General features: G+C 46.0%; 1 protein-coding gene across 1 annotated transcript; it reads left to right on the plus strand.

Annotated features, from left to right (window-relative positions):
• Positions 1–12895: 12895 nt before the first annotated feature.
• On the plus strand, positions 12896–58489 carry LOC138369706 (tenascin-X-like). The gene is made up of 14 exons (XM_069333140.1): positions 12896–12976; positions 13225–13413; positions 17975–18121; positions 48175–48364; positions 48590–48784; positions 51783–51956; positions 52161–52544; positions 53020–53256; positions 53965–54159; positions 54406–54579; positions 55938–56363; positions 56463–56699; positions 56820–57014; positions 58368–58489. Exons 1-14 carry the CDS (start codon positions 12896–12898, stop codon positions 58487–58489), a joined length of 2946 nt encoding a protein of 981 aa, XP_069189241.1.
• Positions 58490–72089: the final 13600 nt, after the last annotated feature.

The raw sequence follows: 72089 nt of genomic DNA on the forward strand, positions 1-72089 counted from the left end.
CTAGGCTTTCAAGGTAACAGTGCGGTCACCAGGCTCTCAAGGTAACGGAAAGGTCAGGAAGCTCTCAGGGTAACAGGAAGGTCAGGATTTCCTCTGGGTAACAGAATGGTCAGGACGCTCTCAGGGTAACAGAGAGGTCACCAGGCACTGAAGGTAACAGAAAAGTCACAAGGCTGTCAGGGTAACAGAAAGGTCACCAGGCTCTAAGGGTAACAGAAAGGTCACGAGACTCTCAGGATAAAAGGAAGGTCACAAGGCTCTCATAGTAACAGTAAGGTCACCAGGCTTTCAAAATAACAGTAAGGTCACCAGGATCTCAGAGTAACAGGAAGGTCACTAGGCTCTAAGAGTAACAGAAAGGTCACGAGGCTCTCAAGGTAACAGGAAGGTCAGGAGGTTCTCAAGGTAACAAGAAGGTCACCATGCTCTGAGGGTACCAGGAAGGCCAGGAGGCTCTCAGGGTAACAGGAAGGTCAGGAGGCTCTCAGGGTAGCAGTAAGGTCACCAGGCTCTCAGGGTCACAGTAAGGTCACCAGGCTCTCAGGGTAACAGGAAGGTCACCAGGCTCTCAGGGTAACAATAAGGTCACCTTGTGGGAACCGACCTGTGAGATTTATATTTATTTAATTTATATGAATTTATATTTACGTTAATTTATATACTTCGATAGCAATTTGTATAATAATGAGTGGACTGTATTTCTGCAATAATCTCATAATCTCACAAATCGATCCTCTACACACTAGGGGGGTTTATATTAATTTAATTTATATATATGCAGCCAATCAAACTACAGTATTAGACTACATACATTGAAGAGGTTCCTTATCTTATTTGTACAGCAGGCCTTAGTCCACCAAGTATAACCAGGATGTAGACACCACATTTTCCCTCTTTGAGGTAGCTTCCATCACCCTGGTAACTGATGCACAAAGCCTTGCTTCCTCGTCTTGACCTGTCAAAAGGGCGCTAACTGTGAAGCCAGGTTCCTAATATATGACAAGCTATATCAGAGAAAACACTGTACATGGAACAATGAAGACCTGGCTTAATTACCTTCAGTATCTCGTGCTCTAACCGGGTCACCTTATATCCAGACATTAATGGCCATAAATGAAAGATAAATGGGTTTCGGAAGAACACTTAACTTGAATTTGTTGACAGCGTGTTGAAGATGGTACACCTTTTGTTTCCATAACACTACGTCCAAGTAAAATTAACAGGCGCCATATTTGCTCCCGTGAGCCTCTGGTCTAAGATATAAACAATAGCTGCCCCTCCTTCCTCACTCCTGACGCCTGGCTTACATTGTCCAGATGACAGAAAGTGATAGAAGGGTCACATTTACTCTACTTTAATATTGATAATTAAGTTAATTTATATGAGATGTTTTTATGATGGTAAAGTCCAAAGACTAATGTATTTAAGAATAATTCCCAGCAGAATAGCTGGTGAATTTATAATAGTATGTGGTGATGATATCCTGTTTTCTATAGATGGTAATTCCACTACAAGTTACGTTTTCTATGGGTTAACTTGTTTATACAACACAGCTATTATGTCTGTATGATTATTAAATGGTGTCGGATTTTCCGACACACCTGGCTCTCAGGGTAACAGTAAGATCACCAGGCTCTCAGGGTAACAGAAAGGTCACCAACCTCTCAGGGTAACAGGAAGGTCATCAGGCTACAGGGTTACAGGAGGGTCAGGAGGCTCTCAATGTATCAGGAAGGTTACCAGGCTCTAAGGATAACAGGAAGGTCAGGAGGCTGTCAGGGTAACAGGGAGGTCAGAAGGCTTTTAGGGTAACAGGAATGTCAGGAGGCTCTCAGGGTAGCAGAAAGGTCACCAGGCTCTTAGAGTCACAGTAAGGTCACCAGGCTCTCAGGGTAACAAGAAGGTCACCAGGCTCTTAGGGTAACAGGAAGGTCACCAGGCTCCCAGGGTAACAGGAAGGTCAGGAAGCTCTCAGGGTAACAGGGAGGTCACCAGGCTCTCAGGGTAACAGTAAGGTCACCAGGCTCTATGGGTAACAGGAAGGTAATGAGGCTCTTTGGGTAAAAAGAAGGTCAGGTGGCTCTCAAGGAAACATGAAGGTCACCAGGCTCTCAGGGTATAAGGAAGGTCAGAAGGATCTCAGGGTAACAGAAAGGTCACAAGGCTCTCAAGTTAACAGAAAGGTAACGAAACTCTCAGGTTAACAAAAAAATCACCAGGCTCTCAGGGTAAAAGGAAGGTCAGGAGGCTCTCAAGGTAACAGGAAGGTCACCGCGCATTCAGGGTACCAGGAAAGTCAGGAGGCTCTCAGCGTAACAGGGAGGTCAGGAGGCTCTCAGGATAGCAGTAAGGTTACCAGGCTCTCAGGGAAACAGTAAGGTCACCAGGCTCTCAGGGTAACAGGAAGGTCACCAGGCTCCCATGGTTACAGGATGGTCAGGAGGCTCTCAAGGTAACAGGAAGGTCAGCAAGCTCTCAGGGTAACAGGAAGGTCACCAGGATTTCAGGGTAACAGGAACGTTAACAGGTTCTCAAGGTAACGGAAAGGTCACCAGGCTCTCAAGGTAACAGGAAGGCGAGGAGGCTCTCAGTGTAACAGAAAGGTCAGGATGCTCTCAGGGTAACAGAAAATAGAGGAGGCTCTCAGGGTAACAGAAAGGTCACCAGGCACCGAAGGTAACGGGAAGTACACGAGGCTCTCAGGGTAACAGAAAGGTCACGAGGATCTCAAGGTAACTGGAAGCTCAGGAGGCTCTCAGGGTAACAGAAAGGTCAGGAGGCTCTCAGGGTAACAGAAAGGTCACAAGGCAATCAGGGTAAAAGAAAGGTCACGAGACTCTCAAGGTAAAAGGAAAGTCACCAGGCTTTCAGAGTAACAGTGCTCTATCTAAGCTTTCAAGGTAACAGTAAGGTCACCAGTCTCTCAGAGTAAAATGAAGGTCACCAGGCTCTCAGGGTAACACGAAGGTCAGGAGGATCTCAAGGTAACAGGAAGGTCACTAGGCTCTCAGGGTAACAATAAGGTCACCTGGCTCTCAGGGTAACAGTAAGGTCACAAGGCTCTCAGGGTAACAGAAAGGTCACCAGGCTCTCAGGGTAACAGAAAGGTCACCAGGATTTCAGGGTAACAGGAACGTCAACAGGTTCTCAAAGTAACGGAAAGGTCAGTATGCTCTCAGGGTAACCGGAAGGTGAGGAGGTTCTCAGTGTAACAGAAAGTTCAGGATGCTCTTAGAGTAACAGAACGGTCAGGAGGCTCTCAGGGTAACAGAAAGGTCACCAGGCACTGAAGGTAATAGAAAGGACACGAGACTCTCAGGGTAATAGAAAGGTCACGAGGATCTCAGGGTAACAGGAAGGTCAGGAGGCTCTCAAGGTAACAGAAAGGTCACCAGACCCTCAGGGTAACAGAAAGGTCACCAGGCTCTCACGGTAACAGAAAGGTCATGAGACTCTAAGGGTAAAAGGAAGTTCACCAGGCTCTCAGAGTAACACGAAGGTCAGGAGGCTCTCAAGGTAACAAGAAGGTCAGGAGGTTCTCTAGGTAACAAGAAGGTCACCACGCTCTCAGGGTAGCAGGAAGGTCAGGAGGCTCTCAGGGTAACAGGAAGGTCAGGAGGCTCTCAGGGTAGCAGTAAGGTCACCAGGCTCTCAGGGTCACAGTAAGGTCACCAGGCTCTCAGGGTAACAGGGAGGTCACCATGCTCTCAGGGTAACAGTAAGGTCACCAGGCTCTCAGGGTAACAGAAAGGTCACCAGGCTCTCAGAGTAACAGGAAGGTCACCAGGGCACAGGGTTACAGGATGGTCAGGAGGCTCTCAAGGTAACAAGAAGGTCAGGAGGTTCTCTAGGTAACAAGAAGGTCACCACGCTCTCAGGGTAGCAGGAAGGTCAGGAGGCTCTCAGGGTAACAGGAAGGTCAGGAGGCTCTCAGGGTAGCAGTAAGGTCACCAGGCTCTCAGGGTCACAGTAAGGTCACCAGGCTCTCAGGGTAACAGTAAGGTCACCTGGCTCTCAGGGTCACAGTAAGGTCACCAGGCTCTCAGGGTCACAGTAAGGTCACCAGGCTCTCAGGGTAACAGGAAGGTCATCAGGCTACAGGGTTACAGGATGGTCAGGAGGCTCTCAATGTATCAGGAAGGTCACCAGGCTCTAAGGATAACATGAAGGTCAGGAGGCTCTCAGGGTAACAGGGAGGTCAGAAGGCTTTTAGGGTAACAGGAAGGTCAGGAGGCTCTCAGGGTAGCAGAAGGGTCACCAGGCTCTTAGGGTTTTAGTAAAGTCACCAGGCTCTCAGGGTAAGAGGAAGGTCACCAGGCTCTCGTAGTAACAATGAGGTCACCTGGCTCTCAGGGTAACAGTAAGGTCACCAGGCTCTCAGGGTAACAGAAAGGTCACCAGGCTCTCAGAGTAACAGGAAGGTCACCAGGGCACAGGGTTACAGGATGGTCAGGAGGCTCTCAAGGTAACAGGAAGGTCACCAAGCTTTCAGGGTAACAGGAAGGTCACCAGGCTTTCAGGGTAACAGGAAGTTCAACAGGCTCTCAAGGTAACGGAATTGTCAGGAGGCTCTCAGGGTAACAAGAAGGTCAAGAGGCTCTCAGTGTAACAGAATGGTCCGGATGCTCTCAGGGTAACAGAAAGGTCAAGAGGCTCTCAGGGTAACAGAAAGGTCACCAGGTGTTACGGCCCTCTCGGGTCGCAACCGGGTTCTTACTCTGATGTTGTTAGAGGAAGGGTATCCAGCCCCAAGCCAGTAGTGGCTTTCAAGGGATGAGATCCGTAATGCAAGTAAATTAAAGGGGAAGGGAAATAAAGTCAAAAACTTAATAATATAATTTCCATCACCAATAAATATATATAAGAAGATTACACAGGGGGGGGGGGTATAAACACTATTATATACACTGTTGTCTTCTTCTGAAGACTCTGGATCTTCACGGTGCTCACGATGCCAAGCTCTTGGTACTCTTGTGGCCTCACGACGAATTCTTTGAGAATCTTGAGTCTACCCCGGCCACAGGCCAGCCAAAGCCCAGTTCCACTGGGGGCACCGTCGTGGAGGCCTTCAACCACAAGTCCAGCCGATAGCTGGCAGGTTCCAAATCAGCGACGCTGGTTAGGCCAGTCCACGATCGATACTAAGGTCGCGAACCTTAGTCAGGAGCCTCGTGTGATACCACAGATCACTCTCCTTGCCACAACTCCCCAGTGGTTAAGCGTCTCCTCCAGTCAGTCCCGGATATGACAATCCCTCAACTGCCACTTCACAGGCAGGTCAACACCACAGTGTTCATCCGGGGGCGACTCACAGCTGCTGCAGCAAACACTTGGAGACGATACGACTGCCTTGGGTAGACTGACTCAACTTCCATTACAGCATTCCCTGGTCGACTCTGTAAGCAGACACGTCATCAATAATAGAGACACACTAGGGCATGTCACTTACCGGCTTAGACACAAACGCCCGACGTATCTACTCCATAGATGGCGTTGCTGTCTAAGCTCCACCTCACCAGAGGTCAGCAGCGGCTGTGTTATGAGCTGATCGGGACTGGAAACTAGCCCTTGTGGCCAGTACACCTCGTCCTCACCAGGTGTCGTCGTCCATTTGGAGGGGGTTTCAGGAGCTGACCCACAGATGGCATGGTCGTCACTGCTCCAGGCTCGGACGCCGGATTCGGGTCCATAACACCTCCCTACCAAAAAGAATTTGGTTTGGGGTTCTATAAAAGAAAAGACAAACCAAATTAGTACGTGGATACAACTCCACACACATTCACGTACACTATTAACTGGAATGGTGAGGCTGTCTTGTTCACAGGACTGTCCTAAGGAGAAACCCTGGCACAAAGGGAACCTGAAGACGGAAGGCAATGACTTGCCTGACGTACTTTTCCACACCTGCACCGAGATGTTAAGCCGAAGCATAATCTCACCTCTCTCGAGTAAGGGTTGGTGTAGACACGATCTGGGGTGAATCGACACTTCCCCGTGTCGTGACACCGATGATGGCTGGTTACAAACGGCATTTCTGGTACCGTTCCAGCAGTCCTTCAGGGAGACGGGAACCTGGAATACAGTGGTCTGATCATATAGAGTGACAGTGACAGTGGGCAAGTCAGTACTTACTACACACTCGCCTACTAGGCCCACACCTAGTTCCAACAGAGCTGCTTGTACACCGTAGATGATGTCTGCTCTGCCACCGTCCGGTCGACCAACGTTCCGCATAACGCTGAATCTAGGCTCAGCAATCACGCGGGGGGTGTCAACCTGTCGGAAACAGTCACTCTTATTATCATATCTCGTACCTCCTGTATCTACCAACACTTTCCAGGTCCCTCCTTTGACTGCAACTCTCACTGTGCACGTCTCCAATCCCTGGGACCTCTTCTCGATGTTCAAGGGAGCCATCATCTGTCGGGTCCTCCACTGGTCCTTACTGAGAACACATATGAGAATAAAACAAAATACCGCCAAGAAACATTTGGTTAACTTAGGGACAAGTTTCCTGAGCTTGAAATGTCCATAGCCAGCTATAACCATTAGCCTGGTTTGGACCAAAGAGGGCACTAGAACCTTCGCACATACCTCACATACCTCCGACGTCTGGGGAATCTCTGGCCGGTTCAATGAACGCTGTACCCTATCATACCACAAGTACACATCCGCCTTCGCTCCAGACTCTTTGGTATCTGTGGGTACTTGCACGCGAGACTTCTCTTCATGCTCAGTTGCCTCTGCCATCGTAACCTCATGTTCCTTGTCGGGAGAAGAGTCAGGAGACACTGCTAGAAAACTGTAGACTCTGTCGTCAATCTGTAGGCGAGAGGAAGGATTAAACATTTCTAATTCTGGGTCTGTCTGTACCTGGATATTACCCCTGCCTGCTGTTACCTCAGACCTTGCTGTTCCGGCTGACTCGTCCGCGACCTTGGGAAGATTGTTGCTCCAATCTGTCACCAAGTCGTTGGCTAGTACCACGTCAATCCCAGCTATAGGCAAGGCATCGACTACTGCCAACGCACATGTGCCGCTGAAGTAAGGCGAGTCGAGATGTACCGGCACTAAGGGGGCGATGTACTGTGTCCTAGGAAACCCAACCAGGATAACCTTTTGTCTTCCTTCCACACTCGCTCCCTCGGGTAACGAGTTTTTCACGATCAGGGACTGGGCTGCTCCACTATCTCTGAGCACTACAACAGATCTACCAGTATGACCACTCGATACATACCCGCTTGAAGTGTGAGGGGAAAACAATCTGGGTTCTTCCTGCAAAATCGTAGCCTGGCTTCCTGCTGGTGGTGTTACACAGCTCATCAACATCACCTCCCTACGTGCGCCGTTACCTCTTCTGCCTCGGCACATAGCAGCTACATGCCCTTTCTGCCCACATGTCCAGCACACCACATTCCTCCTCGGACTCCGGTGTTTCGGACTGCTAGGACTAGTCCTTCGAGGGCTACTTGGGGGCGTCTTCTTAGCGCTTCGTGGGACGGGGGTCTCCTCTTCGTCATGAGGTTTGTCAAACCGGCGTTGGTAATTCCTCGGGACGTACTTAGCAGAAGGCCTATGCGTCAGGATGTATTCCTCAGCCATTGTGGCTGCCGCACTCAAGGTCTCTACCTGCTGTTCCTCTAAGTACGTCTTCAGGTCTCCAGACAGACAGTCCTTGAAGTCCTCTAACAGTATGAGCTGCTCGAGGTCTTCTTTGGTCTCCACCTTCCGAGAGGCACACCACTCCTGGAAAAGTCGCTCCTTGATAGTGGCGAATTCGGTGAAAGTGTGCTCTGAGGTCTTTTCCAGGTTCCTGAACTTCTGCCTGTAAGCCTCCGGTACCAATTGGTATGCCATGAGCACGACCTTCTTCACCTTGTCATAATCGCCGGAGTCGTCAAGGGATAACGTGGAGTAGGCGATTTGGGCCTTCCCAGTCAAGACTGACTGTATCATGATGGCCCAATTCTCCCTTGGCCACTCCAAAGAGGCAGCGACTTTCTCGAAGGCTGCGAAGAACTTCGAAACTTCCTTCTCGTTGAACTTCGGGACCATTTTGATGTTCCTTACCGGATCGAAACTACTGGTTTCCGTCGTTGGCCTCCGACCACCTAACCGCAATACTTCTAGTTCATGTTGTCTCTCTCTTTCCTCTCTGTCTCGTCGTTCTTGCCTGTCTCGTTCTTCTCTTTCTCTTTCTCGTTCTTCTCTTTCTCTTTCTCGTTCTTCTCTTTCTCGTTTCTCTTCTCTTTCTCGTTTCTCTTCTCTTTCTCGTTCTTCTCTTCTTTCTTCTCTTTCTCGCTCTTCTCTCTCTCGTTTCTCTTCTCTTTGTAATTCTAAACGCCTCATCGCCAATTCTTTTTCTTTTAATTCTCGTTCTATTTCTAACTTCTTCCATTCTATTTCACGATTTATCTCTAAGGCATGCATTTTGACTGTAAGTAAACTTATATTTAGCTCACCTGCATCACTGCCAATGTCACTGCCTTTATCTTCCTTTTCAGTGGAAGCTACTTCTTCACTTTCTTTTGTACCTAGTGCCTCATCTTCCAGTTTTTCTTCGGCCTTCAAATGCCGGTGAACCTTGGACAAGATCTCCACACGGGAATCACTGGCACGTATCTTGATCTCCAGGTAGGCACTCACCAGTACGAGTTCCTGTTTGCCCAGATATTTCAATCTGGCAAGACAGTCCTCCCTGTTCAGAAAAGCCTGAACATCGTCCAGATCGTCGATGGTCGATTTTTCTGCCATTGTCACAGATGGAACACTTAGCACTTAACACACCGCTTCACTTTAGCACTTAACGCACCGAGCACTGTTCTACGTCAATATTGCACTTTATCGCACCAAACACTGCACTTGTCAATATTGCACGTAATTACTCCGGGCACCGCACTACACAATATTGCACTTAATCACAGCGAGCACTTCGCTCTACAATATTGCACTGAATCACACCGAGCACCGCACTATGCAATATTGCACTTAATCACAGCGAGCACCGCACTGCACAATATTGCACTTAGTCACTCCGAGCACCGCACAGGACGTATAACGTCCTAATAGTCACACACGGGGGGAATTATTTACAGGGATTAGGCCACTTCACCACCCATGTCAAACATACTTGACAAGGGGTCGGATCCCGCTGGGGATGCCAATTATGTTACAGCCCTCTAGGGTCGCAACCGGGTTCTTACTCTGATGTTGTTAGAGGAAGGGTATCCAGCCCCAAGCCAGTAGTGGCTTTCAAGGGATGAGATCCGTAACGCAAGTTAATTAAAGGGGAAGGGAAATAAAGTAAAAAACTTAATAATATAATTACCGTCACCAATAAATATATATAAGAAGATTACACGGGGGGGGGGGGGGGGGGTATAAACACTATTATATACACTGTTGTCTTCTTCTGAAGACTCTGGATCTTCACGGTGCTCCCGATACCAAGCTCTTGGTGCTCTTGTGGCCTCACGACGAATCCTTCGAGAATCTTGAGTCTACCCCGGCCACAGGCCAGCCAAAGCCCAGTTCCACTGGGGGCACTGTCGTGGAGGCCTTCAACCACAAGTCCAGCCGATAGCTGGCAGGTTCCAAATCAGCGACGCTGGTTAGGCCAGTCCACGATCGATACTAAGGTCGCGAACCTTAGTCAGGAGCCTCGGGTGAATCCACAGATCACTCTCCTTGCCACAACTTCCCAGTGGTTAAGCGTCTCCTCCAGTCAGTCCCGGATATGACAATTCCTCAACTGCCACTTCACAGGCAGGTCAACACCACAGTGTTCATCCGGGGGCGACTCACAGCTGCTGCAGCAAACACTTGGAGACGAGATGACTGCCTTGGGTAGACTGACTCAACTTCCATTACAGTAGTCCCAGGTCGACTCTGTAAGCAGACACGTCATCAATAATAGAGACACACTAGGGCATGTCACTTACTGGCTTAGACACAAACGCCTGACGTATCTACTCCATAGATGGCGTTGCTGTCTAAGCTCCACCTCACCAGAGGTCAGCAGCGGCTGTGTTATGAGCTGATCGGGACTGGAAACTAGCCCTTGTGGCCAGTGCACCTCGTCCTCACAAGGTGTCGTCGTCCATTTGGAGGGGGTTTCGGGAGCTGACCCACAGATGGCGTGGTCGTCACTGCTCCAGGCTCGGACGCCGGATTCGGGTCCGTAACACCAGGCACTGTAGGTAACAGGAAGGTCCCGAGGCTCTCAGTGTAACAGAAAAGTCACGAGGATCTCACAATAACAGGAAGATCAGGAGGCTCTCAAAGTAACAGAAAGGTCACCAGACTCTCAAGGTAACATCAAGGTCACCAGGTTCCCAGGGTAACAGAAAGGTCAGGAGACTCTCAGGGTAAAAGGAAGGTCACAAGGCTCTCAAACTAACAATAAGCTCACCAGGCTTTAAAGGCAAGAGTAAGGTCACCCGGCTCTCAGGGTAACAGTAAGGTCACAAGTCTCTGTTGGTAACAGTAAGGTCACGTGGCTCTCAAGGGAAGATAAAGATCAGGAGGCTCTTACGGTAATAGGAAGGTCACAAGGCTCTCTGAGTAACAGGAAGGTCACCAGGCTCTCAAGGTAACAGGAAGGTCACCAGGCTCTCAAGGTAACAGGAAGGTCACCAGGGTCTCAGGGTGACAAAGTTCACAGGATACTAAGGGTTACAGAAAGGTCACCAGGCTCTCATGAAAAGAAAATTGTCAAGAGGCTCTTATGGTAACAGGAAAGTCACCAGGCTCACAGAGTAACAAGAAGGTCACGAGGGTTTCAATGTAACAGGAAGGTCACCAAGCACTTAGGGTGAAAGGAAGGTCACCAGGCTCTCAGCGTAACACGCAGGTCAGGAGGCTCACAAGGTAACAGGAAGGACACCACGCTCTCAGGGTACCAGGAAAGTCACCTGGCTTTCAGGGTAACAGGAAGGTCAACAGGCTCTCAAGGTAACGAAGAGGTCAGGAGGCTCTCAGGGTAACAGGAAGGTGAGGAGGCTCTCAGTGTAACAGAAAGGTCAGGATGCTCTTAGAGTAACAGAAAGGTCAGGAGGCTCTCAGGGTAACAGAAAGGTCACCAGGCACTGAAAGTAACATGAAGGACACGAGGCTCTCAGGGTAACAGAAAGGTCACGAGGATCTCAGGGTAACAGAAAGGTCACCAGGCTCTCAGGGTAACAGAAAGGTCACGAGACTCTCAGGGTAAAAGGAAGGTCACCAGGCTCTCCGAGTAACATTGCGCTATCTAGGCTTTCAAGGTAACAGTAAGGTCACCAGTCTCTCAGGGTAAAAGGAAGGTCACCAGGCTCTAGGGAAAACACGAAGGTCAGGAGGCTCTCAAGGTAACAGTAAGGCCACCAGGCTCTCAGAGTAACATGAAGGTCACCAGGCTCTCAGGGTAACAGAAAGGTCACCAGGCTCTCAGAGTAACAGGAACGTCAACAGGTTCTCAAGGTAACGGAAAGATCAGGATGCTCTGAGGGTAACAGGAAGGTGAGAAGGCTCTCAGTGTAATAGAAAGGTCAGGATGCTCTCAGGGTAACAGAAAGGTCAGGATGCTCTCAGAGTAACAGAAAGGTCACCAGGCATCGAAGGTAACAGGAAGGACACGAGGCTCTCAGGGTAACAGAAAGGTTACGAGGATCTCAGGGTAACTGGAAGGTCAGGAGGCTCTCAGGGTAACAGAAAGGTCACAAGACTCTCAGGGTAACAGAAAGGTCACCAGTCAATCAGGGTAACAGAAAGGTCACGAAACTCTCAGGGTAAAAGGAAGGTCACCAGGCTCTCGGAGTAACAGTGCTCTATCTAGGTTTTCAAGGTAACAGTAAGGTCACCACTCTCTCAGAGTAAAAGGAAGGTCACCAGGCTCTCAGGGTAAAACGAAGGTCAGGAGGATCTCAAGGTAACTGGATGGTCACCAGGCTCTCAGGGTAACAAAAAGGTCACCTGGCTCTCAAGGGAACAGTAAGGTCACCAAGCTCTCAGGGTAACAAGAAGGTCACCAGGATTTCAGGGTAAGAGGAACGTCAACAGGTTCTCAAGGTAACGGAAAAGTCAGGATACTCTCAGGGTAACCGGAAGGTGAGGAGGCTCTCAGTGTAACAGAAAGGTCAGGATGCTCTTAGAGTAACAGAAAGGTCCGGAGGCTCTCAGGGTAACAGAAAGGTCACGAAGCACTGAAGGTAACAGGAAGGACACGAGGCTCTCAGGGTAACAGAAAGGTCACGAGGATCTCAGGGTAACAGGAAGGTCAGGAGACTTTCAGGGTAACAGAAAGGTCACCAGACTCTCAGGGTAACAGAAAGGTCACCAGGCTCTCAGGGTAACAGAAAGGTCACGAGACTCTCAGGGTAAAAGGAAGTTCACCAGGCTCTCAGAGTAACATTGCGCTATCTAGGCTTTCAAGGTAACAGTAAGGTCACCAGTCTCTCAGGCTAGAAGGAAGGTCACCAGGCTCTCAGGGTAACACGAAGGTCAGGAGGCTCTCAACGTAACATTAAGGTCACCAGGTTCTCAGAGTAACAGGAAGGTCACCAGGCTCTCAGGGTAACAGAAAGGTCACCAGGCTCTCTGGGTAACAGAAAGGTCACGAGACTCTCAGGTTAACACTTTCGCGTTCCGTGGAAACGGGCGGAAAATCACCAGGCTCTCAGGGTAACAGGAAGGTCCAGAGGCTCTCCAGGTAACAGGAAGGTCACCAGGCTTTCAGGGTAACAGGAAGTTTACCAGGCTTTCAGGGAAACAGGTAGGTCAACGCGCTCTCATGGTAACAGATTGGTCAGGAGGATCTCAGGGTAACAGGAAGGTGAGGAAGCTCTCGGGGTAACAGTGAGGTCACCAGGCTCTCAAGGTAACAGAAAGGTCAGGATGCTCTCAGGGTAACAGAATATTCATGACGCTCTCAGGGAAACAGAAAGGTCACCAGGCACTGAAGGTAACAGGAAAGTCACAAGGCTCTCAGAGTAACAGGAAGGTCAGGAGGCTCTCAGGGTAACAGAAAGGTCACCAGACTCTCAGGGTAATATCAAGGTCACCAGGTTCTCAGGGTAACAGAAAGGTCACGAGACTTTCAGGGTAAAATGAGTGTTACAAGGCGCTCAGAGTAACAGTAAGGTCACCAGGCTTTCAAGGTAACAGTAAGGTCACCAGAATCTCAGGGTTAAAGAAAGATCACAATTCTCTCAGGGTAACAGTAAGGTTACTAGGCTCTCAGTGTAACAGAAAGGTAACGAGACTCTCAAGTTAACAGGAAGGTCAGGAGGTTCTCAAGGTAACAAGAAGGTCACCACGCTCTCAGGGTACCAAGAAGGTCAGGAGGCTCTCAGGGTAACAGGAAGGTCAGGCGGCTCTCGGGGTAGCAGTAAGGTCACCAGGCTGTCAGGGTCACAGAAAGGTCTCAAGACTCTCAAGGTAACAGGAAGGTCACCAGGCTCTCAGTGTAACAATAAGGTCACCTGGCTCTCAGAGTAACAGTAAGGTCACCAGGCTCTCAGGGTAACAGAAAGGTCACCAGGCTCTCAGGGTAACAGGAAGGTCATCAAGCTACAGGGCTACAGGATGGTCAGGAGGCTCTCAATGTAACAGGAAGTCACCAGGCTCCAAGGATAACAGAAAGGTCAAGAGACTCTCAGGGTAACAGGGAGGTCAGAAGGCTTTTAGGGTAACAGAAAGGTCAGGAGGCTCTAAGGGTAGCAGTAAGGTCACCTGGCTCTCAGGGTCATAGTAAGGTCACCAGGCTCTCATGTTAACAGGAAGGTCACTAGGCTCTCGTAGAAACAATAAGGTCACCTGGCTCTCGGGGTAACAGTAAGGTCACCAGGCTCTCAGGGTAACAGAAAGGCCACCAGGCTCTCAGGGTAACAGGAAGGTCACCAGCCAACAGGGTTACAGGATGGTCAGGAGGCTCTCAAGGTAACAGGAAGGTCACCAAGCTTTATGAGTAAATGGAAGGTCACCAGGCTTTCAGGGTAACACGAAGTTCAACAAGCTGTCAAGGTAACGGAAAGGTCAGGAGGCTCTCAGCGTTACATGAAGGTGAGAAGGCTCTCAGGGTAACAGTAAGGTCACGAGGCTCTCAGGGTAACAGAAAGGTTATCAGGCTCTCAGGGTAACCGGAAAGTCACCAGGCCACAGGGTTACAGGAAGGTCAGAAGTCTCTCAAGGTAACAGGAAGGTCACCAAGCTTTATGGGTACCAGGAAGGTCACCAGGCTTTCAGGGTAACAGGAAGTTCAACAAGCTCTCACGGTAACGGAAAGGTCAGGAGGCTCTCAGCGTAACAGGAAGGTGAGAAGGCTCTCTGGGTAACAGTAAGGTCACCAGGCTCTCTGGGTAACAGTAAGGTCACCAGGCTCTCAAGGTAACGGAAAGGTCAGAAAGCTCTCAGGGTAACAAGAAGGTCAGGAGGCTCTCAGTGTAACAGAATGGTCCGGATGCTCTCAGGGTAACAGAAAGGTCAGGAGGCTCTCAGGGTAACAGAAAGGTCACCAGGCACTGAAGGTAACAGGAAGGTCACGAGGCTCTCAGTGTAAGAGAAAGGTCACGACGATCTCAGGGTAACAGGAAGGTCAAGAGGCTCTCAGGGTAACAGAGAGGTCACCAGACTCTCTGGGTAACAGAAAGGTCACCAGGCTCTCAGGGAAAGAGAAATGTCACGAGACTCTCAGGGTTAGAAGGAAGGTCACAAGGCTCTAACAGTAAAAGTAAGGTCACGAGGCTCTCAAGGTAAGAGAAAGGTCAGGAGGCTCTAACGGTAACAAGAAGGTCACAAGGCTCTCAGAGTAACAGGAAGCTCACCAGGCTCTAAAGGTAACAGGAAGGTCACCAGGGTCTCAGGGTGACAAAAAGATCACAGGGCACTAAGGGTTACAGTAAGGTCACCAGGCTCTCATGGAAGGAGAAAGGTCAAGAGGCTCTTACGGTAACAGGAAGGTCACCAGGCTCACAGAGTATAAGGAAGGTCACGAAGCTCTCAAGGTAACAGGATAGTCACCAGGCACTCAGGGTGAAAGGAAGGTCACCAGGCTCTCAGGGTAACACGAAGGTCAGGAGGCTCTCAAGGTAACAGGAAGGTCACCACACTCTCAGGGTACCAGGAAGGTAAGGAGGCTTTCAGGGTAACACGAAGGTCACCAGACTCTCAGGGTAACAGTAAGGTAACCAAGCTCTCAGGGTAACAGGAAGGTCACCAGGCTTTCAGAGAAAATGGAAGGTCAACAGGCTCTGAGTGTAAAAGAAAGGTCAGGATGCTCTCAGGGTAAGAGAAAGGTCACCAGGCACTGAAGGTAACAGGAAGGTCACGAGGCTCTCAGGGAAACAGATAGGTCACGAGGATCTCAGGGTAACAGGAAGGTCAGGAGGCTCTCAGGGTAACAGAGAGGTCAACAGACTCTCAGGGTAACAGAAAGGTCACTAGGCTCTCACGGTAACAAAAAGGTCACGAGATTCTCAGGGTAAAAGGAAGGTCACCAGGCTCTCAGAGTAACAGTAAGATCACTAGGCTTTCAAGGTAACAGTAAGGTCACCAGGCTCTCAGGGTAAAAGGATGGTCACCAGGCTCTAGGGGTTACACGAAGGTCAGGAGGCTCTCAAGGTAAGTGTAAAGTAACCAGGCTCTCAGAGTAACAGGAAGGTCACCAGCCTCTCAGAGAAATAGAAAGGTCACCAGGCTCTCAGGGTAACCTTTCTCAGGGCGTGACCTTTCTGTTAGAAAGGTCACGAGACTCTCAGGTTTAAAGGAAAATCACCAGGCTCTCAGGGTAACGTGAAGGTCAGGATGCTCTCAGGGTAACAGAAAAGTCAGGACGCTCTCAGGGTAACAGAAAGGTCACCAGGCTCTGAAGGTAACAGGAAGGTCACGAGGCTCTCAGGGTAACAGGAAGGTGACAAGGCTCTCAGAGTAACAGAAAGGTCAGGAGGCTCTCAGGGTAACAGAAAGATCACCAGACTCTAAGGGTAACATCAAGGTCACCAGGCTCTCAGGGTAACAAAAAGGTCACGAGACTCTCAGGGTAAAATGAAAGTCACCAGACTCTCAGAGTAACAGTAAGGTCACAAGGCTTTCAAGGTAACAGTAAGGTCACCAGGCTCTCTGGGTAACAGTAAGGTCACAAGTCTCTCAGGTTAACAGTAGGATCACGAGGCTCTCAAGTAAAGAGAAAGGTCAGGAGGCTCTTACGGTAACAGGAAGGTCACCAGGCTCTCAGGGTTAAAGAAAGATCACAAGGCTCTCAGAGTAACAGAAAGGTCACGAGGCTCTCAAGGTAACAGGAAGGTCAGGAGGCTCTGAAGGTAGCAGGAAGGTCACCACGCTCTCAGGGTACCAGGAAGGTCAGACTCTCAGGTTTACAGGATGGTCAGGAGGTTCTCAAGGTAACTGGAAGGTCACCAGGCTCTAAGGATAACAGGAAGGTCAGGAGGCTCTCAGGTTAGCAGTATGGTCACCAGGCTCTCAGGGTCACAGTAAGGTCACCAGGCTCTCAGGGTCACAGTAAGGTCACCAAGCTCTCATGGTAACAATAAGGTCACCTGGCTCTCAGGTTAACAGTAAGGTCACCAGGCTCTCAAGGTAACAGAAAGGTCACCAGGCTCTCAGGGTAACAGGAAGGTCACCAGGCTACAGGGTTACATGATGGTCAAGAGGCTCTCAATGTAACAGGAAGGTCACCAAGCTCTTAGGGTAACAGGAAGGTCACCAAGCTCTTAGGGTAACAGGAAGGTCACCAAGCTCTTAGTGTAACAGGAAGGTCACCAGGCGTTCAGGGTAGGAGGAAGATCAACAGTATCTCAAGGTAACGGAAAGGTCTGGAGGCTCTCAGTGTAACAGGAAGGTGAGGAGGCTCTCTGGGTAACAGTAAGGTCACCAGGCCCTCAAGGTAACGGAAAGGTCAGAGAGCTCTCAGGGTAACAAAAAGGTCAAGAGTCTCCCAGGGTAACAGAAAGGTAACCAGGCACTGAAGGTAACAGGAAGGTCACGAGGTTCTCAGTGTAACAGAAAGGTCACGAGGATCGCAGGGTAACAGGAAGGTCAGGAGGCTCTCAGGGTAACAGAGAGGTCACCAGACTCTCAGGGTAACAGAAAAGTCACCAGGCCCTCAGGGTAACAGAAAGGTCACGAGACTCTCAGGGTAAAAGGAAGGTCACCCGGCTCTCAGAGTAACAGTAAGCTCACCAGGCTTTCAAGGTGACAGTAAGGTCACCAGGCTATCAGGGTAACAGTAAGGTCATCAGTCTCTGAGGGTAACAGTAAGGTCACGAGGGTCTCAAGATAAGAGAAAGGTCAGGAGGCTCTTACAGTATCAGGAAGGTCACCAGGCTTCCGGAGTAACAGGAAGGTCACCAGGCTCTCAAGGTAACAGGAAGGTCACCAGGCACTCAGGGTGAAAGTTAGGTCACCAGGCTCTCATGGTAACACGAAGGTCAGGAGGCCTTCAGGGTAACAGGAAGGTCACCACGCTCTCAGGGTAACAGTAAGGTCACCAGGCCCTAAGGGTAACAGGAAGGTCACGAGACTCTCAGGGTAAAAGGAAGGTCACCCGGCTCTCAGAGTAACAGTAAGCTCACCAGGCTTTCAAGGTAACAGTAAGGTCACCATGCTCTCAGGGTAACAGGAAGGTAGTAGTTGGGACGACAGCGTAAACACAACCTTTTTTTATGGGAAATTCGTGTTTGTGGCGCAGAGTTTCCAAGTCAAATCTGCCATTCGCGTTTGTGTCAGAGGGTTTCCAGGTGAACTCTATGAACAATTTTTTTTTCAAAATCCCAGATTTTTTCAAAGATCATTTCAGAGAAAATGTTCATAGAAGTTTTTTAAGAGTTCTTTTGAGGAAAATAAGTAAAAAGATCTTTTAGAAAAATTCAGGAAAAAAATTGTGTTTAAGTCACAGGGTTTTTAGGTAAACTCTATGAACACGTTTCGCCCGTTTTCATATCACACATTTTTCATATACCATTTTCTGAGAATATGTCCACAGAAGTTTGGTTATAGAAAACAAAGTAAACATCGAATATTATTCGATGTTTATTATTCGAGTCCACTTTGTGAGCAAAATTCGTCAGAGTCCAGTAAAGACCAAAAATTTGTCAGAGACCAGTTTGTGCCAGAAAATATTCAGACTCCAGTTTGTGCCAGAAAATATTCAGAGTCCTGTAATCTACGAAAATTAGCCAGTCTAAATTAGTCTAGTTTATTATCCAAAATTAATCAGAGTCCAATTTAAGACCATAATTTGTCAGAGATAGCATTTTCACTACTAATACCCCAATTTTAGTCTAATTTTAAAACAATCATATTTCAGACGTAGTAAATCAAACAGAGCCAGTAAGCAAATTCTAGCCCCTGTTCCCTCTGTAGTGAATCCCCGTAACATCTTTCTTTACTAACAGTCCAATCCTCCTGAAATTTTAAAGAGTCATATTTCAGACGTAGAAGATATGATCCGAAAAATTACTGAGTTCTAGCTCTTGACCACCGCCCCAGCTCTCTCTCGAATCTTCGTTAATACCTAATCAATTTCCCTGAAATTTAAACCCCCCTGTATTTCAGACAAAGTAAATAAGATCAAGTCAGTTACCGAGCTCCAGCTCTTGTCCTCTGCCGTAGTTCATTTGTACAAGTTCTTTAGTAGCAGATCAATTTCCCTGAAATTTAAACCCGCTGTATTTCAGACACAGTAAATAAAATCAAGTCAGTTGCTGAGCTCCAGCTCTAGTCCTCCACAGTAGTTCATTTGTACAAGTTCTTTAGTATCAGACTAATTTTCCCTGAAATTTGTTACTGTGGTATTTTCAGACATAGTAAAATAGTTCCGAACAACTACCAAACTCTAGCTCACGTCCACTGTCTTAGCTCATTTGTGCATGTTCTTTATTATCAGATCAATTCCCCTAAAATTTAAGATCACTATATTTCTAACATAGTAAAATAAATCAAGACATTAACTGAGTTTCAGCTCATGTCCTCCACCTTAGTTCAATGTTCATCAAAATTGATTCAGATCAAGTCCCTCTCCAGTCTATCAGAAGTAAACATCATGGCCTTTAATACCCTTTTTGTACTCAGCTATGTAATATTCACACGGACATATAACACCTTACCTTCAATACCTTTTGTTTACCCAAGTAAGCAATAATCACACGGTCAAAAATCGCACCTTACCCCATCCCACCCTTACCTTCTCATCCCTTACCTTCCCTTTCCTTACCTCCCCCAACACCCTTTCACCCTTCATCTCACCCTCACCCCCTACTCCCCCTTACCTTCTCATCCCTTACCTCCCACTTCATCTGTCCCATTTCCCAACTTATCCAAACCTTCAATAATGCTACTGTATTTATATACTTTATCTATATTCACTGTGTTCTTCGCATTCTCTTCCATGTTTTCTGTGTTCACTCCATGTTCTACAAATGTTCACAGCATGGTCAGTTCATATTTTTTTCAACAGTTTTCTCCATTTTTCTCTGTTTTCTGCCATTTTTCCTGTATGTTCACTGAGTTCTTTGTCATGTTTTCATGTACATTATATGTTCTCTGTACAACTTTTGTACTCAATATTCATGTTCCGAATGTTCTTAGCTTGTTCTTCACATGTTCAATGTTCATTCTTTGTATTCCCTATGTTCCTTAACATGTTCTCATTAAGTCCATATTCCCCTTATGTTCACTGTGATCATCAGCTTTTTTTACATTTTTTTCTGTGTTCCCCATATGTTCACTATGTTGTTCGCATTCTCTTACGTGTTCTATGTGTTCTTTGTCACGTTCTTAGTATGTTCAACGCGTTCTCTTACATGTTCCTTTAAAATAAAATGTTCTATTGTTTCTTCCGTTCAGTAACTAGTTCTTTGTCAAATATTATCAACAGCAATACAGTTCCCCCAACAAATTTAGTCACCCAGTTTTATTTGCAAAACTATATAGAAGTAATTCTCGTAGTCAACTTAATATTTCTTACCAACACTGTTCTTAAACAAATCTACATTTAATTCAGTACCAAATTTACAAAGACAAACTTTTCTTGTAACTTCTTAACTAAAAATTACTTGTCAATCAACAGAAAACAGTCAGAATTAATCTCGTTCAACACTGTTCTTAATTAAAATAACCTTTCTCTTAGCTAAAAATAGTCAAAGGAAACTTTCCAATACTGTTCATAACTAACTACCTTTATCCTTCGTCAATCAACTGAAAATAGTCTTGTTCATCATTTAACTAAAATTATTCGTCAGTTAACTAAAAATAGTCATATTCAGCACTGTTCCTAACTAAAATTACGTGTCGTTAAGTAAGAAAAAATAGTCAATGTAACTTCGTTCCACACTTTCGTAACTAACAGTATACATCATAGAGTACAAAAATAGCCAAATGTAACTAAAATTTCGCCTCGTTAGTAAGAAAAATAGTCAAGAACACTCTTCGAGACATCAAAGACACTCTCAGACACACCCAAACTAGTCTGTGAGAAATCAAAGATACTTTTCGAGACATCAGAGTTACTCCTCGTTCATCAGAGAAACTTTCCGAAACATCTTCGTTCATCAAAGTTATTCTCTAAGACAACAAAAGTTATTTTCAGAGTCATCAAGGTTATTCTCTAAGACACCTTCGTTCATCAAAGTTATTTTCTAAGACATCAATGTTGTTCTCTAAGACATAAAAAGTTATTCTCTATGTCATCAAAAGTTATTCTCTGAGCTATCAAAACACTACGCATATTCTCAAAAGTCATTCTCAAAGTCACCAGAGATATTCTCAGAGACATCAAAGTTAATCTCAGAGCTATCAAAAAGGTAATCTCAGACATCTTTGTTCATCAAAGTTATTCTCAGAGACTTCTAAAGTTAATCTGGGTCATCAAAGTTGTTCTGTAAGACATCTAAGTAATTTTCAAAGTCATTCTCAAAGTCATCAAATGTATTCTTAGAGTCATCAAAGTTATTCTCAGAGTCATCAAAGTTTTTCCAAGAGACATTAAAAATTAATCTTAGTCATCAGAGGTATTCTCTATGACATCAAAAGTTATTCTAAGACATCAAAAGTTAATCTCAGTGCTATCAACGTTGTTATGTAAGATATCTTCGTTCATCAAAGTTATTCTCAGAGTCATCAAAGTTATTCTCTAAGTCATCAAACTTGTTCTCAAAGTCATCAAAGTTAATCTCTAAGTCACCTTCGTTCATCAGAGAAACTTTCCAAAACAGCTTCGTTCATCAAAGTTATTCTATATGTCATCAAAAGTTGTTCTCTGAGCTATCAAAATACTACTCATGTTCTCAAAAGTCATCCTCAAAGTCATCAAAGATATTCTCAGAGACATCAAAAGGTAATTTCTAACTCACTTTCGTTCATTAAAGTTATTCTCTAAGTCATCAAAGTTGTTCTCTAAGACATCAAAGTCATTCTCAGAGTCATCAAAAGGTACTCTCATATCCTCAAAGTTAATCTCTAAGTCGTAAGTTAATTTCAGAGCTAACAAAAGTTGTTCTCTAAGACATCAAAGTTATTCTCAGAGTCACCTTCGTTATTCAGAGAATCCTTCTGAGACATCCTCGTTCAACAAAACTGTCCTCAGAGCCATCAGAAAAGTTAAATACAGTCATCAAAGTTATTCTCTAAGTAAACTTTCGCTCATCAGAGAAGCTTTCTAAGAAATCTTCGTTCATCATTGTTGTTCTCTAAGACACATTCGATCATCAAAGAAACTCTCCTTCTTCCATCAAGTTATTCTCAAAGACATCAATGTTGTTCTCTAAGACATCTTCAGTTATAAAATTTCTCTCCAAAATATAACTAGTTCAGCTTTTCATATCAAACTTGCACTTCTGTTAAAATATATTTTCTTAGTCACTTTACCTCAAACTGTTCTCTGAACAACACTGCATAAACCTACCTAACCTATCCTCCCTACCTAATGTTACTTACCTAACATAACGTTCCTAAACCTAACCTAGCTTACATAACCTAACCTAGCTTATATAACCTAACCTAACTTAACCTAACCTAACTTACCAAACCTAACTTACCTATCCTAACTTAACTAACCTCACCTAACCTAACCTAACTTATCCTAACCTAACCTAACCTAACCTAAGCTAACTAACCTAACCTAACTTACCCAAACTGACGAAACCTAACTTACCTAGTCCCACTTATCCAACCAGTCATGACCTAACTTATATAATTATTCCTGCTTGTCTTTTGTGTTTCGTCAATTATTGTTTCATATTCATTTGTTCGTTTCAATGGTTATTTTTCCGCAAATGGTCATTTATGCATATCAAGAGCTATTTGTTAAAGATTGGAAGTTTAAGCATTTCAAAGGATTTTTGTTATATATGGGCATTTATTCGTTTCAAGGGTTAATTTCTCATATGGTCATTTTTGCATTTCAAAGGTTATTTGTTAAAGTTCATCAAGTTGCTCATAAGTTGTATTTATTATGTTTGTTATAATTGTTCTTATTCTCCCCCTTAATCTAACTTCTTTAATCTTAGTGTATTCATTATGTTTGTTATTATTTGTTCTTATTCCCCACTCTTTAACCTAACCTTTCATATGTAGTATATTTGTTTATTGTGTTTTGACGTATTTGTTGATTACATTATCCTTATCCTAACCTTTCAGATGTAGTTTTGTTTCTCCTTTTTGTATATTTACCCAAACCCACCATCCCTCTTAACCTTCCTTCCTTCTTTTACTGTGTTTTCACATATAAGTTCATTCTTTATCTTTGTAATAATATCATTACTGTAGTAAAGAATCAGATCTACTAAGACTTGAAAATGAGAAAAACAAGGGAGCAAGGGAGTGAGAGCAAGGACTAAGAAAGAGGAGGAGGAGGAAGAGAGAGAATGAGGGAGAGTGAGAGCATGGGAGCAAAGAAGAGAGAGAATGAGAGGGAGAGTGAGAGCATGGGAGCACTAAGACTTGAATTTGAGAAAAAAATAAGAGAATGAGAGTCAGAGAAGGGAAAAAGAAGGAGGAAGATAGAGAGACAAAGAGGGAGAGAAGGAGTAGGAGAAATGAAGTAAAAAAAGGAAAGAAGGTTAAGAGGGATGGTGGGTTTGGGTAAAATATACAAAAAGGAGAAACAAAACTACATCTGAAAGGTTAGGATAAGGATAATGAAATCAACAAATACGTCAAAACACAATAAACAAATAAACTACATACGAAAGGTTAGGTTAAAGAGTGGGGAATAAGAACAAATAATAACAAACATAATGAATACACTAAGATTAAAGAGATTAGGTTAGGGGGAAAGAATAAGAACAATTATAACAAACATAATAAATACAACTTATGAGCAACTTGATGAACTTTCACAAATAACCCTTGAAATGCAAAAATGACCATTTGAGAAATTATCCCTTGAAACGAGTAAATGCCCATATAAAACAAAAATCCTTTGAAATGCGTAAACACCCAATCTTTAACAAATAGCACTTGATATGCGTAAATGACCATTTGAAAAAAATAACCATTGAAACGAACAAATGAGTATGAAACAATGATTGACGAAACCGAAACACAAAAGACAAGCAGGAATAATTATAAAAGTTAAGTCATGTCTGGTTGGGTAAGTTGGAATAGGTAAGTTAGGTTACATCAGTTTGAGTAAGTTAGGTTATGTAAGTTAGGCTAAGATAGGTAATTTACTTTAAGTTAGGATAGGTTGGGTTAAGTTAGGATAGGTTAAGTTAGGTTAGGTTAGGTTAGGTTAGGATAAGTTAGGTTAGGTTAGGTAAGGCTAGTTAAGTTAGGATAGGTAAGTTACGTTAGGTAAGTTAGGTTAGGTTAAGTTAGGTAATTTACGTTAAGTTAGATAATTTACATTAAGTTAGGTTAGGTTAGGTTGGGTAAGTTAGGTTAGGTTATGTAAGCTAGGTTAGGTTATGTAAGCTAGGTTAGGTAAGTTAGGTTATGTTAGGTAAGTTAGGTTAGGTTAGGTTATGCAAGTTAGGTTAGGTTAGATAAGTTAGTATAGATAGGTTAAGTAAGTTAGGATAGGTAGGTTAGGTATGTTAGGTTAGGTTAAGATAGGTTAGGTTATGTAAGCTAGGTTAGGTTTAGGAACGTTATGTTAGGAAAGTAACATTAGGTGGGGGAGGAAACACGCTGGACCTCATTTTCACTAATAATGATGAGTTGATTGGGAACATAATGATTACAAATACCTGTTACTCAGATCACAACTTAATTGAAGTTATGACAACCGTGGGGAGTAGACCTTCAAAACCAGTCCAGATTCCCGGTGGAGGACACTTCAGCAAATTCAACTTCAATAATAAACAGATAAACTGGGAGCAAATAAACCAGGACTTCACAGAAATAAACTGGGAAGAACAGCTAGAAAATGCAAACCTGAACCAGTGCCTGAAAAAATCAGCTCAGTAGCACTAGAAATATGTTCAAACCGCTTACCCCTAAGAAAAAAAAGGAAGAGATGCAGATTGGAACGGGAACATCGTTCCCTATATAGGCGAAGAAAACGAATCGCGGAACAACTTGAGAGTCGCACCCTATCTCAAGAACGGCGAAGAAGGTTAGGTAGAGAAATAGAAACAATTGAACGGAAGCTACAAGAATCATACAAAACCCAGGAGAGGCAAAGAGAGCAAAAGGCCATCAGTGAAATAGAGAGAAATCCGAAATATTTTTTCTCCTATGCAAAATCAAGATCAAAAACCACATGTAGTATCGGCCCCCTGCGAAAGGGAGATGGAACTTTCACTGATGACAACAAAGAAATGAGCGAGCTACTGAGGAAGCTGTACGACTCTTTTTTCAGTGAGCCATTAAACACACTAAAGATTGATAACCCAAAGGAATTTTTCATGGATATGATACCAACATCAAATCATATATCAGACGTCACCCTATCCCCACTGGATTTTGAAGAAGCCATAAACAGTATGCCTATGCACTCTGCACCAGGCCCGGATTCTTGGAACTCCATATTCATAAAGAACTGTAAAAAATCACTATCGCAGGCCCTCCACATTCTGTGGAGACAAAGCCTAGATACTGGCGCTATTCCTGATATACTACAAACAGCAGAGATAGCACCACTTCATAAAGGAGAAAATAAGGCAGAGGCAAAAAATTACAGACCGATAGCACTAACATCGCACATCATAAAAAATTTTGAGAGAGTGCTAAAAAGTAAGATCACAAAATACATGGAATCACAGCATCTCCATAACCCCGGACAACATTGTTTCAGAACAGGGCGCTCCTGCCTGTCGCAGTTGCTGGACCACTATGATATGGCATTAGATGCTATGGAAGACAAACAAAACGCTGATGTAATTTACACAGATTTCGCAAAAGCCTTTGATAAATGTGACCATGGTGTTATTGCACATAAAATGCGTTCAAAAGGAATTACCGGAAAAATAGGCAGATGGATCTACAATTTCCTGACCAACAGAACCCAATGTGTAATAGTCAACAAAATAAAATCCAGCCCATCAACCGTGAAGAGCTCAGTCCCCCAGGGTACTGTGCTTGCTCCAGTACTTTTTCTCATCCTCATATCGGACATAGACAAGAACACAACCTATAGCACTGTATCATCCTTTGCAGATGACACTAGGATCTTCATGAGAGTTGGCAACATAGAGGACACGGCAAACCTCCAGTCAGATGTAGATCAGGTCTTTCTATGGGCTACATAAAATAATATGGTGTTTAATGAAGATAAGTTCCAGCTCATGCGCTATGGAAAAACTGAAAATATAAAAACGGAAACCACGTACAAAACTCAGGCAAATCATAACATAGAACGAAAAGGCAATGTAAAGGATCTGGGTGTACTCATGTCGGAAGACCTTACCTTTAAAGAACACAATAAAGTAGCCGTCACAACTGCAAGAAAAATGACAGGTTGGATAACAAGAACTTTTCACACTAGAGATGCTATACCGATGATGATACTTTTCAAAACGCTTGTGCTCTCTAGAGTGGAGTACTGCTGCACAATGACAGCCCCTTTCAAAGCTGGAGAAATTGCCAACCTGGAGAGCGTGCAGAGATCCTTTACTGCTAGAATCCACTCAGTAAAACATCGAAACTATTGGGACCGACTAAAGAGCCTAAAACTGTACTCCCTTAGGCGCAGGCAGGAGAGGTACATAATAATTTACAAGTGGAAAATATTAGAGGGACTGGTCCCAAACCTGCACACAGAAATAACATCACATGAGACCAGAAGACATGGCAAGATGTGCAGAATACCCCCGTTAAAAAGCAGAGGTGCAACAGGTACTATGAGAGAGAACTCTATCAACATCAGAGGCCCGAGACTGTTCAACACGCTTCCACTACACATAAGGGGCATAACTGGCCGACCCCTCACAGTGTTCAAGAGAGAACTGGATAAGCACCTCAAAAGGATACCTGATCAACCAGGCTGTGACTCATACGTCAGGCTGCGAGCAGCCGCGTCCAACAGCCTGGTTGATCAGTCCGACAACCAGGAGGCCTGGTCGACGACCGGGCCGCAGGGACGCTAAGCCCCGGAAGCACCTCAAGGTAACCTCAAGGTAAAGATAAGTTAGGTAGGTTTATGCAGTGTGGTTCTGAGAACAGTTTTAAGGTAGAGTGACTAAAATTACTTTGATGTCTTACAGAACAACTTTGATGACCCAGATTAACTTTAGATTTCTCTGAGAATAACTTTGATGAACAAAGATGTCTGAGATTAACTTTGATGTCTCTAAGAATATCTCTGGTGACTTTGAGAATGACTTTTAAGATCATGAGTAGTATTTTGATACTACTGATATCAAAATATCAGTATTTTGATCAAAATATCAGTATCAAATATTTGATACTCGAAAAGTGTCTTTGATTTCTCACAGACTAGCTTGGGTGTGTCTGAGTGTGTCCTTGCTGTCTCGAAGAGTGTTCTTGACTATTTTTCTTACTAACGATGCAAAATTTTAGTTACATTTGGCTATTTTTGTACTCTATGATGTATACTGTTAGTTACGAAAGTGTGAACGAAGTTACATTGACTATTTTTCTTACTTAACGACACGTAATTTTAGTTAGGAACAGTGCTGAATAGGACTATTTTTAGCTGACTGACGAATAATTTTAGTTAAATGATGAAGAAGACTATTTTCAGTTGATTGACGATGGATAAAGTACAGTAGGATTTTGAAGGTTTGAATAAGTTAGGAAATGGGACAGATGAAGTGGGAGGTAAGGGATGAGAAGGCAAGGGGGAGTAGGGGGTGAGAGTGAGATGAAGGGTGAAAGGTGTTGGGGGAGGTAAGGAAAGGGAAGGTAAGGGATGAGAAGGTAAGGGTGGGATGGGGTAAGGTGCGATTTTTGACCGTGTGATTATTGCTTACTTGGATAAACAAAAGGTATTGAAGGTAAGGTGTTATATGTCCGTGTGAATATTACATAGCTGAGTACAAAAAGGGTATTAAAGGCCATGATGTTTACTTCTGATAGACTGGAGAGGGACTTGATCTGAATCAATTTTGATGAACATTGAACTAAGGTGGAGGACATGAGCTGAAACTCAGTTAATGTCTTGATTTATTTTACTACGTTAGAAATATAGTGATCCTAAATTTTAGGGAAATTGATCTGATAATAAAGAACATGCACAAATGAGCTAAGACAGTGGACGTGAGCTAGAGTTTGGTAGTTGTTCGGAACTATTTTACTATGTCTGAAAATACCACAGTAACAAATTTCAGGGAAAATTAGTCTGATACTAAAGAACTTGTACAAATGAACTACTGTGGAGGACTAGAGCTGGAGCTCAGTAACTGACTTGATTTTATTTACTGTGTCTGAAATACAGCGGGTTTAAATTTCAGGGAAATTGATCTGCTACTAAAGAACTTGTACAAATGAACTACGGCGGAGAACAAGAGCTGGAGCTCGGTAACTGACTTGATCTTATTTACTGTGTCGGAAATACAGGGGTTTAAATTTCAGAGAAATTGATTAGGTATTAACGAAAATGCGGGAGAGAGAGAGCAAGGGCGGTGGTCAAGAGCTAGAACTTTGTAATTCTTCAGATCATATTTACTACACCTGAAATATGACTCTTTAAAATTTCAGGGGGATTGGACTGTTAGTAAGGATGTTACGGGGATACACTACAGAAGGAACAGGAGCGAGAATTTGCTTATTTAGGGTCTTAAATTGGACTCTGATTAATTTTGGATAATGAACTAGACTCTGATTATTTTTGAGTATAAACTGGACTCTGGCTAATTTTCGTAGATGACAGGACTGAATATTTTCTGGCACAAACTGGAGTCTGAATATTTTCTGGCACAAACTGGTCTCTGAAAATTTTTTGGCCTTTACTGGACTCTGACGAATTTTGCTCACAAAGTGGACTCTGAATAATATTCGATGTTTACTTTGTTTTCCTTAACAAAACTTCTGTGACCATTCTCAGAAAATGGTATTTGAAAAATGTGCGATTTGAAAACGGGCGAAATGTATCCGTAGAGTTTACCTGAAAACCCTGTGACTTAAACACTATTTTTTCCTGAATTTTTCTATAAGATTTTCTTATTTATTTTCCTCATAAGAACTCTTTAAATAACTCTATGAACATATTCTCTGAAATGATCTTTGAAAAAATCAGCGATTTTGATAAAAAAAAAAAAAAACATTGTACGTAGAGTTCCCCTGGAAAACCTGTGACACAAACGCGAATTTCCCCCCCCAAAAAATATCGTGTTTACACTGTCGTCCCAACTACTACCTTCCTGTTACCCTGAGAGCCTGGTGACCTTCCTGTTACCCTGAGAGCCTGGTGACCTTCCTGTTACCCTGAGAGCCTGGTGACCTTCCTGTTACCCTGAGAGCCTGGTGACCTTCCTGTTACCTTGAGAGCCTCCGGACCTTCGTGTTACCCTGAGAGCCTGGTGACCTTCCTGTTACCCTGAGAGCCTGGTGACCTTCCTGTTACCCTGAGAGCCTGGTGACCTTCCTGTTACCCTGAGAGCCTGGTGACCTTCCTGTTACCTTGAGAGCCTCCGGACCTTCGTGTTACCCTGAGAGCCAGGTGACCTTCCTGTTACCTTGAGAGCCTCCGGACCTTCGTGTTACCCTGAGAGCCTGGTGACCTTCCTGTTACCCTGAGAGCCTGGTGACCTTCCTGTTACCTTGAGAGCCTCCGGACCTTCGTGTTACCCTGAGAGCCTCCTGACCTTCCTGTTACCCTTAAAGCCTGGTGACCTTACAGTTACCCTGAGAGCTTCTTGACCTTCCTGTTACCCTGAGAGTCTCCTAACCTTCCTGGTACCCTGAGAGCCTGGTGACCTTCCTGTTACCTTGAGAGCCTCCTGACCTTCGTGTTACCCTGAGAGCCTGGTGACCTTCCTTTCACCCTGAGTGCCTGGTGACCTTCCTGTTACCTTGAGAGCCTCGTGACCTTCCTGCTACTCTGTGAGCCTGGTGACCTTCCTGCTACTCTGTGAACCGGTGACCTTCCTGTTACCATAAGAGCCTCTTCACCTTTCTCTTGCCATGAGAGCCTGGTGACCTTACTGTTACCCTTAGTGCCTTGTGATCTTTCCGTTACCCCCAGAGCCTGGTGACCTTCCTCTTACCATGAGAGCCTGGTGACCTTATTTTTACCCTTAGTGCCTACTGATCTTTCTGTTACCCTGAGAGCCTGGTGACCTTCCTTTTACCTTGAGAGCCTGGTGACCTTCTTGTTACTCTGGGAGCCTGGTGACCTTCCTATTACCGTAAGAGCCTCCTGACCTTTCTCTTACCTTGACAGCCTCGTGACCTTACTGTTACCCTCAGAGACATGTGACCTTACTGTTACCCTGAGAGCCTGGTGACCTTACTGTTACCTTGAAAGCCTGGTGACCTTACTGTTACTCGGAGAGCCTGGTGACCTTCATTTTACCCAGAGAGTCTCGTGACCTTTCTGTTACCCTGAGAGCCTGTTGACCTTTCTGTTACCCTGAGAGTCTGGTGACTCTTCTGTTACCGTGAGAGCCTCCTAACCTTCCTTTTACCCTGAAATCCTCGTGACTATTCTGTTACCCTGAGAGCCTCGTGAACTTTCTGTTACCCTGAGAGCATCCTGACCTTCTTGTTATCCTGAATGCTTTCTGACCTTTCCGTTACCTGCAGAGCCTGGTGACCTAACTGTTACCCAGAGAGTCTCATCACCTTCCTGTTACCCTGAGACCCTCCTAACATTTCCGTTACCCTGAGAGCCTGTTGACCTTCCTGTTACCCTGAAAGCCTGGTGACCTTCCTGTTACCCTGAGAGCTTGGTGACCTTCCTGTTACCTTGAGAGTCTCCTGACCATCCTGCAACCCTGTAACCTGGTGATCTTCTTGCTACCCTGAAAGCCTGGTGACCCTGCTGTTACCCTGAGAGCCTGGTGACCTTACTGTTACCCTGCGTGCCAGGTGACCTTATTGTTATCCTGAGAGCCTAGTAACCTTCCTGTTTCCCTGAGAGCCTGGTGACCTTCCTGTTACCCTGAGAGCCTCCTGACCTCCCTGTTACCCTGAGAGCCTCCTGACCTTCCTGTTATCCTTAGAGCCTGGTGACCTTACTGTTACCCTGAGACCCTCCTGACCTTCCTGGTACCCTGAGAGCGTGGTGACCTTCCTGTTACCTTGAGAGCCTCCTGACCTTCCTGTTACTCTGAGAGCCTGGTGACCTTCCTCTTACCCTAAGAGCCTCATGACTTTTCTCCTACCTTGAAAGCCTCGTGACCTTACTGTTACTCTGAGAGCCTCGTGACCTTCCTGTTGCCCTGAGAGCCTCGTGACCTTCCTGTTACCTTCAGTGCCTGGTGACCTTTCTGTTACTCTGAGAGCCTCCTGAACTTTCTGTGACCCCTGAGAGCATCCTGACGTTTCTGTTACCCTGAGAGCCTCGTGACCTTACTGTTACTCTGAGAGACTTGTGGCGTTACTGTTACCCAGAGAGCCTGGTGACCTTACTATTACCTTGAAAGCCTGGTGACCTTACTGTTACTCTGAGAGCCTGGTGACCTTCCTTTTACCCTGAGAGTCTCGTGACCTTTCTGTTACTCTGAGAGCCTGGTGACCTTGATGTTACCTTGAGAGTCTGGTGACCTTTCTGTTTCCCTGAGAGCCTCCTGACCTTCCTGTTACTCTGAGAGCCTCGTGACCTTCCTGTTGCCCTGAGAACCTCGTGACCTTCCTGTTACCTGCAGTGCCTGGTGACCTTTCTGTTACCCTGAGAGCCTGTTTACCTTTCTGTTACCCTGAGAGCATCCTGACCTTTCTGTTACACTGAGATTTCCTCACCTTCCTATTACCCTGAGAGCCTCCTGACCTTTTCGTTATCTTGAGAGCCTGTTGACCTTCCTGTTACCCTGAAAGCCTGGTGACCTTCCTGTTACCCTGAAAGCTTGGCGACCTTCCTGTTACCTTGAGAGACTCCTGACCATCCTGTAAACCTGGGAGCCTGGTGACTTTCCTGTTACCCTGAGAGCTTGGTGACCTTACTGTTACCCTGAGAGCCTGGTGACTTTACTGTTACCCTGAGAGCCTGGTGACATTCCTGTTATCCTGAGAGCCTGGTGACCTTACTGTGACCCTGAGAGCCTAGTGACCTTACTGCTACCCTGAGAGCCTCTTGACCTCCCTGTTACCCTGAGAGCCTCCTGGCCTTCCTGTTATCCTTGGAGCCTGGTGGCCTTACTGTTACCCTGAGAGCCTAGTGACCTTCCTGTTACCCAGAGAGCCTCCTGACCTTCCTGGCACCCTGAGAGCGTCGTGACCTTCCTGTTACCCTGAGAGCCTCCTGACCTTCCTGTTATTCTGAGAGACTTGTGAACTTACTGTTACCCAGAGAGAATGGTGACTTTACTGTTACCTTGAAAGCCTAGTGACCTTAATGTTACTCTGAGAGCCTGGTGACCTTCCTTTTACCCTGAGAGTCTCGTGACCTTTCTGTTACCCTGAGAGTCTGGTGACCTTCCTGTTACTCTGTGAGTGACCGGCGCGGTAAGCAGCGTAGCGACCGGAGACTATCCCCCTTCCTCCATCAAAGCAACCCTTCCTTCTGAAGCATTCAACTGAAATCTGTTCAAATCCGTCTCAATTGTGGTGGTGTTGTCCACAAACGGGGCGGCCTTTGTGTTCGAAATGCACCAATTAGACCGGCGTGGTGCCCCTTAAGCCATCATCCTGAAGTGAAAGCTGGAGAGGATTACGTGTCTTGTGTCCTTCCTCTGGGTATAGCTCTTGGTCCCCCAACCGGCCCATCACCTCACACAACAGCGCCGTCTTGGACCATAAATTCATCTTTAGCTAGTGGGGTCCCATAAAGGAGCATGTATTTACGTATGGACCTGGGGATGTTTGGGGCTATGTAGTCCCTAAAACATCTCGGGACTTTTTGGGACATCCCAGGACATCTTGGGACATTCTGGGACATCCCGGGACATTCTGGGACATCCCGGATCATTCTGGGACATCCCGAGACATTCTGGGACATCCCGAGACATTCTGGGGCATTCCTCATGCAGATTCCAACTTCGATCTTGTTCTGATATAAAAAAAAAGATATTTTCGTCTATTAGGAACACACTTCTTTACCCAATATGCGGAATATATTCAGTAATTATATCACAGCAAATTCCTTCACTATACGCAACAATCAAAGTTTTAACTATTTTAACTAAACCCAGACTTCTTTACCTGATAACCATCTTCAAACTTCTTCAACTCTGTAACTATCTACACTACACACGACCATCATCCTCGCCTCATCTACATAGCCATCTTCATTCCATGCTGCCTTTATCACTGGAAATATCTTCACTATATGAGTATCGCTGAGTACTCCATCTACAGCTATCAAAATCACTTATTTCTCCTTCACCATCTCATCTCTTTTCACAACTTTGCCTGCTCTTCCCCATATACCCAACTACCCTTGAATATGGCCCCATCATATAATTCCAGCGAGTATAAGAAATATTGCCAGAACAACCGTGAACATCTTCAAGAGAAAACTAGATCATTTTCTTCATGGTATTAAGTGGTGGGTATGTGGGCCTGCGGGCCGCTCCAAGCAACAGCCTGGTAGACCAGGTTCTCACAAGTCAAGCTTGGCCTCGAGCCGGGCTTGGGGAGTAGAAGAACTCCCAGAACCCTATCCAGCATGTACGACCATCCCCAACCTTCACCACCATCCCTAGCCTTCACCACCTCCCTTTGCCTTCACCACCTTCGCTCTCCCTCACCACCTTCCCTACCCCTCACCACCCTTCCCTTATCCCTCACTACCTCCCCCTCATGTATTCTATGAGGAACATGTGCCTAATAGCATACATGTGTGTACACGTGTGCCTCATAGCATACATGTGTGTACACGTGTGCCTCATAGCGTTCATGTGTGAACATGTTGCCCAGAGTGTATATGTGTGCACATGTATTTTAAAGCATATGTGTGTACATGTGCCTCACAGCATACACGTGTGTGTACATGTGCCTCCAAGCGCACATGTGTGCACGACCTCAGAGCATACATGTGTGTGCATGTGCCTAAGAGCGTACATGTGTGCACATGTGCCTTATCACCTTTCCTACTATTCGCCACCTTCCCTAACCCTCACCACCTTCCCTACCCCTCACCACCTTCCCTACCCCTCACCACCTTCCCTACCCCTCACCACCTTCCCTACCCCTCACCACCTTCCCTACCCCTCACCACCTTCCCTACCCCTCACCACCTTCCCTACCCCTCACCATCTTCCCTACCCCTCACCACCTTCCCTACCCCTCACCACCTTCCCTACCCCTCACCATCTTCCCTACCCCCTCACCACCTTCCCTACCCCTCACCACTTTCCCTACCCTTCACCACCTTCCCTACCCCTCACCACCTTCCCTACCCCTCACCACTTTCCCTACCCTTCACCACCTTCCCTACCCCTCACCACCTTCCCTATCCCTCACCACCTTCCCTACCTTCACCATTATCCTTACCCTTCACAACCTTCCCTACGCATCACCAGCTCCTCTCGCCGTCACCCCCTTCCCTTCATCATTATAACCAGCGTCAGGATCGCTGTAAGTGGAACATTCCTACACGACAGAGCCCGAGTTGTTCATTGTGGGGATTGTGTGACACCCTGATTCGGTTTCAGTGGAAGCCTCAGGAACCCACGAGAGTTCAGTTGAGCCCCAGGTTATAATCCGTTTACCATACCGTGGTCTGGTTATCTGGGGCATGAACCTGTGAATACCCAGAGCATAGGTGCGAATCCTCGTCACATCTACGGATTTCTTCATTGATACATTATGTTGGTGTGATATTGCTCTCTGAGTATTATTATTAATGATGTGATGGATTTAATTAAAAATGTATGCCAGTATTAATATATTGTGTGGCCAAAATACTAATATATGATAATAGCCAACTTGTCCTACTCTCAAGTTTGTATTTGTTTGAATATTTATGTTCTTATTATATTATTTATTTTTATTACTGGATCTGTGTTAATATAAATATATATCTATGGTTCATGATGTATAATTGTTTGTTTTCGTTAAACTGTCAAGGCTAACAGAGTGTTCCTCCATTATATAATTCGTGGTTATTTAAGTGGGGAACTGAGAAGCTGAAGATATTTTGTGATATTGTATATTGGCAAGTTTGACGAATAGTGTACATTCTTGTCAAGGCCTGAGTGTGAAGCTACATAAATATTTAATATTCTTTACAACTAGCCAAGTAATTACCTAATTGTATTTATTTATATACAAGAAGGTACATTGGGTTTGTGAGAATACATAGCATGGTAATTTACAATCTTGTAACGCCACTGGTATGCGCAGCGTTTCGGGCAGGTCCTTAATCTAACAGATAATTTTAAGTAGGTAAATTCTAGCGGAATTAATAAAATGATAACAGATACATTTCAAGAAAGAAAAAAATGAGGTTAGAGAGATTAGTAGGTATATTAAATCACATTGGTATATTAAAGCTCTGAATGCTTGCATTGACAGCTTGATTGGTAATTTAAACGAAGATTAATAGGCACCATACAGCAAATTGAAAGCACATATAAGAAGACAGCAATAATCACCATGGTAAAGTTGTTTGGATTGGGTACATGAAGATTGGGAGATTGGGTAGTACTAAATACAATGCAATTTTAAAGCAACAAGGTAGAAAACTATGAAGATGAAATTAGGTACATTTTAGTTTTGTTTTTGAATGATGCAAAAGTTGGACAGCTTTTCAATTCATTAGGGAGTGAGTTCCATAGGCTGGGTCCCTTTATTTGCATTGAGTGTTTGCACAGATTAAGTTTGACTCTGGGGATATCAAAGAGATATTTATTTCTGGTGTGGTGATAATGGGTCCTATTACATCTGTCCAGGGAGAGTTTTAGAGCAGGATTTGCATTTAAGAACAGGGTTTTGTAAATGTAGTTGACACAAGAGAATGTGTGAGATTAAGTTTAGGATGCTTAGGGAGTTAAACAAGGGGGCTGAGTGCTGCTTGAAAGCAGAATTTGTTATTATTCTGATAGGAGATTTTTGCTGGGTGATGATGGACCTGAGGTGGTTTGCAGTGGTTGAACCCCATGCACAGATACCATAATTAAGATAGGGATAGAATAGTGCATAATATAGTGAGATGAGAGCAGAGTAACGTACATAATATCTGATTTTTGAGAGTATACCAACTGTTTTAGAGACTTTCTTAGTTATGTGTTGTATGTGGGTGTTGAAGTTGAGTCTCTTGTCTAGGAATAGGCCAAGAAACTTTCTATTATTTTTACTACTAATGTTAACATTGTCCATCTGAAGCTGAATTGCATTTGTTGATTTGCTTTCAAATAAGATGTAGTAGGTCTTTTCTATGTTGAGTGTTAGTTTGTTGGTTGACATCCATAAGTGGACTTTTTTTTAGTTCATTATTAACAACATTATTTAGTGTATGTGGGTTGGTTGAGGTTAGGGTAAATTAGGGTAGTATCATCAGCAAACAATATAGGTTTCAGAATGTTAGTGACATTGGGCAGATCATTGATGTATATAAGAAATAGGAGAGGTCTCAAAATGCATCCCTGTGGCACTCCAACGGTTATTGGTAGAGTGGGAGAGGTTATATCATTGATGGCTACATATTGGAGTCTATCACTAAGATAGGATTGAATATAGTCCGTGGCATGGCCCTGGATTCCATAATGATGGAGATTATGTAAGAGGCAGTTGTGATTAACAGTATCAAAGGCCTTTCTAAGGTCTATGAAGAGTCCGATCGGAAACTCTTTTTTGTCAAGGGCTGAGTAAATTATATGAAGGAGACTAATAATTGCATCGTTGGTACTCTTTTGGGAGCAGAAGCCAAACTGACAGGGGCTGAGTATGTCGAATTTTACGAGGTAGGAGTAGAGCTGTTTGTAGATAATTTTTTCAAATATTTTTTATAGTATGGGTAGGTTTGATATTTGTCTATAATTGTTTATGTCTGCCGGATTGCCTCCTTTATATACTGGCGTTACTCTTGCTTTTTTAAGGATATCAGGGAAGGTACGACACTCTAGGGATTTGTTGAACAGCAGAGCTATGGGTGGCCCAAGGTCATGGGAGGCACTCTTGTATATAATAAATGGTATTTCACTGATGTTCCCAGCTTAGGTTTTTAGTGAGTGTATGATGGACACAACATCTGTCGGGCTGACTGGTGAAAGGAGAAGAGAGTTTGGATAGCTGCCTGAGAGATATGTGTCTGGGTCTGTGGGATTTTACTGGCAAGGTTAGCACCAACCGATGAAAAGAAGCTATTAAATTAATTTGCCATTTCTAAATCAGTTGACGGTGTAAGGCCATCCTTAGAGAGTGTTATCTGGTTGTGGGAGTGTTGTTTAGTTCCTAGGATATTAGAGATGGTTTTCCATTTGCTTTTCATGTTGCCTTTTGCTTCTTTGAATCTAGTCTCATAATATGAAAGTTTAGCTTTTCTTATGATACTGGTAAGCACTGATGAGTACCTTTTATCTACTTCCTTTGTAACTAGGCCAATCCTAAATTTCTTTTCATTCTCATGTTTTTTGTTGATTGATTTGAGTGTGCCACTTGTGAGCCACGGATTGTTTATTCTTTTTGTCAGTTACTTTGGTAAGGAGGGGACAGTGAGTGTTGTAGAGGTTTAGAGTTTTGGAGAGAAAGGGGTTAGTTAATGAGTTTATATCCCGTGTATTATTGAATTCAGATTCCCTGTTAATATTGTGAAGTGCATTTGAGAGATTGCCTAAAGCTGATTCGGTGTGTAGCCTGAATGAGAGTTTCTTGCTTTCTGGTGGTATTATGTCCATGTTTGCTATGAGGAAGGTAGGATAGTGGTCAGTTGTTCTGTCATAGATTATACCAGATGTAAGGGCAGCTGTTATATTAATTCATAAGTGATCCAAGGTAGTGGCAAATGTTTGAGTGACTCGGGTGGGCTTGGTGATTGTGAGGCCTAGCATACAGGAGTTCATGCTGTTACGGAAATAGTCAACTTGAGAGTTATTTTGTAGACCCAGGTCAATATTGAAATCACCTCCTAGAATGATGTGATTTTTTTTTGAGATTGCTATTTCTTGCGTTATCTCAGAATGAAGCAATGTTGGTATTGGGAAATCTATAGATGGCACCGACAGTCAAGGAGGATTTAGGGATTTACTGGAGAACTTGGCAAAGGTATATTCACAATAGTCGTCTCTATCACTAATGACACTGTTGCAGATGAAGGTATCTTTGTAATATATTGCTGTGCCACTTCCTTTATTATTAGGCCTGCAGTTGTGAATGGCTTTATATCCAGCTAAGTTGTTGAGTTGGGTATAGTCTTTACTTAGCCAGGTTTTTGTTAATATAATGAATGATAATCTAGTACCTAGTGCTGTGAGTAGTTCATTTATATCATCAAAATGTTTACCAAGTGATCTAACATTTTGGTTGTAAACTGATAAGCAGGTGCTATTTAGGAGTTTGTTTTTTGCAAGATTTGCTGTGTAATATCTACAATAATGATGATCAATGTGCTTATTGGTGTGGATATGAGACAGAAGATTTCGATCAGGATCAATATCAGTATGCATGTAGATGCAATGGGGTCACGATACAATAAGACAAGCACTTACAGGAACAGTTAAATACTAAATCTGCTGTAAATAGAAAGTAATTATGACAAAACACAACAATAAATGTAAGAACACAAAAAATAGAAACAATTAGAAGTAGAGTGAGGATCACCATAGATAACCAGAAAGGACACAGAAGTTAGGTTAAGAGAGAAGACAAAAAATCAGTAGAATGACAATATTAGTATATAGGAAAAATAATAAGACAAATAATAATCGTAAAGTAAAATAATCTTAAAGATAAATTATTTAGAGCAATATATTCAGCAATATTTATGCAATATATTATGCAATATATTATTTAGCAATATTTATGCAATATATTATTTAGCAATATTTATGCAATATATTATTTAGCAATATTTATGCAATATATTATTTAGCAATATTTATGCAATATATTATTTAGCAATATTTATGCAATATATTATTTAGCAATATTTATGCAATATATTATTTAGCAATATTTATGCAATATATTATTTAGAGCCATATATAAATTATTTAGAGCCATATATAAATTATTTAGAGCAATATATTCAGTTTCTAGTTAATGTAAATGGTAAACAAAAAATATATATGTGTTCCGGTATCTATTCAATGTTAACGCAGCCCACTTATAAACTATCACTTATTTCCCACTGTTACAAACCCGAATCCAGCGTCCGAGCACGGAGCAGTGACGATCACGCCATCTGTGGGTCAGCTCCCGAAACCCCCTCCAAACGGACGACGGCACCTGGTGAGGACGACGAGTACTGGCCACAAGGGCCGGTTTCCAGTCCTGTGCAGCTCACAACACAGCCGCTGCTGACCTCTGGTGAGGTAAAGCTCAAACAACTGCGCCATCTATGGAGTGGATAGGTGGGCGTTTGTGTCTGAGCCTGTAAGTGAGGTGTTTTAGTGTCCCTGTTATTGATGACGTGTCTGCTTACAGAGTCGACCTGGGACTGCTGTGATGGAAGTTGAGTCAGTCTACCCGAGGCAGCCGTCCCCTTACCTTGTGCCTTGCTGCAGGAGCTGTGAAGTCGTCTCCCGGAAGAACACTGTTGTGTGTTACCCTGCCAATGTAGTGGCAGTAGAAGGATTGTCTTACCTGGGACCGACTGCTGGAGACGATTATCCACTGGGGTACTGAGGACAGGAGAGTGATTTGTGGTATCACACGAGGCTCCTGACTAGGGCGCTACCCTAGTATCGCTCGTGGGGTGGCCTGACCAGCCTTGCTGATCCGGAACCTGCCAGCAGACCTGCTGGACTTGTGGTTGACGGCCTCCACGGCGGTGCCCCCAGTGGAACTGTGTTTTGGCTGGCCTGTGTTTGGGGTAGACTCAGCTTGGTCGAAGGATTCGTCAAGAGACCACGAAAGCACCGAGGACTCAGCACCGAGAATCTGCATCCAGAGTCTTCAGCAGAAGACGATTGTGTATTTCCCCTGTACAGTGTTAATACCCCTCCCCCTGTGCACTCTTTTATATATTATTTATTTGGTGATGGTAAATTATAGTCTTAAGTTCTTACCTTTCTTTCCCTTCCCCCTTTAAGTTTCTTGCGTCACGGATCTCATTCCTTGAAAGCCACTACTGGCTTGGGGCCGGATACAACTTCCTCTAACAACATCAGAGTAAGAATCCCGTTGCGTCCCGAGAGGGCCGTAACATAATTGGCATCCCCAGCGGGATCCGTCCCCTTGTTAAGTATGTTTGACAGGGGTGGTGAAGTGGCGTAATCCCTGTATATAATTCCCCCTGTGTGTGACGATTGGGACGCTATACGTCCTGGGCGGTGCTCAAGTGACTAAGTGCGATATTGTGCAGTGCGGTGCTCGCTGTGATTAAGCGATTAAGTGCAATAGTGTGTAGTGCGGTGCTCGTCGTGATTCAGTGCAATATTGTAGAGCGAAGTATTCGCTTGGATTCAGTGCAATATTGGGTAGTGCGGTGCCCAAAGTAATTACGTGCAATATTGGCAAGCGAAGTGCCAGGTGCGATAAAGTGCAATATTGACGTAGAACAGTGCTCGGTGCGTGAAGTGCTACCGTGAAAGCGGTGTGTTAAGTGCTAGTTGAGTGTTCCATCTGTGACAATGGCAGAAAAAGCTACCATCGATGATCTGGACGATGTTCAGGCTTTTCTGAACTGAGAGGACTGTCTTGCCAGATTAAAATATCTGAACAAACAGGAACTAGTACTAGTGAGCGCCTACCTGGAGATCAAGATCCGTGCCAGTGATTCCCGTGTGGAGATCTTGTCCAAGGTTCACCGGCACTTGAAGGCAGAAGAGAAACAGGAAGGCGAGACTCCTAGTATAAAGGAAAGTGAAGAAATAGCTTCCACGGAAAAGGAAGATAAAGGTAGTGACATTGACAGTGATGCAGGTGAGCTGAATATAAGCTTGTTAACTGTCAAAATGCGTGCTTTGGAAATTTATCGAGAAATTGAATGGAAGAAGTTAGAAATAGAACGAGAATTAAAAGATAAAGAAATGGAGATGAAAGAAAAAGAATTGGCAATGAGGCGTTTAGAATTAGAAAGAGAAGAGAAACGAGAGAGAGAAGAGAGAGAAAGAGAAGAAAGAAGAGAAGAGCAAGAAAGAGAAGAGAAACGAGAAAGAGAAGAGCGAGAAAGAGAAGAGAAACGAGAAAGGGAAGAGCGAGAAAGAGAAGAGAAACGAGAAAGGGAAGAGCGAGAAAGAGAAGAGAGACGAGAGAGAGAACAGCGAGAGAGAGAAGAAAACGAAAGACAGAGACAACATGAACTAGAAGTATTGCGACTAGGCGGTGGTCGGAGGCCAACAACGGACACCAGCGGTTTCGATCCGGTAAGAAACATCAAAATGGTCCCCAAATTCAATGAGAGGGAAGTGTCAAAGTTCTTTGCAGCCTTCGAGAAAGTCGCTGCCTCTTTGGAGTGGCCAAGGGAGAATTGGGCCATCATGATACAGTCAGTCTTGACTGGGAAGGCCCAAATCGCCTACTCCACGTTATCCCTTGACGACTCCGGCGATTATGATAAGGTGAAGAAGGTTGTGCTCATGGCGTACCAATTGGTACCTGAGGCGTACAGGCAGAAGTTCAGGAACCTGAAAAAGACCTCAGAGCACACTTTCACCGAATTCGCCACCATCAAGGAGCGACTTTTTCAGGAGTGGTGTGCCTCTCGGAAGGTGGAGACCAAAGAAGACCTCGAGCAGCTTATACTGCTAGAGGACTTCAAGGATTGTTTGTCTGGAGACCTGAAGACGTACTTAGAGGAGCAGCAGGTGGAGACCTTGAGTGCAGCAGCCACCATGGCTGAAGAGTATATCCTGACGCATAGGCCTTCTGCTAAGTACGTCCCAAGGCATTACCAACGCCGGTTTGACAAACCTCAGGACGAAGAAAGACCCGTCCCACAAAGCGCTAAGAAGACGCCCCCAAGTAGCCCTCGAAGAACTAGTCCTGGCAGTCCGAAACACCGGAGTCCGAGGAGGAATGTGGTGTGCTGGACTTGTAGGCAGAAAGGGCATGTAGCTGCTATGTGCCGAGGCAGAAGAAGTGGCGGCGCACGTAGGGAGGTGATGATGATGAGCTGTGTAATACCACCAGCAGGAAGCCAATCAACGACGACGCAGGAAGGATCAAGTTGGTTCGCCCCTCACACTTCAAGCGGGTATGTAATGAGTGATCATACTGGTAGATCAGTTGTAGTGCTCAGAGATAGTGGAGCAGCCCAGTCCCTGATCGTGAAGAGCTCGTTACCCGAAGGAGTGAGTGTGGTTGGGAGACCAAAGGTTGTCCTGGTTGGGTTTCCTAGGACGCAGTAAATCGCCCCCTTAGTGCCAGTACATCTCGACTCGCCTTACTTCAGCGGCACATGTGCGTTGGCAGTAGTCGATACCCTCCCTGTGGCTGGGATTGACGTGGTACTAGCCAACGACTTGGTGACAGATTGGAGCATCAATCTTCCCAAGGTCGCGGACGAGTCAGCCAGAACAGCAAGGTCTGAGGTAACAGGCAGTGGTAATGTCCAGGTAAAGACAGACCCGGATTTAAGTGTGTTTAATCCTTCCTCTCACCCGCAGATCGACAGTATTCTAACAGTGTCTCCTGATTCTTCTCCCGACAAGGAACATGAGGTTACGATGGCAGAAGTACCTGAGCAAGAAGAGAGGCCTTGTGTGCAGGCACCCACGGATACCAATGAGTCTGGAGCGAAGGAGGATGTGTACTTGCGGTATGGCATTGTACAGCGGTCATTGAACCGGCCAGAGATTCCCCAGACGTCAGAGGTATGTGAGGTATGTTCGAAAGGTCTAGTGCCCTCTTTGGTCCAAACCAGGCTAGTGGATATAGCCGGTTATGGACATGACAGGCTCGGGAAGCTTATCCCTCAATTGGCCCCATGTTTCTTAGCGATATTTTGTTTGATTCTCGTGTGTGTTCTCAGTAAGGATCAGTGGACGACCCGAAGGATGATGGCTCCCTTGAACATCGTGAAGAGATCCAAGGGATTAGAGACGTACACTATGAGTGTTGCAGTCGAAGAAGGGACCTGGAAGGTGATGGTTGATACAGGAGGTACGAGATATGATAATGTGAGTGACTGTTTCCGACAGGTTGACACCCCCCGCATGACTGCTGAGCCTCAATGCAGCGTTATGTGGAACGTTGGTCGACCTGACGGTGGCAGAACGAATGCCATCTGCGACGTACGAACAGCCCCGTTGGGACTAGGTGTGGACCTAGTAGAGTATGCTGTAAGTACTGTTTTAGCCGCTGTCGCTGTCACTCTGAATTATCAGACCCCTGTATTCCAGGTGCCCGACTCCCTGAAGGACCGCCGGATCGGTACCAGAAATGCCGTCTGTGTCCAGCCATCATCGGTGCCACGACATAGGGAAGTGTCGAGTCGCCCCAGATCGTGTCCACACCGATCCTTACTTGAGAGATGTGAGATGATGCCCCTGATTGACATCGCAGTGGAGATGTGGAAAAGTACGTCAGGCAGGTCATCGCCTGCCATTTTCAAGTTCCCTTTGTGCCAGGGTTTCTCCTTAGTACAGTTCTGTAGACGAGACAGCCTCGCCGTGCCAGTTTACAGTAATTGTGAGTCCATTTGGAGTTGTGTCGCCGTACTAATTTGGTTTGTAATTCTCTTTCTAGAAACCCAAACCAAATTCTTTTTGGTGGGGAGGTGTTACGAACCCGGATCCAGCGTCCGAGCACGGAGCAGTGACGACCACGCCATCTGTGGGTCAGCTCCCGAAACCCCCTCCAAACGGACGACGACACCTGGTGAGGACGACGAGTACTGGCCACAAGGGCCGGTTTCCAGTCCTGTGCAGCTCACAAAACAGCCGCTGCTGACCTCTGGTGAGGTGAAGCTCAGACAACTGCGCCATCTATGGAGTGGATAGGTGGGCGTTTGTGTCTGAGCCTGTAAGTGAGGTGTTTTAGTGTCCCTGTTATTGATGACGTGTCTGCTTACAGAGTCGACCTGGGACTGCTGTGATGGAAGTTGAGTCAGTCTACCCGAGGCAGCCGTCCCCTTACCTTGTGCCTTGCTGCAGCAGCTGTAAAGTCGTCTCCCGGAAGAACACTGTGGTGTGTTACCCTGCCAGTGTAGTGGCAGTAGAAGGATTGTCTTACCTTGGACCGACTGCTGGAGACGATTATCCACTGGGGTACTGAGGACAGGAGAGTGATTTGTGGTATCACACGAGGCTCCTGACTAGGGCGCTACCCTAGTATCGCTCGTGGGGTGGCCTGACCAGCCTTGCTAATCCGGAACCTGCCAGCAGACCTGCTGGACTTGTGGTTGACGGCCACCACGGCGGTGCCCCCAGTGGAACTGTGTTTTGGCTGGCCTGTGTTTGGGGTAGACTCAGCTTGGTCGAAGGATTCGTCAAGAGACCACGAAAGCACCGAGGACTCAGCACCGAGAATCTGCATCCAGAGTCTTCAGCAGAAGACGATTGTGTATTTCCCCTGTACAGTGTTAATACCCCTCCCCCTGTGCACTCTTTTATATATTATTTATTTGGTGATGGTAAATTATAGTCTTAAGTTCTTACCTTTCTTTCCCTTCCCCCTTTAAGTTTCTTGCGTCACGGATCTCATTCCTTGAAAGCCACTACTGGCTTGGGGCCGGATACAACTTCCTCTAACAACATCAGAGTAAGAACCCCGTTGCGTCCCGAGAGGGCCGTAACACCCACTCATAAACTATCACTTATTTCCCAATTATAGACTATCACAGATTAACAAATTCTTTATAAATGATGCCCAACTGCTTCCGTCTTCCATTTAATCCCTACTTAATAAGTTGTGTCTCAACCTCTGCTCCACTTTACCAAGCCCCTTCTCTAGATTTGCCTCTATATAAAAAATACATCGTCCTTTCCTAATCAAAAACGTATTAACCCAAGCAACCCTCCTAATGAATTGAGTCTAGTGCTTGGAATTCTATTATATTTTGTGTCGTTCCTTTTCTTAATAGCTCCTTTTTTTACCTTTAGTTAAGATTATGTAAAAATATGTCTCTATCTAGCATTCAACCATCTTTCTCTCTCTCTCCCTCCCTCACTCTCTCAAAATCCCTCAATTCCATCTTAACCTTCTCACAGCAACTTAACTCCACTCTGTGACTCAACTCAGTCCCTACCTCAGTCCTTCTCTAATTCAGAACGGTGACGTTAAAGTTTCTCTTTCCTCTTAATCTCTTCTCGTTTTAATTTCTCTACACCACACCATACATAAATTCCACTAGCGATTCTTGTTAATATGACCATGAAGACGTGTGTGTGTGCATGTATTGAGAAGTTAGGAAAATAGTTTTCAAGGACATTCTGAAGGTCTGGTATAATGGCATACAATTGACTATGGAATCACAAGGAAAGAAAATAAAATAAAGGAAAGATTAAATTATAACTAAGCAAATATGCTTGTAGTGGTTGAAAGAAACATTAATGAGATGATAACAAAAGCAACATATCTCAAGGAAGATAATATGTAACAAGAAAACGATGGGAATATTGAAAAAAATATCTTAGTCCTCTTGTGTGCCTCAGGCTTACGTTTCAATGTAACATTACAGCCAGTTAACGTTTTAAGAGGCTTCCCTAAAACGGCTTTATCTCCCCAACTTTGATCACACGGAGCCCGTTAATACTCACCCCTCTGACCACATCTCCAACACTCACACATTAACCATATGCCGTTACCATAACTCCCTTCATCCTCATCATCCCAGCACTATTACAAAACCAACTTACCCCATCCCATATTCTCCAACACTGACACTCTTGCTTCACAAACAACAGGAACCCCGATATCCTCTTAACCATTCACCATTCTCATTAACAACCCCCAAACCTAAGCGATACATGTTTCCTTAAGCGCTCAAACCACGCCGACAATAACTATATATTGTCCAGGCGCTAACGTAGGAATGGAGTGCTATCTGGCCACAGAAATCCATGAAGATTGTGAGAGTAGAAAATGTAGTCTACCGAGCCCTTCTGGTCTGAGGGCTGAGACGTGTGGTCAGCTGTGTGTGAATATTGTCTAGCACAGGGTGAGTGTGACCTAGGACAGGGAGAGTGTGACCTAGGACAGGGAGAGTGTGATCTAGGACAGGGTGAGTGTGACCTAGGACAAGGTGAGTGTGACCTAGGACAGGGTGAGTGTGACCTAGGACAGGGTGAGTGTGACCTAGGACAGGGAGAGTGTGACCTAGGACAGGGAGAGTGTGATCTAGGAGAGGGTGAGTGTGACCTAGGACAGGGTGAGTGTGACCTAGAACAGGGAGAGTGTGACCTAGGACAGGGAGAGTGTGACCTAGGACAGGGAGAGTGTGACCTAGGACAGGGTGAGTGTGACCTAGGACAGGGAGAGTGTGACCTAGGACAGGGTGAGTGTGACCTAGAACAGGGAGAGTGTGACCTAGGACAGGGAGAGTGTGACCTAGGACAGGGTGAGTGTGACCTAGGACATGGTGAGTGTGACCTAGGACAGGGTGAGTGTGACCTAGGACAGGGTGAGTGTGACCTAGGACAGGGAGAGTGTGACCTAGGACAGGGAGAGTGTGACCTAGGACAGGGAGAGTGTGACCTAGGACAGGGAGAGTGTGACCGAGGACAGGGAGAGTGTGACCTAGGACAGGGAGAGTGTGACCTAGGGCAGGGAGAGTGTGACCAAGGACAGGGAGAGTGTGACCTAGGACAGGGTGAGTGTGACCTAGGACAGGGAGAGTGTGACCTAGGACAGGGAGAGTGTGACCTAGGACAGGGAGAGTGTGACCTAGGACAGGGAGAGTGTGACCTAGGACAGGGAGAGTGTGACCTAGGACAGGGAAAGTGTGACCTAGGACAGGGAGAGTGTGACCTAGGACAGGGAGAGTGTGACCTAGCACAGGGTGAGTGTGACCTAGGACAGGGTGAGTGTGACCTAGGACAGGGTGAGTGTGACCTAGGACAGGGAGAGTGTGACCTAGGACAGGGTGAGTGTGACCTAGGACAGGGTGAGTGTGACCTAGCACAGGGTGATTGTGACCTAGGACAGGGTGAGTGTGACCTAGGACAGGGAGAGTGTGACTTAGGACACGGTGAGTGTGACCTAGGACAGGGTGAGTGTGACCTAGGACAGGGAGAGTGTGACCTAGGACAGGGTGAGTGTGACCTAGCACAGGGTGAGTGTGACCTAGGACAGGGTGAGTGTGACCTATGACAGGGTGAGTGTGACCTAGGACAGGGAGAGTGTGACCTAGGAGAGGGAGAGTGTGACCTAGGACAGGGAGAGTGTGACCTAGGACAGGGAGAGTGTGACCTAGGACAGGGAGAGTGTGACCTAGGACAGGGAGAGTGTGACCTAGCACAGGGTGAGTGTGACCTAGGACAGGGAGAGTGTGACCTAGCACAGGGTGAGTGTGACCTAGGACAGGGTGAGTGTGACCTAGGACAGGGTGAGTGTGACCTAGGACAGGGTGAGTGTGACCTAGGACAGGGAGAGTGTGACCTAGGACAGGGTGAGTGTGACCTAGGACAGGGTGAGTGTGACCTAGGACAGGGTGAGTGTGACCTAGGACAGGGTGAGTGTGACCTAGGACAGGGTGAGTGTGACCTAGGACAGGGTGACTGTGACCTAGCACAGGGTGAGTGTGGCCTAGGACAGGGTGAGTGTGACCTAGGACAGGGTGAGTGTGACCTAGGACAGGGAGAGTGTGACCTAGGACAGGGTGAGTGTGACCTAGGACAGGGTGAGTGTGACCTAGGACAGGGTGAGTGTGACCTAGGACAGGGTGAGTGTGACCTAGGACAGGGAGAGTGTGACCTAGGACAGGGTGAGTGTGACCTAGGACAGGGTGAGTGTGACCTAGCACAGGGAGAGTGTGACCTAGGACAGGGAGAGTGTGACCTAGGACAGGGTGAGTGTGACCTAGGACAGGGTGAGTGTGACCTAGGACAGGGTGAGTGTGACCTAGGACAGGGAGAGTGTGACCTAGGACAGGGTGAGTGTGACCTAGGACAGGGTGAGTGTGACCTAGGACAGGGAGAGTGTGACCTAGGACAGGGTGAGTGTGACCTATGACAGGGTGAGTGTGACCTAGCACAGTGTGAGTATGACCTAGGACAAGGTGAGTGTGACCTAGCACAGGGAGAGTGTGACCTAGCACAGGGTGAGTGTGACCTAGGACAGGGTGAGTGTGACCTAGGACAGGGTGAGTGTGACCTAGTACAGGGTGAGTGTGACCTAGCACAGGGAGAGTGTGACCTAGGACAGGGTGAGTGTGACCTAGCACAGGGTGAGTGTGACCTAGAACAGGGAGAGTGTGACCTAGGATAGGGTGAGTGTGACCTAGGACAGGGTGAGTGTGACCTAGCACAGGGTGAGTGTGACCTAGGACAGGTTGAGTGTGACCTAGGACAGGGTGAGTGTGACCTAGCACAGGGTGAGTGTGACCTAGGACAGGGTGAGTGTGACCTAGCACAGGGTGAGTGTGACCTAGGACAGGTTGAGTGTGACCTAGGACATGGTGAGTGTGACCTAGCACAGGTTGAGTGTGACCTAGGACAGGGTGAGTATGACCTAGGACAGGGTGAGTGTGACCTAGGACAAGGTGAGTGTGACCTAGCACAGGGTGATTGTGACCTAGGACGGGGTGAGTGTGACCTAGGACAAGGTGAGTGTGACCTAAGACAGGGTGAGTGTGACCTAGGACAGGGAGAGTGTGACCTAGGACAGGGTGAGTGTGACCTAGGGCAGGGTGAGTGTGACCTAGCACAGGGTGAGTGTGACCTAGGACAGGGTGAGTGTGACCTAGGACAGGGTGAGTGTGACCTAGGACAGGGAGAGTGTGACCTAGGACAGGGTGAGTGTGACCTAGGACAGGGTGAGTGTGACCTAGCACAGGGTGAGTGTGACCTAGGACAGGGTGAGTGTGACCTAGCACAGGGTGATTGTGACCTAGGAGAGGGTGAGTGTGACCTAGGACAGGGAGAGTGTGACCTAGGACAGGGAGAGTGTGACCTAGGACAGGGAGAGTGTGACCTAGGACAGGGTGACTGTGACCTAGCACAGGGTGAGTGTGGCCTAGGACAGGGTGAGTGTGACCTAGGACAGGGTGAGTGTGACCTAGGACAGGGAGAGTGTGACCTAGGACAGGGTGAGTGTGACCTAGGACAGGGTGAGTGTGACCTAGGACAGGGTGAGTGTGACCTAGGACAGGGTGAGTGTGACCTAGGACAGGGAGAGTGTGACCTAGGACAGGGTGAGTGTGACCTAGGACAGGGTGAGTGTGACCTAGCACAGGGAGAGTGTGACCTAGGACAGGGAGAGTGTGACCTAGGACAGGGTGAGTGTGACCTAGGACAGGGTGAGTGTGACCTAGGACAGGGTGAGTGTGACCTAGGACAGGGTGAGTGTGACCTAGGACAGGGAGAGTGTGACCTAGGACAGGGTGAGTGTGACCTAGGACAGGGTGAGTGTGACCTAGGACAGGGAGAGTGTGACCTAGGACAGGGTGAGTGTGACCTATGACAGGGTGAGTGTGACCTAGCACAGTGTGAGTATGACCTAGGACAAGGTGAGTGTGACCTAGCACAGGGAGAGTGTGACCTAGCACAGGGTGAGTGTGACCTAGGACAGGGTGAGTGTGACCTAGGACAGGGTGAGTGTGACCTAGTACAGGGTGAGTGTGACCTAGCACAGGGAGAGTGTGACCTAGGACAGGGTGAGTGTGACCTAGCACAGGGTGAGTGTGACCTAGAACAGGGAGAGTGTGACCTAGGATAGGGTGAGTGTGACCTAGGACAGGTTGAGTGTGACCTAGGACAGGGTGAGTGTGACCTAGCACAGGGTGAGTGTGACCTAGGACAGGGTGAGTGTGACCTAGCACAGGGTGAGTGTGACCTAGGACAGGTTGAGTGTGACCTAGGACATGGTGAGTGTGACCTAGCACAGGTTGAGTGTGACCTAGGACAGGGTGAGTATGACCTAGGACAGGGTGAGTGTGACCTAGGACAAGGTGAGTGTGACCTAGCACAGGGTGATTGTGACCTAGGACGGGGTGAGTGTGACCTAGGACAGGGTGAGTGTGACCTAAGACAGGGTGAGTGTGACCTAGGACAGGGAGAGTGTGACCTAGGACAGGGTGAGTGTGACCTAGGACAGGGTGAGTGTGACCTAGGACAGGGTGAGTGTGACCTAGGACAGGGTGAGTGTGACCTAGGACAGGGTGAGTGTGACCTAGGACAGGGAGAGTGTGACCTAGGACAGGGTGAGTGTGACCTAGGACAGGTTGAGTGTGACCTAGCACAGGGTGAGTGTGACCTAGGACAGGGTGAGTGTGACCTAGCACAGGGTGATTGTGACCTAGGAGAGGGTGAGTGTGACCTAGGACAGGGAGAGTGTGACCTAGGACAGGGAGAGTGTGACCTAGGACAGGGAGAGTGTGACCTAGGATAGGGTGATGTGTGACCTAGGACAGGGAGAGTGTGACCTAGGAAGGGGTGAGTGTGACCTAGGACAAGGAGAGTGAGACCTAGGACAGAGTGAGTGTGACCTAGTACAGAGTGAGTGTGACCTAGGACAGAGTGAGTGTGACCTAGGACAAGGAGAGTGTGACCTAGGACAGAGTGAGTGTGACTTAGTACAGAGTGAGTGTGACCTAGGACAGGGTGAGTGTGACCTAGCACAGGGTGAGTGTGACCTAGGACAGGGTGAGTGTGACCTAGGACAGGGTGAGTGTGACCTAGGACAAGGTGAGTGTGACCTAGCACAGGGTGAGTGTGACCTAGGACAGGGTGAGTGTGACCTAGGACAGGGAGCGTGTGACCTAGGACAGGGTGAGTGTGACCTAGGACAGGGAGAGTGAGACCTAGGACAGTGTGAGTGTGACCTAGGACAGGGTGAGTGTGACCTAGGACAGGGTGAGTGTGACCTAGCACAGGGTGAGTGTGACCTAGGACAGGGTGAGTGTGACCTAGGACAGGGTGAGTGTGACCTAGGACAGGGTGAGTGTGACCTAGGACAGGGTGAGTGTGACCTAGGACAGGGTGAGTGTGACCTAGGACAGAGTGAGTATGACCTAGGACAAGGAGAGTGTGACCTAGGACAAGGAGAGTGTGACCTAGGACAGAGTGAGTGTGACCTAGGACAAGGAGAGTGTGACCTAGGACAGGGTGAGTGTGACCTAGGCCAGAGTGAGTGTGACCTAGGACAGGGAGAGTGTGACCTAGGACAGGGTGAGTGTGACCTAGGACAGAGTGAGTGTGACCTAGGACAAGGAGAGTGTGACCTAGGACAGGGAGAGTGTGACCTAGGACAGGGAGAGTGTGACCTAGGACAGGGAGAGTGTGACCTAACACAGGGAGAGTGTGACCTAGGACAGGAAGAGTGTGACCTAGGACAGGGTGAGTGTGACCTAGCACAGGGTGATTGTGACCTAGGACAGGGTGAGTGTGACGTAGGACAGGGTGAGTGTGACCAAGGAAAGGGTGAGTGTGACCTAGGACAGGGAGAGTGTGACCGAGGACAGGGAGAGTGTGACCTAGGACAGGGAGAGTGTGACCTAGGATAGGGTGAGTGTGACCTAGGACAGGGAGAGTGTGACCTAGGAAGGGGTGAGTGTGACCTAGGACAAGGAGAGTGTGACCTAGGACAGAGTGAGTGTGACCTAGTACAGAGTGAGTGTGACCTAGGACAGAGTGAGTGTGACCTAGGACAAGGAGAGTGTGACCTAGGACAGAGTGAGTGTGACCTAGTACAGAGTGAGTGTGACCTAGGACAGGGTGAGTGTGACCTAGCACAGGGTGAGTGTGACCTAGGACAGGGTGAGTGTGACCTAGGACAGGGTGAGTGTGACCTAGGACAAGGTGAGTGTGACCTAGCACAGGGTGAGTGTGACCTAGGACAGGGTGAGTGTGACCTAGGACAGGGAGCGTGTGACCTAGGACAGGGTGAGTGTGACCTAGGACAGGGAGAGTGAGACCTAGGACAGTGTGAGTGTGACCTAGGACAGGGTGAGTGTGACCTAGGACAGGGTGAGTGTGACCTAGCACAGGGTGAGTGTGACCTAGGACAGGGTGAGTGTGACCTAGGACAGGGTGAGTGTGACCTAGGACAGGGTGAGTGAGACCTAGGACAGGGTGAGTGTGACCTAGGACAGGGTGAGTGTGACCTAGGACAGAGTGAGTATGACCTAGGACAAGGAGAGTGTGACCTAGGACAAGGAGAGTGTGACCTAGGACAGAGTGAGTGTGACCTAGGACAAGGAGAGTTTGACCTAGGACAGAGTGAGTGTGACCTAGGACAAGGAGAGTGTGACCTAGGACAGGGTGAGTGTGACCTAGGCCAGAGTGAGTGTGACCTAGGACAGGGAGAGTGTGACCTAGGACAGGGTGAGTGTGACCTAGGACAGAGTGAGTGTGACCTAGGACAAGGAGAGTGTGACCTAGGACAGGGAGAGTGTGACCTAGGACAGGGAGAGTGTGACCTAGGACAGGGAGAGTGTGACCTAACACAGGGAGAGTGTGACCTAGGACAGGAAGAGTGTGACCTAGGACAGGGTGAGTGTGACCTAGCACAGGGTGATTGTGACCTAGGACAGGGTGAGTGTGACCTAGGACAGAGAGAGTGTGACCTAGGACAGGGAGAGTGTGACCTAGGACAGGGAGAGTGTGACCTAGGACAGAGTGAGTGTGACCTAGGACAAGGAGAGTGTGTCCTAGGACAGAGTGAGTGTGACCTAGTACAGAGTGAGTGTGACCTAGGACAAGGAGAGTGTGACCTAGGACAGAGTGAGTGTGACCTAGGACAGGAAGAGTGTGACCTAACACAGGGAGAGTGTGACCTAGGACAGGGAGAGTGTGACCTAGGACAGGGAGAGTGTGACCTAGCACAGGGAGAGTGTGACCTAGGACAGGGTGAGTGTGACCTAAGACAGAGTGAGTGCACCTAGGACAAGGAGAGTGTGACCTAGGACAGAGTGAGTGTGACCTAGTAGAGAGTGAGTGTGACCTAGGACAGAGTGAGTGTGACCTAGGACAAGGAGAGTGTGACCTAGGACAGAGTGAGTGTGACCTAGTACAGAGTGAGTGTGACCTAGGACAGAGTGAGTGTGACCTAGGACAAGGAGAGTGTGACCTAGGACAGGGTGAGTGTGACCTAGGACAGGGAGAGTGTGACCTAGGAAAGGGTGAGTGTGACCTAGCACAGGGAGAGTGTGACCTAGGACAGAGTGAGTGTGACCTAGGACAAGGAGAGTGTGACCTAGGACAGGGTGAGTGTACCTCGCACAGGGTGAGTGTGACCTAGGACAAGGAGAGTGTGACCTAGGACAGGGTGAGTGTGACCTCGCACAGGGTGAGTGTGACCTAGCACAGGGTGAGTGTGTCCTAGGACAGGGTGAGTGTGACCTAGCACAGTGTGAGTGTGACCTAACACAGGGAGAGTGTGACCTAGGACAGGGTGAGTGTGACCTAGAACAGGGTGAGTGTGACCTAGGACAGGGAGAGTGTGACCTAGGACCAGGAGAGTGTGACCTAGGACAGGGTGAGTGTGACCTAGCACAGAGTGAGTGTGACCCAGCACAGGGTGAGTGTGACCTAGGACAGGGAGAGTGTGACCTAGGACAGGGTGAGTGTGACCTAGGACAGAGTGAGTGTGACCTAGGACAGGGAGAGTGAGACCTAGCACAGTGTGAGTGTGACCTAGGACAGGGAGAGTGTGACCTAGCACAGGGTGAGTGTGACCTAGGACAGGGAGAGTATGACCTAGGACAAGGTGAGTGTGACCTAGGACAAGGTGAGTGTGACCTAGCACAGGGTGAGCATGACCTAGGACAGGGAGAGTGTGACCTAACACAGGGAGAGTGTGACCTAGGACAGGGAGAGTGTGACCTAGGACAGGGAGAGTGTGACCTAGGACAGGGTGAGTGTGACCTAGGACAGGGAGAGTGTGACCTAGGACAGGGTGAGTGTGACCTAGGACAGGGAGAGTGTGACCTAGCACAGGGAGAGTGTGACCTAGGACAGGGTGAGTGTGACCTAGGACAGGGTGAGTGTGACCTAGCACAAGGAGAGTGTGACCTAGGACAGGGTGAGTGTGACCTAGCATAGGGAGAGTGTGACCTAGGACAGGGAGAGTGTGACCTAGGTTAGGGTGAGTGTGACCTAGCACAGGGAGTGTGTAACCTTGGACAGGGTGAGTGTGACCTAGGACAGGGTGAGTGTGACCTAGGACCAGAAGAGTGTGACCTAGGACAGAGTGAGTGTGACCTAGGACAAGGAGAGTGTGACCTAGGACAGAGTGAGTGTGACCTAGTACAGAGTGAGTGTGACCTAGGACAAGGAGAGTGTGACCTAGGACAGAGTGAGTGTGACCCAGGACAGGGAGGGTGTGACCTAGGACAGAGTGAGTGTGACCTAGGACAGAGTGAGTGTGACCTAGTACAGAGTGAGTGTGACCTAGGACAAGGAGAGTGTGACCTAGGACAGAGTGAGTGTGACCCAGGACAGGGAGAGTGTGACCTAGGACAGAGTGAGTGAGACCTAGTACAGAGTGAGTGTGATCTAGGACAGAGTGAATGTGACCTAGGACAGGGTGAGTGTGACCAAGCACAGGGTGAGTGTGACCTAGGACAGAGTGAGTGTGACCTAGGACAGGGAGAGTGTGACCTAGGACAGGGTGAGTGTGACCTAGGACAGGGTGAGTGTGACCTAGGACAAGGAGAGTGTGACCTAGGACAGAGTGAGTGTGACCTAGTACAGAGTGAGTGTGACCTAGGACAGAGTGAGTGTGACCTAGGACAAGGAGAGTGTGACCTAGGTCAGAGTGAGTGTGACCTAGTACAGAGTGAGTGTGACCTTGAACAGAGTGAGTGTGACCTTGAACAGAGTGAGTGTGACCTAGGACAAGGAGAGTGTGACCTAGGACAAGGAGAGTGTGACCTAGGACAGTGTGAGTGTGACCTAGGACAGGGTGAGTGTGACCTATCACAGGGAGAGTGTGACCTAGGACAGAGTGAGTGTGACCTAGGACAGGGTGAGTGTGACCTAGGACAGGGAGAGTGTGACCTAGGACAGGGAGAGTGTGACCTAGGACAAGGAGAGTGTGACCTAGGACAAGGTGAGTGTGACCTAGGACAGAGTGAGTGTGACCTAGGACAAGGAGAGTGTGACCTAGGACAGGGAGAGTGTGACCTAGGGCAGGGTGAGTGTGACCTAGCACAGGGTGAGTGTGACCTAGGACAGGGTGAGTGTGACCTAGGACAGGGAGAGTGTGACCTAGGACAGGGAGAGTGTGACCTAGGACAGGGAGAGTGTGACCTAGGGCAGGGTGAGTGTGACCTAGGACAGGGAGAGTGTGACCTAGGACAGGGAGAGTGTGACCTAGGACAGGGACAGTGTGACCTAGCACAGGGTGAGTGTGACCTAGGACAGGGTGAGTGTGACCTAGGACAGGGAGAGTGTGACCTAGGACAGGGAGAGTGTGACCTAGGACAGGGAGAGTGTGACCTAGGACAGGGAGAGTGTTACCTAGGACAGAGTGAGTGTTACCTAGGACAAGGAGAGTGTGACCTAGGACAAGGAGAGTGTGACCTAGTACAGAGTGAGTGTGACCTAGTACAGAGTGAGTGTGACCTAGGACAGGGAGAGTGTGACCTAGGACAGGGAGAGTGTTACCTAGGACAGAGTGAGTGTTACCTAGGACAAGGAGAGTGTGACCTAGGACAAGGAGAGTGTGACCTAGGACAAGGAGAGTGTGACCTAGGACAGAGTGAGTGTGACCTAGGACAAGGAGAGTGTGACCTAGGACAGAGTGAGTGTGACCTAGGACAAGGAGAGTGTGACCTAGGACAGGGTGAGTGTGACCTAGGACAGAGTGAGTGTGACCTAGGACAAGGAGAGTGTGACCAAGGACAGGGTGAGTGTGACCTAGGACAGAGTGAGTGTGACCTAGGACAAGGAGAGTGTGACCTAGGACAGGGTGAGTGTGACCTAGGACAGAGTGAGTGTGACCTAGGACAAGGAGAGTGTGACCTAGGACAGGGTGAGTGTGACCTAGGACAGAGTGAGTGTGACCTAGGACAAGGAGAGTGTGACCTAGGACAGGGTGAGTGTGACCTAGGACAGAGTGAGTGTGACCTAGGACAAGGAGAGTGTGACCTGGACAGGGAGAGTGTGACCTAGGGCAGGGTGAGTGTGACCTAGCACAGGGTGAGTGTGACCTAGGACAGGGTGAGTGTGACCTAGGACAGGGAGAGTGTGACCTAGGACAGGGAGAGTGTGACCTAGGACAGGGAGAGTGTGACCTAGGGCAGGGTGAGTGTGACCTAGGACAGGGAGAGTGTGACCTAGGACAGGGAGAGTGTGACCTAGGACAAGGAGAGTGTGACCTAGCACAGGGTGAATGTGACCTAGGACAGGGTGAGTGTGACCTCGGACAGGGAGAGTGTGACCTAGGACAGGGAGAGTGTGACCTAGGACAGGGAGAGTGTGACCTAGGACAGGGAGAGTGTTACCTAGGACAGAGTGAGTGTTACCTAGGACAAGGAGAGTGTGACCTAGGACAAGGAGAGTGTGACCTAGTACAGAGTGAGTGTGACCTAGTACAGAGTGAGTGTGACCTAGGACAGGGAGAGTGTGACCTAGGACAGGGAGAGTGTTACCTAGGACAAGGAGAGTGTGACCTAGGACAAGGAGAGTGTGACCTAGGACAAGGAGAGTGTGACCTAGGACAGAGTGAGTGTGACCTAGGACAAGGAGAGTGTGACCTAGGACAGAGTGAGTGTGACCTAGGACAAGGAGAGTGTGACCTAGGACAGGGTGAGTGTGACCTAGGACAGAGTGAGTGTGACCTAGGACAAGGAGAGTGTGACCTAGGACAAGGAGAGTGTGAGCTAGGACAAGGAGAGTGTGACCTAGGACAGAGTGAGTGTGACCTAGGACAAGGAGAGTGTGACCTAGGACAGAGTGAGTGTGACCTAGGACAAGGAGAGTGTGACCTAGGACAGGGTGAGTGTGACCTAGGACAGAGTGAGTGTGACCTAGGACAAGGAGAGTGTGACCAAGGACAGGGTGAGTGTGACCTAGGACAGAGTGAGTGTGACCTAGGACAAGGAGAGTGTGACCTAGGACAGAGTGAGTGTGACCTAGGACAAGGAGAGTGTGACCTAGGACAGAGTGAGTGTGACCTAGGACAAGGAGAGTGTGACCTAGGACAGGGTGAGTGTGACCTAGGACAGAGTGAGTGTGACCTAGGACAAGGAGAGTGTGACCAAGGACAGGGTGAGTGTGACCTAGGACAGAGTGAGTGTGACCTAGGACAAGGAGAGTGTGACCTAGGACAGAGTGAGTGTGACCTAGGACAAGGAGAGTGTGACCAAGGACAGGGTGAGTGTGACCTAGGACAGAGTGAGTGTGACCTAGGACAAGGAGTGTGACCTAGGACAGAGTGAGTGTGACCTAGGACAAGGAGAGTGTGACCTAGGACAGAGTGAGTGTGACCTAGGACAAGGAGAGTGTGACCTAGGACAGGGTGAGTGTGACCTAGGACAGAGTGAGTGTGACCTAGGACAAGGAGAGTGTGACCTAGGACAGGGAGAGTGTGACCTAGGGCAGGGTGAGTGTGACCTAGGACAGAGTGAGTGTGACCTAGGACAGGGAGAGTGTGACCTAGGACAGGGAGAGTGTGACCTAGGGCAGGGTGAGTGTGACCTAGGACAGGGAGAGTGTGACCTAGGACAGGGAGAGTGTGACCTAGGACAGGGAGAGTGTGACCTAGGACAGGGTAGAATAATAAATAGAATACTAAACTCTTGGGCTTACAATGTTTAATAATGAATATCTTCATGTGTTTAGCTAATAAAATATAAATATATGACATATTAAGTGTTATGAAGCAATATTATTGTATCTCGTCCCTCACAATGTTGATCGAATTTTCAAATAGGTAAGAATTATAAATATCTTAACCAAACACAACACATATTAAACAAGTGTCGCTAAATTACACATGTCTTATAAAGAATTGAAGGCCAGTTTTAATTTTATTAGGTTTTAGTTAAAATATACATATATATCTGAATTTACTATATCAACAAATATTGATATGAATATGAATGTGCTTTGGATTTTCTACATATTACGTGGAAGTGGTTGTATATAGACATCCTGCTGTGAATTAGGATATCAAGTGCTGTTGAAGCCATGACTTGATTAAGGAATGTTTAGGTGTATTTCGTAGTGGACGAACAGTTTAGATTGTGTAGAATACACTAGAGGAAGTATTAGGAGCGATGTGCATCCTAAGGATAACTGAGTGTGTTCTCGCGTATCGTACGTGTTTGGGGAGAACAACAAGTGTCTGGGGAGAACAACAGATGGTTGGGGATAACAACAGCTATCTAGGGAGGACAACAGGTGTCTGGAGAGAACATCAGGTGTCTGGGGAGAACAACAGGTGTCTGTGGGAGAACAACAGGTATCTGAGAAGAACAACGGGTGTCTGGTGTGAACAACAGATGTCTGAGAATAACAACAGATGTCTAGTGAATAAAACAGGTGTCTGGGACAACAAAAGGTGTTTACAAAGAACAACAGGTGTTTAGGGAGAGCCCCAGGTGTCTGGGGAGAACAGCAGGTGTTTGGGGAGAACAACAGGTGTCTAGCCTTCCCTACACACCTGTTGTTCTCCCTGACAACAGGTGTCTGGGGAGAACAATGATTGTTTACTCCTGACAACAGGTGTCTGGAGAGAACAACAGGTGCCTGGGGGAGAACAACAGATGTCTGGGGGAGAACAACAGGTGTCTGAGAAGAACAACGGGTGTCTGGTGCGAACAACAGATGTCTTAGAAGAACAATAGGTGTCTAAGAAAGAAAACAGGTGTCTGAAAGAACAACATATGTCTGGTGAGAAAAACAGGCTTCTAGATAGAACAACAGGTATCTGAGAAGAACAACAGGGGTCTACAGAGGAAAACAGGTGTCTGGGGAGAACAAAATATGTCTGGAAAAAATAACTGGTTTCTAGGGAGAGCAACAGGTGCCTGGGAAGAACAACAAGTGTTTGGGGAGAACAACAGGTGTCTAGGGAGAACAACAGGTGTCTAGGGAGAGCAACAGAGGTCTAGGGAGAGCAACAGGCGTCTATGAAGTGTAAAAACTCTATGAAGTGTAAAAACCAGAGAATACTTAGATGGTCATTGATTCTGCAAGAATACAATATTGTAATTCGTCATATTCCTGGGAGGCAAAATGTTATTGCTGATGCCTTATCCGGAGAATTTCCTGTTGCAGTGCCATAATATGTAGTGTTCTTTATTCATAAGATGTATGTAAATTTTACTGTGTGAAATATTTTTACTGTGTGAAATTTCATTGCTCTCTACTTTGATCTTTTGTTGAAGTATTTTCATATTGCATTTTCAAGTTATATTTCAAGCAGTCAAAAAATTAAATCAACCTTCAGTTAATTTCATTTTTTTCTTAGGGGACGGGAGGAATGTTACGAATCTTACAAGGATTCTAACATACTCCTGATGCTTATATACTTTATTGTCTTGTTCTATAATTAGTATAGTATCCATTTGTTTGATTATAGACTATTCTATGTTATACATTGTGTCATGGTGTAGTGTGCCTGAGTTGCATTTTATTGTATGAGGCTTTCGCAAGTTAATTCCTGTTGGAGGGAGTGTGGTTTTTCCGTGTGGGGGGATGACCATATTTGGATGTGGCCAGTGTGGACTTGTTGTCAAGCGAGTGATTATATTTCAACCTTGATTAAGTCTTATTATTGTTTGCCAGTAAATTCTATTGAGTAATGTAACAGTATATTATACTCTTAAGTTTACCCATCATTGAGTTAATTGTACTATACTTTTGTTAGTAGAGTTTCATAAGAGTCAGGCGGATGCTTAGTTGATGTTTTTGGTAGGACGCCTGCCCTGGGAACAGAAGTGTGGCTGAGCTGGTCGAGTGAAGACATGTATTTGAGTTAAGTCTGTAGTTATTGTTATTTTAGCTTATTACTCAGTTAATTCCCTTGGTAAGACTATTGTGTAATATCCCATTTATTAATTCATGTGTTGGAGAATATGGTCTATGCTCAGTAAGGATTTTTATCTATATTATTGCATGCTAAAGAATATTTCTGGCCTTTATATTTTTACCATTTATTTGTTATGTTTTGTCACTTTTAGCGTAGTATATTGTTTTCCCTGTTTATGCAGTGTTTATTTCATACCCTAGACACTATTTGGCAAGGCCGATTTTCATATACTTTGATCACAGCGGGAAAAGACCCGTACTAAGACTCAAGGGTTGTAACAGTAGCCTTGGCTCTGGTACCAGAGAGAATGGTAGTCTTGGCTCTGGTACCAGAGAACGGTAGCCTTGGCTCTGGTACCAGAGAGAATGGTAGCCTTGGCTCTGGTACCAGAGAGAATGGTAGTCTTGGCTCTGGTAATAGAGAGAATGGTAGCCTTGGCTCTGGTACCAGAGAGAATGGTAGCCTTGGCTCTGGTATCAGGGGAGACTGAAATTCTTGCAATGGCTGATATCAGAATGACTGTCAGTTTCAGCTCTAGTATAAAAGAGGTTATTAGAAACAACTGGGATAAATAAATATATAAAATGATGTGGTATTTTTTGTCGTTTAAAATATCGTTCCCAAATACTGAGGCTAAGCAAAAGCCATCACTTAAGTCTCTCCAAATGGTAAGAAATGAGTAAGTTCCATGAACTCGGTGCACAGGATGTCCGACTGATCTAAGATGCAATATGATATCTCTTGACACTGTGCGATTAAAGTGAGAGTCTTGGCAATGGGAAATTCGTACTATAACCTCAAATACATGTTATCGGGCCGAGCAGAGGGCAGTAAAGCTTCGAGGAGCATACTGAAAGCAACAGGATATTGACTGACTTGCAACTCAGCAAGCCTGATGGATATGTTATATATAAGTGCTTCTTGCGTCACGCACTGAATGTCAGAATCTAGTCTGCGAGTCAAACTTTCCATCTACCTTGTATCGGAGAGTAAATGTTCTAATCCACCGCTTCATACGACCATGTGTAAAGTGCTTCCCTTGCATCACCACACTCCACCAGTCATCCACAGCAGCACCACCACACTCCACCAGTCATCCACAGCACCACCACACTCCACCAGTCATCCACTGCACCACCACACTCCACCAGTCATCCACTGCACCACCACACTCCACCAGTCATCCACAGCACCACCACACTCCACCAGTCATCCACAGCAGCACCACCACACTCCACCAGTCATCCACAGCAGCACCACCACACTCCACCAGTCATCCACAGCACCACCACACTCCACCAGTCATCCACAGCAGCACCACACTCCACCAGTCATCCACAGCAGCACCACCACACTCCACCAGTTATCCACAGCAGCACCACCACACTCCACCAGTCATCCACAGCAGCACCACCACACTCCACCAGTCATCCACAGCAGCACCACCACACTCCACCAGTCATCCACAGCACCACCACCACACTCCAGCAGTCATCCACAGCAGCACCACCACACTCCACCAGTCATCCACAGCAGCACCACCACACTCCACCAGTCATCCACAGCAGCACCACACTCCACCAGTCATCCACAGCAGCACCACCACACTCCACCAGTCATCCACAGCAGCACCACCACACTCCACCAGTCATCCACAGCACCACCACACTCCACCAGTCATCCACAGCAGCACCACCACACTCCACCAGTCATCCACAGCAGCACCACCACACTCCACCAGTCATCCACAGCAGCACCACACTCCACCAGTCATCCACAGCAGCACCACACTCCACCAGTCATCCACAGCAGCACCACCACACTCCAGCAGTCATCCACAGCAGCACCACCACACTCCAGCAGTCATCCACAGCAGCACCACCACACTCCACCAGTCATCCACAGCAGCACCACACTCCACCAGTCATCCACAGCAGCACCACCACACTCCACCAGTCATCCACAGCACCACCACACTCCACCAGTCATCCACAGCAGCACCACACTCCACCAGTCATCCACAGCAGCACCACCACACTCCAGCAGTCATCCACAGCAGCACCACCACACTCCACCAGTCATCCACAGCAGCACCACACTCCACCAGTCATCCACAGCAGCACCACCACACTCCAGCAGTCATCCACAGCACCACCACTACTCTCCAGCAGTCATCCACAGCAGCACCACCACACTCCACCAGTCATCCACAGCAGCACCACACTCCACCAGTCATCCACAGCAGCACCACCACACTCCAGCAGTCATCCACAGCACCACCACTACTCTCCAGCAATCATCCACAGCAGCACCGTCGCTTCATAAGACCAGGTGTACAGTATTCCTGGTACAATGAATAAAAAAACATTAACACAATAATAATATCATTAATATCAAGATAGGTAAAACATACAGATTTAGGAAATAATACGAAGGTGTTTTAAATAATATAAACATCATAATTGAGAGAGCCTGAGCATGGCGTGAATGGCTCTAAGACGTTAAGGCACTGTATAAGGAGGTCACTGTAGGATAGTGACCTCCTCTGCTACTGGGTAATTGACCATTACCGCAGGACACAGGTCATTAGGACGCGAGGAGGAAAAATGGGAGCTCATCTGCAGCTTTTCCCTCACCCACAACGTTGTTTTTCTTAGGTATTGCGAGGGAGGAAAGGGCAGTCATTTTGTAATGAGTCAAGTCTAATGTAGTTTTTGCCTCTCCTGTATTTTTTGTTTTTATAGTGCTCGGCATATTGGTGATTATTTGTATGTTTGGAAACTTAGTAGATTGGTATTAGCAAAATAATGATTGATACGACGAAGATGAACAAGTTAGAAAAATTAATCTCATTTCCATTTCGAACTCTACTCGATAAACAGAGAGATGCTCCGCTTCTCTATATAGATTGAAATTGATAAATGTCTGCCATTTTAAGATATCCTTATATATTGGGAAGATTTTTCTATCAATTTTAGTGTTTACAGAAAGCCTACAAACAATTTGTTTTATGGTAAGTATTTCTCCAAACAATAGATATAATGTTAAGTAATCAATATTATTTTATCCTTTTATCTAAGAGCTCTTCTAATTGTTAGTCCTGAGTTCATGGATAGGAGTTTTAAATATTGATTCCATTTGTTTCAAACTTTGCTATCCAGTAAATTTCTTGAGAGCTTGTCGTAACAAAACGTAATGTATATATTATAACAAAATCAACATTAAGAAAATTCGGCCCCCTAAAAATGTTATTTGTTCTATGTGTTCCTCGGTTTGAGACTATTGTCATGATCTAGAATAATTTTAATGTACATATGGTATCAAATGATGAAAATACTATTGAAAATCATTAGTTAGAAACAGCACCTGTAGTAATAATTGTGTCATTTACAAGGTACCCCGCAAAAATTGTAGTACATTCTATACTGGTCTTACATCTCAAGCTTTGAAATTTCGAATTTTGCAGCATTAATATTCCATAAGAGATAAATTGTTGAATACTTTATTTGTTCATTTGTCAGAAGATTATCACTAAATTGATTGGGAAAGGAGTTCTTTAACAACAAATTTTAAAAAGAATTGTTAATAGAAAGATTATTGAATCTGCTTTAATACAAATTACAAAGACATACAGCATTAATATTAATAATGGTTTGTACAATATGGATCTATTTAAATTAATCAATTAAAATTCTTAATTATTGAAGAGTTAATAATTTTGAGGCTTCATGGAGGTGCCTACAGGGTTCTCTGGTGCTGGATCCAATTTCCTCAGTAAATATGACTCATAATTGCCATGACGGCGTCAGCAAATTGGTTAACTTCTTTATGGTTTTGGGTTCCATTCCTGCGGCAGGCCAGGAACCGTTGTAAACGTTTCCTTGCACTGAATGCTTTTGTTCACCCACCAGTAAATGGGTACTTGGAGATAGGTAACTACTGTGGAAGGTCATTTGTTGGCCGATAAGTATCAAGAATACTTGGTTTTAAGGAACATGTTACTGACTGTAAAACAAGGTAACCAATTAAAAAAAAATTCTCCCATATTTTGACTATCTATTTTAGATGATAATTTCTCTCACGCTCGGATTTCAGAAGCTGGACGTCAGTAAATTTTCTCAGAACAGAAAATTCAGGTTTTTAGTTGAAAGTAAAAGTTTAAAAGATATTTCAAGAGACGAGGAAAAAGAGAAAAGTGAACAAGTAAAATATTAAGTGAACAGGACAGCCCGAGTTAAAGCAGGTAAATGTTTAATGAGAACTCAGAATTGCACTGTAATTAAATTTTAGAAGTTAATGAAAGAAGATGAACTGTCACACGTGAGTAAAAAGAGAGTTCTGACTTAGTGTTACACGAGACACGAATTTCTTCTTCAAGTGTAATTATCAAGGAGTCTGTCTATTACTAACAATTTCTCTTTCAATTTGTAATTAAATACGCACTTAACTTGCAGTTAGATACCTTTTTTACTGGCAATTAATAACGCTTTTATTATGTTAGAAAGAGCTTTTGACGAACACGAAAATGATGACATTAATCATTGTTAACAGAGTTTCCAGGTCAAGCACCACACTCCGTGACGTCAAGCAATCATCTAACATAACATGAGTCTACATTCCTTCTGCATCATTAAAGTATATGACCATCTAATAGACGTCGACGGATATGATTTCAGAGCCCTATCACGTGCTAATTGATTTGCTCCAAATATAAGGTAGACAAATACATATACAAGCCAATATCCTCAATGGGCAGATTTACTCAACACAACATGAAAATAATATCCCTGGCAGCCCTTCGTGATTACTGTAGGTGAGTGGGACTCAGTGAAAGCTGGGTGCCGCTAGGTAACACCGGGTGCCGCTAGGTGACACCGGGTGCCGCTAAGTGCCACCGGGTGCCGCTGGGTTCCATCGGGTGCCGCTGGGTTCCATCGGGTGCCACCGGGTGCTGCTGGGTGCCACCGGGTGCCGCTGCGTGTCACCGGGAGCCGCTGGGTGCCGCCACTGCTCTAAATGTGTCCTTAGCGACAGTGGAGTCAAGAGTTTATCTGTCCTTGCTGAGAATAATAGTTCACCATGTGTTACGGACCCGAGCCCAGCGTCCGAGCACGGAGCAGTGACGACCCCGCCATCTGTGGGTCAGCTCCCGAAACCCCCTCCAAATGGACGACACCACCTAGAGAGGACGAGATATACTGGCCACAAGGGCTAGTTTCCCGTCCTGTTCAGCTCATAACACAGCCGCTGCTGACCTCTGGTGAGGTGGAGCTTAGACAGCAACGCCATCTATGGAGTGGATACGTCAGGCGTTTGTGTCTAAGCCTGTAAGTGAGGTGCCCTAGAGTGTCCCTATTACTGATGACGTGTCTGATTACAGAATCGACCTGGGACTGCTGTAATGGAAGTTGGATCAGTCTACCCAAGGCAGTCGAAGAGTCTCCACGTGTTTGCTGCAGCAGCTGTGAGTCGCCCCCCGGATGAACACTGTGGCGTTAGCCTGCCTGTGACGTGGCACTTGAGGGATTGTCATACCCGGGACTGACTGGTGGAGACGCTTAACTACTGGGGTGTTGTGGTGAGGAGAGTGATCTGTGGGATCACACGAGGCTCCTGCCTAGGGCTCGCTACCCTAGTATCGGTCTTTGAGTGGCCTAACCAGCGTTGCTGATTGGAACCTGCCAGCTACAGGCTGGATTTGTGGTTGACGGCCTCCACGACGGTGCCCCCAGTGGAACTGTGATTTGGCTGGCCTGTGGCCAGGGTAGACTCAAGAGAATCGAAGGATTCATCGTGAGGCCACAAGAGGACCAAGAGCTAAGCATCGTCGAGCACCGTGGAACACTCCGCGTCTTCAGAGGAAGACCACATTGTATATAATAGTGTTAATACCTCCCCCGTGTGATAAGATATATATTATTTATGGTGATGGTGACAATTATATTATTAAGTTTTTGCCTTTGTCTCCCTTCCCCATTAATTTACTTGCGTTACGGAGCTCACCCCTTGAAAGTCACTACTAGCTTGGGGCCGGATACCCAAACTCTACTTACATCAGAGAGAGAACCCGGTTGCAACCCGAGAGGGCCGTAACACCATGTGACGTCAGCTGGTGATAATCCTGTTGATTCGGTGAAGTTGAGGAGTACCTGATGTCTTGGGACGTCACCACTTCAAACTGACTTCCGTCGAGCTAGAACGGTCGATCTGTAGCTCCCGGGCCATCTTCTTCAGTTTACTGCAACTCTGGCGATCGTCGACGACAATACTACGTCTCCTTTCACATCATGCAGAAATGACATGTCTGTATCACGTCCTGGTTCATCCCAAATCACGTCCTGATTTGTTCTAAATCACGTCCTGATTCGTTCTAAATCACGTCCTGATTCGTTCTAAATCACGTCCTGATTCGTCCTAAACCACGCCCTGATTCGTTCTGAATGAGGTCCGGTGGTTTATGGCTGCTATCCCTTCAACTGCTGAAGAATCCCTACTGATATGCTATGGCAGGTGGAGTTGTGCCACTCAGTTCTCCGCTGCCATCAAGGAACGAGAGAGATCACCAACACATGTTTCTTGCCTTTGTCCTCGGCATTAGTAAAGTACATGGGCTCATAGGCCAATAACTGCAAGTTATAACCTTTCATATCTATCTCTCTCTCTGATGGGACGATTTCGACTGGCAATCACCTATGGTGTAAATGGAGCATGAATGAAGTAGGATTACTTGGGTACATGATTTTTTTGTTACAATTTATAAATACAACATTTTAAACTTAAATGTTACATGTTCCTGAATATAATATATTTTTTAGTAATCAAGATCCATATGTATCATGGTATGTTTAGGCGCGCGAGTCAAGAGACAACCAGCACTTATGGTTTATGGGCTCACTATAGGCCGTGCTACATAGACCTTTCGTTCTGAGTAGCTAAATCTAAAACAACAACAATAACAGCCTCCATGTTCGTGGAGCGTGAACCGAAATCAGTGAGTCCTCCATCATAAATCAAATTTGCGTTTAGTAACATTTTATGAATCCAATTACTTTTCAATGACACTCGATCCTCAGAACATGTAGATTTTCTAACTACATTTGTTGCGATAGCTTTCACATCTCAATAATAAAGGACAGTATACGTATTCGTGATAAGTTATGCATTTATTCAAAATTTCCAGTTTAGTCAAACATTTGGAAAAAAAATTGTCAATCAGTGACATAATTATCAAACTAGTTTTCTTGGGGTAATGGTGATTTGCATTCGTCGTTCTCAACATCATACATTGTTTTAAAGGTTTCAGCAATGAAATTCTTGCTCACTTTCATGTATCGAGCTTGTGCCTGATTGTAAGAAGCCAGCCAAGGAGCAATTATTAGTTAAGTCTATCAGTGCGCCTTCTGAGGGGGAGGAACTTATAAAAGTGGATTCCGTAGAAGAGGCCGGGGGCGGGGGAGCCTTAATGAGAGGAGAAACCCTCTAGATCCTTAAAGAGAGAGAGAGAGAGAGAGTGAGAGAGAGAGAGAGAGAGAGAGAGAGAGAGAGAGAGAGAGAGAGAGAGAGAGAGAGAGAGAGAGAGAGAGAGAGAGAGAGAGAGAGAGAGGGAGAGAGAGAGAGATAGGAGCCCATCAGGGGAATCTCTAAAGAGAGAGAAACCTAGAAGATAAACTAGAGACTGGGTGGAAGAGCATATGATCATAAGAACCTGCCGGAAGCTTATTGGGAGTCAGCTTCTATGTATACTCAACCTCATTCGCTCATATTCCTGACTGACCTCCGCTTGAAACAATGCTTTAAGATCGCATTTATTATGTAACCTGTAAATTTGTTTTATAAATTTCCATCCTGCATAGTTCCGAAAACATTTGTCATTGAGGCCGGTTCTGACTGTTAATTTATCCAACTTTCATTAATTTTCTCATTTTCAAATTAAATTCATATGTTTTATAAATAACTAATATTTCCTTTCTTGAGACCTTTCGTCTACTTGTAAACTTCAATTAAGTCTTCCCATATTGTTTCTCTTTCTACAGAGAGTAAATTAAACTTTTTAATTCATTCTCCACAAAGAATGTTATCAATTCTTGGGATTAACTTTTAAATTCTTCCCTGTTTACGTTCAAATTACTTCCGTACTATAGTACTTCCGTCATTCGTCCTATAGAATATGTCTATTCTATAGTACGGAGACCAGTACTGAGCAGGAAAATCTAAATATGGCCGATCAAGAGAAAAATTAAACAGAAATATAAAATTAGAGGTTTTCACACAGATAAATCACATTAACGTTATGTATCAATGAGAAAACCCGTTGGAGCCGTGATGAGGATTCGAGCCTGTGCTCTGGGTACAGTATTTGCAATCCTTTTCCATGTCGTGGCCTGGTTGTCTAAGGCGTGTGTCTAGGAATACCCCAGATCATAGGTTCGAATCCTCATCACAGCTCCTACGGAAGTTCTCATTAGATGATTTACTGCTAAAGCTTCAAGATTTGAATGCCGGTGTCATATTTTCATATTTCAAACTTAAATACATTGAGGTAATGTTTTAGATTGCTACTAATCTCAATTCACAGGTCATTCCAGCCGATAGAAATCTTACAGTAAATTTGAGGGTTAATTAAAATTAATTTACAACTCTAATTTTGTATCGTTATGCAACTTTACTTACGTTTTAATACAATACTTGAATATATATATATATATATATATATATATATATATATATATATATATATATATATATATATATATATATATATATATATATATATATATATATATATATATATATATATTGGTGTATACTGGCAGCAGGTTTTCTTTCAAACATGTTTCATTGAGTATGACAGCATATCCTGTATTTATTATTTTCTGGTTTAGGGCTTCTATCCCTCTAACTATTTTCTTAGCATCAGGGCTTAATTGAAATAGGAGTTCTCCAAAACTCATTTTCGTACTTTTAAGGTGAAGAAAAGAAGTGATTTACTATAGAGTGTATTACACTTATTTATATAATTTGCACAACGTTTCGAACCTCCATGGTTCATTCTCAAGTGAACAGATCTTACAATACTAGTTGATTTTATACCCGCACTGGGTCAGGTGATAATACAATAAAGGTGAAAATATGGGGGGATACATAAGGGATAAATGTGAGGTGAAACATAGAGGTAACTGCAGAAGTCTTATTGGCCCATACGAGGCAGCTCCTATCTAAACACAAAGATTATTCCAGTGTAATTGGCCTATTATGTTGGACATTGTCTTCTGTGTTGGCATCGTTATGTTCTGGTCTTGTCCTTACTCTCATGGTGGGTAGAGTAAATAGTTCCGTGATTTGGGTGTTCATGGTAGGTCGCTCTATTCTTATGTGAATTGCCTCAAGAATTTGCAATCTTCTTGCATCTTGGGTTTTGTCTATTATGCAGGTATTCTTGTTCAACATTTCTCTTGTAAGAGTGATGTCATGGGCTTGTCTCATGTGATTCTTAGGGGCACCGGATTGAAGATGGCATGTCAAACGCCTCGTCAGCTTGGTCGACGTCATACCTATGTACTTAGATTGAAGGTTACATCCTTCGTGGGGGCAAGTGTACATGTATACAACGCTTGACTGCTGTAGAGGGTTCTCCGTCGGCTTCGGGCTGTTTTTGATAAGGAGTTCGGAAGTCTTCTTGGCTTTGTAGAATATTATCAGGTTTATGTTTTGGTTAGGTGTAGTGCTTTTTACTCCTTTACGGATTATTTCTTTCATTATTCTTTCCTCTTTTATATGTTCACTGTGCATGGTTGATTTGTAATATAATTTTAGTGGCGGTGTTGTGGTTTCTGTTCTAGGTTCTGGATTATACCAACGGTCCAAGTGTCTTCTTATAGCAGCGGTTATTTCCGCGTTGCTATATCCGTTTTTCACCAATACCTGAGTTACTCTTTCAAACTCTCTACTCACGTTGCTCCATTCAGAGCAGTGGGTAAGCGCTCGACGAATATAAGCATTGAGAACACTGGCTTTGTATCTTTGGGGGCACTCACTTCTACCGTTCAGGCATAATCCTATGTTGGTGGGCTTGGTATATACGTTGAACGCCAAGAAATCTGGACTCCACCTGCCAAAGATTATTGGGGAATATAAACCTGGATATGCGTATGGAAATGTCAAGACACACAAGCCTGGAAACCCACTTCGGCCAATCATCAGCCAGATACCCACACCCACGTACAGACTGGCGAAACGACTCAACGGCTTGCTGACTCCTTATGTCCCTTGCGCCTTCTGCCTGAAGTCTCCAAAGGAATTTGTTGACTTGCTGCGGGGAACTCGGGCCACAGGGATAAGAGCCTCGTTGGACGTAGAATCTCTGTTTACCAACGTACCTGTGGATGAAACAATCGGGATGATAGTCGACAGAGTGTACCGTGATCCGGCCTGTACTCCTCTTGACATACCAGAAAACAGTCTAAGGAAACTACTCCAAGCTTGTACTAAAGAGGCACCCTTCTTGAACCCGGATGGACACATGTATAAGCAAGTAGATGGGGTCGCCATGAGTTCTCCCCTAGGTGTCCTGTTTGAAAACTTCTACATGGGTACCATCGAGCAAAAAGTCTTAGTCGACATGAACTTGAAACCGGCCATATACTGCAGGTATGTTGACGACATTTTTACACAGGTACCTGATGTCAGACATCTGCAGGAGCTGAAGGAGGCATTTGAGCAGAATTCTGTGTTGTGTTTCACTTACGAGATGGAGAAGGATGGGAAGCTGCCCTTTCTAGATGTAACAGTCATGGAAAGGAGCGGAGGTTTCCACACTGCAGTCTACACTAAGGAAACAAACATAGGAATGTGCGTAAATGCCAACAGCGACTGCCCGGACAGATACAAGAGGAGTGTTGTTAACGTTTATGTCGACCGTGCCCTCAGCCACAGCTCAGAATGGAAGCAAGTCGACGAAGAACTCTGTAGGGTAAGGCAGGTTCTAGTCAATAACGGCTTCTCCAATGGTTTCGTTGAAGACATCATAAGAAGGAAAGTGAAACGCCATGCAACCTCTGAAGAGACAACTAATACAACACCTATACCCCCTATTAGACTATTTTACAGGAACTTCTTTTCCACAGCTCATAAAACGGAGGAAAGGGTCCTGAAAGATATTGTCAGTAGAAACGTTATCCCTACAGACAAAAATCAGAAGATACAACTGACGATGTACTATAAAACCAAGAAAACGGCCAGCCTACTCATGAGAAACTTTCCAGACACAAAGCAGAACGCTTTCAAAGAGACCAACGTCGTGCATTAATTGGCTGTTGATTGCTGGTGTTGACTTCTTGATGTGTAGTGCCTCGCAGATGTCATACCGCCTGCTATCGCTGTGTCTATCGATGATTTCTGTGTTGTTTGCTAAGATTTCTCTGGTGATGGTTTGGTTGTGGGAAGAGATTATATGTTCCTTAATGGAGCCCTGTTGCTTATGCATCGTTAATCGCCTGGAAAGAGATGGTGTTGTCTTGCCTATATACTGAGTTTTTTGTGGCTTACAGTCCCCAAGAGGGCATTTGAAGGCATAGACGACGTTGGTCTCTTAGAAAGCGTTCTGCTTTGTGTCTGGAAAGTTTCTCATGAGTAGGCTGGCCGTTTTCTTGGTTTTATAGTACATCGTCAGTTGTATCTTCTGATTTTTGTCTGTAGGGATAACGTTTCTACTGACAATATCTTTCAGGACCCTTTCCTCCGTTTTATGAGCTGTGGAAAAGAAGTTCCTGTAAAATAGTCTAATAGGGGGTATAGGTGTTGTATTAGTTGTCTCTTCAGAGGTTGCATGGCGTTTCACTTTCCTTCTTATGATGTCTTCAACGAAACATTGGAAAAGCCGTTGTTGATTAGGACCTGCCTTACTGTACAGAGTTCTTTGTCGACTTGCTTCCATTCTGAGCTGTGGCTGAGAGCACGGTCGACATAAGCATTAACAACACTCCTCTTGTACCTGTCTGGGCAGTCACTGTTGGCATTCAGGCACATTCTTATGTTTGTTTCCTTAGTGTAGACTGCAGTGTGGAAACCTCCGCTCCTTTCCATGACTGTTACATCTAGAAAGGGCAGCTTCTCATCCTTCTCCATCTCGTAAGTGAAACGCAACACAGAATTCTGCTCAAATGCCTCCTTCAGCTCCTGCAGATGTCTGACATCAGGTACCTTTGTAAAACTGTCGTCAGCATACCTGCAGTATATGGTCGGTTTCAAGTTCATGTCGACTAAGACTTTTTGCTCGATGGTACCCATGTAGAAGCTCGCAAACAGGACACCTAGGGGAGAACCCATGGCGACCCCTTCTACTTGCTTATACATGTGCCCATCCGAGCTCAAGAAGGGTGCCTCTTTAGTACAAGCTTGGAGTAGTTTCCTTAGAA

The sequence above is a fragment of the Procambarus clarkii genome, chromosome 29 (genome assembly GCF_040958095.1).
Source record: "Procambarus clarkii isolate CNS0578487 chromosome 29, FALCON_Pclarkii_2.0, whole genome shotgun sequence".
NCBI lineage: Eukaryota > Metazoa > Arthropoda > Malacostraca > Decapoda > Cambaridae > Procambarus > Procambarus clarkii.

Excerpts from the sequence above, each read along its gene's own strand:
- LOC138369706 (XM_069333140.1), top strand. The coding sequence starts at position 12,896 with ATGACGCTCTCAGGGAAACAGAAAGGTCACCAGGCACTGAAGGTAACA. Across the intron at positions 54,160-54,405 it reads AGAGTGTGACCTAGGACAGA|GACAGAGTGAGTGTGACCTA; the intron begins GTGAGTGAGACC and ends AGTGTGACCTAG. Across the intron at positions 57,015-58,367 it reads AGAGTGTGACCAAGGACAGG|GTGTCTGGAGAGAACAACAG; the intron begins GTGAGTGTGACC and ends TCCTGACAACAG.